The sequence below is a fragment of the Crinia signifera genome, unplaced genomic scaffold, assembly GCF_055691185.1.
Source record: "Crinia signifera unplaced genomic scaffold, ASM5569118v1 HAP2_SCAFFOLD_100, whole genome shotgun sequence".
Classification (NCBI taxonomy): Eukaryota; Metazoa; Chordata; class Amphibia; order Anura; family Myobatrachidae; genus Crinia; species Crinia signifera.
In genome coordinates this window covers 353,716-425,415 of record NW_028141994.1, presented here as the reverse complement: position 1 = coordinate 425,415, position 71,700 = coordinate 353,716, and the positions used below count along the sequence as shown (strand labels likewise).

General features: G+C 51.0%; 1 protein-coding gene across 1 annotated transcript; it reads left to right on the top strand.

Moving 5' to 3' along the window:
* Positions 1–33,013: 33,013 nt before the first annotated feature.
* Positions 33,014–63,235, top strand: CSNK2A2 (casein kinase 2 alpha 2). The gene is made up of 12 exons (XM_083167887.1): positions 33,014–33,322; positions 35,509–35,620; positions 38,004–38,105; positions 39,222–39,272; positions 42,295–42,354; positions 47,925–48,008; positions 48,134–48,244; positions 48,335–48,436; positions 60,631–60,731; positions 60,847–60,995; positions 61,352–61,442; positions 61,531–63,235. The coding sequence occupies exons 1-11, from the start codon at positions 33,219–33,221 to the stop codon at positions 61,423–61,425; spliced, it is 1,050 nt and encodes a 349-aa protein (XP_083024013.1). The 5' UTR covers positions 33,014–33,218; the 3' UTR covers positions 61,426–61,442; positions 61,531–63,235.
* The last annotated feature ends 8,465 nt before the right edge of the window (positions 63,236–71,700 follow it).

Here is a 71,700-nt window from a genome sequence, read left to right as displayed (position 1 = left end):
AGCGTCCTGGTTATTCCACTCCTGCCAGAAGTCTCCACGTGTTCCATCTGCCGTGTGATCCTGTCTTCTCGTGCAGTCCATGTTATCTGCTCAGCGTCCGGATATCAGTGGGTTCTGTGCCCGTCTCCCCTCGGCTCTCAGGCCGCTCCAGCGATCCCCAGTGATCTCCAGTATCGGCTCCCTAGCCGCTCCGGTGTTCCCCAGTGTCTCCAGCGTCTCCCTGTGCTACCCTCGTGTCATCCCCGGCTTCCAGGCCGCATCTCACATTCCTCAAGTACCCTCCGTGTTGCTGTATAGCATTCAGTGCCATCGATCACCATCGATGGTTTAAGTACCCCTCGAAAGACTCTTGCTATCCAAACCCTGCCACAAGCCACAGGGGAACCTGGGCAGAGGGCCGCGACCTGGTCGGCAGTTGCAGCGAAGTCCATATCCCCTTTCGGGGGTCCCTGGTGAATACCACTGTCGGCTTAGACCCCGCGCCTCTGCTTTAGGTCTCAGCCAATCCTCTGTGTCCCCGGCAGGTCGTCTCCCTCCAGCCTCCGTGCATGAGCTCCAGCTACCTCAAGCCTCCTCGCTTCCAGTTCCCTGCGCCCTCCACTGGCGCACCCAGGTCAGTGCCGGGAACACAGACAGTCCAGGCCGTGACAGGTACACATTGCTCTGCTCCTGGACTTCCCTCTTACTGTATTACTGTATGACTGTCATCACCTGTGTTGAAATACCCTTCTCATCAATTAACTAGTTCAACAAAGTTGAGGGTAATCATTCATTAAGAGCGAAGTCCAGTAGCAGAGCATTTTGGGGGAAATTTACCAAGATGTGTATTCTACTTCATATGTGATATTGCTATGGGCAACCAATCAGATCCTATCTACTATATTCATCTAGAGTGTGCTAAATAAATAAGTAGATTCTGATTGGTTTCCCATAGCAACATCTTAGTAAATTTCCCCCTTTGTACCTAATGGAATGGGTCATGTTGGAGGGTATGTGTATCTAGTACAGCAGTGGGTTCTGCGCTGCCTCCTCCCGGCCGCCGGGGGTCACTGTACGCCGCCACCCCCGGTACGTAGAACAGCAGTAGGAGATGCGCTGCCTCCTCCCGGCCGCAGGGTATCGCTGTGCACCGCCGCCCCGGTCCCTACCCGTGATTCTGTCCCGGAAGCCTGCGATCCCGGCCCGGCCTGGCTGTGCTGTGTGCAACCGCCCCCCACCTCCTGCGTGCGGCTCTCTGCCGCCTCCCTCGCCCGGGGCTGCGGGGCCTGACTTCCCGCAGTTATGCCGGGCCCGCAGGCCAGGAGCAGAGCCCGGATGTATGCCGATGTGAACAGCTTGAGGAGCCACGAGTACTGGGAGTTTTGGGTACAGGTAGATGCCGACTAGGAGATGCTCGACTTTTCGGTACTTGTTTCCTAGCACGGCCACACCGATTTACATTGGGGTGGTCGTGTCGGAAAAATCGGGTCCATCGCATGCGATTTGGTCGCATGCGATGCGATCGACGCGACCGACCGATTTTAGACCCGATTTTTTCATTGAATGAAATGTAAATCGGGTCCCTGGGACCCGATTTTACATTGGATTCAATGTAAAATATTCCCAACCCCCCAAAATTTTACGGCGTACACCCCACCCCACGATAGACGCCAACCCGAAGCGTGGCGAGCGCAGCGAGCCCGCGAGGGGCGGCGGTGCGCATCCTCCGACCTTTTCATTCCCCTACTATCCACGTCGACGTGGAGTTGAGAATAGAATAGTGTGGCGAGCGCAGCGAGCCACCGAGCCCGAAGCGTGGCGAGCGCAGCGAGCCCCGCGAGGGGACGCGTATACCTGTGAAGTTATACGCGTCCCCTCGCGGGGCTCGCTGCGCTCGCCACGCTTCGGGCTCGGTGGCTCGCTGCGCTCGCCATACTATTGTATTCTCAACTCCACGCCGACGTGGATAGTAGGGGAATGAAAAGGTCGGAGGACGCGCACCGCCGCCCCTCGCGGGCTTGCTGCGCTCACCACGCTTCGGGTTGGCGTCTATCGTGGGGTGACGACGGGGACATCTATAATGTGAAATGGGTCATATTGGCCCATTTCACATTTTTCACATTTTTTCACAATTTCAATGTTAAAAAATATTTTAACATTGAAGCCTATGGAAAAATCGGGGGCATCGCGTCGGGACCAATGTTAATGGTCCCGACCGACGCGATGCCCCCGATATTTTACCTTTCCCGACAAGATTTCAATGTTAAAATATTTTTTAACATTGAAGCCTATGGAAATATCGGGGGCATCGCGTCGGTCGCGTCGGGACCAATGTTAATGGTCCCGACCGACGCGATGCCCCCGATATTGTCTCCTAGCCGGCAAAATGGACCTGATTTCAAAGGAAATCGGGTCCATCGTATGGATCGTGTACCTTAACTTAAAGGTACACGATCCATAAGATTGTGGCCGTGCTAGGAAACAAGTACCGACTTTTCTCTTGATGTCTCTCTCCTGAGTCTTAGGTCGATCTTAGTGCATAAGGAGATTAGGTCCTCCAACTTGGAAGGCAGGTCTCTAGCCGCTAGATCGTCTTTAATTTTGTCGGAGAGGCCATTCAGGAAGGCTGCGAGTAAAGCCTCCTCGTTCCATGCTAGCTCAGCTGCCAGAATTTTAAACTGGATAAGGTATTGACTCACTGTCCTGGAACCTTGACGTAGGCGTAGTATCTCAGTGGCAGCAGAACTAATTCGACCTGGCTCATCGAAGATAATTTTAAAAGTACTGATAAATCGAGCATAGTCTGACAGCAGTGGATCTGCTTTTTCCCATAAGGGAGATGCCCAATTGAGGGCTGGGCCGGTAAGTAGCGATATCACATAGACCACCTTGGTCCGGTCTGTAGGGAAACACGAGGATTGGAGTTCAAAACCCCTACAGTTTTTGGTATTGCCGTCAAATTTGGTTGGAGTAGATAACTGGAGATGAGCTGTGACTCCTGTCGTTGAAACTATGGGTCTGGGCGATGGCGCTGGAGTAGGAGTTGACCCTTGATTCAAAGTAGTCTGTATATTGTACATGCCTGGAGGGCATGAAAGACCTTCTCCTGGGCAGCTTCCTGGTGATCCAGGCAGGCCGCAAGTTGTTGAACAGGGGCAGTTCCTCGCTCCTGACCTGATGCTGGATCCATGGAGTCAGTACAAACTGTCACGCTAGCAGTAGCACCAGCTGGAGTGTAACGGAGGCTAAGTGCCTTGATGTAAGGTTTTTGCATAGATGACAGAAGGGAGGGATGCAATTGGATAAAAGAAAACCAGTTTTAATAAAGATACAGAAGATGAACTGTGGCACAAAGGTAATACTGAAGATATGAAATAACCAGAGTCAATGATATATAAAACTTATTGTAAAGTTTGTCGTGGATGGATAACGAGGTTGAAAACTGAAGATGACTTGAAGTGTAGATTTGAAGAATAAACGTAAACTTGAATAGTTGATTTGAAGGATTTACTTGAAGAGATGATTGAATTGAAGATTTATGATTGAATTAAAGATTGGATGATTGAATAGTTGAACGATTGGACGATTTGATGGTTGGATGATTGGAAGATTGTATGGTTGATAGGATGAATCCGGGAAGCATTGCAGCAGGCCTGAGTAGCTGTGACCAGGGAGAGTTGCAGTGGAAGTAACCATCAGGTGAGGAAAGGGTGATCCCCTTTGGGGGGCTAACCATTGTCCGGACCATAGAGGCGGCAGCAGGGTTCTGCAGGTGGATGGTCTTCACAGCAGGCGAGCAGGAGTGGATTCAGTCTGGAGATAGCTGACAGGCAGCAGCACTTTCAGCAGGAGTGGGAGTCAGATGCCTAGGGAAAGGGACATCATTGTACTGACTGACTGTTTGGCCCAGATGGTCAGTATTTAAAAGGAGAGCTGCACTGTAATTGGCTGAAGGTAATTGGTAGTGCAGCCTGGTTGGAAAAACCAACAAGATGGCCGCCGCCAGGGAAGGCGACAGGTTTCAGAACCAGGAAGTGTGTGCAGTACACTCCAGGCAGCGTGTCCAGCAAGGCCCAGGCAGAGTTCACAGCATCATGGTGGCTCAGTGTGGGAGGCATGGGTGGCAGACATGGTGGTCGTGACAGATACACTGTTACACTCATAAAGAAATAATGCAATTAAACACTGGTTAAATGGAGATCACGGCTCCGACCCCGTGTCCTAATATATTTAAGTCCAAAGTGGACGCAGATGATTAAACGATGACACACAATATAAACTATAAAAGTATGGGGTACAGCTTATACATAGAATAAACAGTATTACAAAAGGATGTAAATGCAGGCACCGAACTAGCACATATAAGGAATAGCAATTACCGTCAAGAGGAAGCAGAGACCACGATCGGATAAGAATCCCCCCAAGATCCTGGGAATGTGTTCTGGTTAGATCACATATAAACTCAGCAATCCCGGGTTTGGGCTTTTAAAGAAAGGGGGTGTGGGGTCGAACTGGATGGTCATTGGGAAAAGGAAAGGGGCTTGGACAACTCTTCATTGGCTCTCAGCTTCACGGGGACGTCTTCCTGTTCATGAGAGTATCGTCCGAGCCATGCGGTCCTTTGTCTTGAGGTTAAGGGGAAAACCAGTTTCTACTGGGATTATAGTTCATTGTTCCTTTGTTTGATGTCTTCACATGTTGACTCAGGAGATAACACAGACTAGATATCTCTAAGGTCATGTATAGTGATTGTTTCACTATATTGACCTTTGCGACAGTTGACGGCAATTGTAACAAGTTAAATCAAAACTAAGTCTGGATTTACTCAGAGGGTTTCACACAGACATAAAGGGGGAAATTTACCAATATGAAAAACCTAGTTTTTCGTATTGGTATTTTCCCTACGGTTGCATACGACTGTTTAAGTCGTATGCAAACTCGTGTTCCGGAGGGTCAGTTACAAAGCAGTCAGATACGACTGCTTTGTAACCCTCCGATGGTGTAACAATTCGTATTAGCGGCCGTATATACGGCCGCTAATACGAATTTTTCTAGCAGTCTGCACGGATCAGTCAGATCCGTGCAGGCTGCAGTGTGTAAAAAAAAATAGAAAAATAAATAAATAAAAAAAAAAACGGCGTGGGGTCCCCCCCACAGCTGTAACCAGCACCAGGCTGAATGACATGCGGAATGACACAGGGGCGTAGTTTCAAAGTGGGCTAAACTGGGCGGAAACATGGGCGGACACGGGGGAGTACACATATTTTGGTAGGCGTGCATTCGGACAGCACGCCGAATGCACGTGAACAAAAAGGGAAGAAATGTGCGGTGTCCAAAAGGCTACTCTTGCTTTGCGGACACCACTCGGTCATGCGCTAGGCAATCGGAACGCCTAATCAGGACGGACGCACCTCAACCAATGTCACCTGAACCCAATACAATCACATACTTTACCCATTACTTGTTAATTACACGCTTCTCACTGCTACAATTGGAAGCATTGCAGCTTAAAGGGAACATTACATGCTGCACTTGTCACACACTTTTACACTGCAAATAATGCACCCAACTTAATATTAATAATACTAATACACATGGCACTTCTGCATGTATCAATTAATACAGACATTTGTGGGGCCAAAATAACATTTATTAAAGAAACTTTGGTAAAAATTTCAAAAACATAAAAAAAAAAATGGTACCATAACAGGACTAAAAAGAAATAATATAGAATAAATAGCCACAGCAGAATCATTAGGAACACATCAGGTGGCTTCACAACAAAAGTACAGCACCAACACTTCAAGTACAGCACACAGTAATGGTAGCCGAAACAGGGCAACAGGGGAACCAAACATGACATTTGAACCGCGGGCAAAAGTGGTGACCCTCGGCACGGATTTGGACACAGGATGCTGACACACACAGCTCAATGGAAGATTTGGGAAGACATAACGGTGGAGATTAATGGGGACACAAGTACATTTGCGGGCACGTTTGTCCCTGGCAGGCTCCTTGCCACGTGCAGCAGCTCTTCGGCCTCGTCCACGGCCAGAGTCAGATGGTGGCTCATGTGGAGCACATGCTGGTGAGGGGGTGGATGTTCTTCCCCCTCTGGCAGCAGGGAGTGATGTTGTTGGTAATGCACCCGAAGCGGGTGACATTAGGGCCCTATTGCTGGTAACTAGCTCCACCATAAGTTCATTATGACGGAGGAGGAGGTCATTTTGCCGCAGGGCTTGATCAGCCAGCACCTGCAGGCTAGCAGCAATAGCTTGCTGGCTGGCACTCATAGCTTGCTGGCTGGCACTCATAGCCTGCAGGCTCGCAGCAATACTCTGCTGGCTGGTGGTCAAACCCTGCAGCACCTCCTCGGCCCTACGCACCCGCTCGAATGCTGACTCTCCCTGCTGCACAATACTATCCAGCACACGGCCCCACATGGACAATTCAGCCGCGGACAATCCCGGCTGCTGCTGCACGGGCCTGCTACTGGGGCCAGGTGGCACAGACTCCACAACCTCCTCAAGAGAATCTGGACCAAGCGGTGGGGATGCTGTTGAACGAGAAATTACCAATTACCACACATTCCATGCCAAATTTAAAACATCTACTTATGGGCTGGCAAATAATTAACTTCAAGCGTAGAAGCCATCACTTCCGCTGGGGACTCGCTGTCTATGCAGCAATGCAGCACTGGGCCATCTCTTCCAGGGGGGTGAGCTCCAGCTTTGATGGCATGGGGCCAGCCCCAGAGGTGTGGCTGTGTTCCCACCGCTGGGTCAATTTCTTCTTGAGGTTGCCTTTGAAGTCGTGCCACCTGCAATCAAAGTGTACATATTAATACATGTAACTCCTCATGTTTGCTGTAGCACCCATTGCTATATGAAACATAATACAACATGTGCCTACTGACACCAAACTTACATTATATTCATTTTTCAAACCAACCCTTAGAAGATACAAAAACAGTCACCCTCCAATAACTATCAATTCAATGTCATGGCCAACATGTCTGTGCCTCCAAGCAACGTGAACACCCATTGGCCAACTCCATCTAATATTGAATGTAAACATTACTGGACTTGTCCTACTCAAATGTAACACACATGTACTTGCCTCTTCTTAACATGCTCCGTCTGACGAACTTGTGGAGCCACTGCATTAATCTCCGCCGTTATCTCCTCCCAGATCTTCCATTTCCTTGTGTGTGTCAACTTGACCGCTGGGCACTCTATTAAATCACGTGCCCGGGTCACCAGGATGTCAAGCTCCCGCGGTTCATATGCCATGTTTCTTGTGGTTGGTTCCTCTGTTGCCCCACTGCGGCCACGGGCACGGGCACTGCCACTGCCACTGCCACGGCCACGGGCACGTCCACCGGTTGCTGTACTTGAAGTGCTGGGCTGGCTACTCTGTTGGGAAGCCACCTGCTGTGTTCCCAATGATTCTGCTGATGCTGAGGATGGGCCAGCTGCTGATTGGCCTGATGTTGATGGGCCATCTGGGTGCTCTGGGTTGAGGGGGACATAGGTGGTGTTGGCCTCCATGCGGGACAAGAGATTCTGCACCACCTGGTCTTCCTCTGACTCTGAGCCAGCCATGTTTGCAACAAGTGTTTGCCTTTCTAGGACAACTTTAAATACTATTTCTGTAATTGGCGTTAATCAGCTGCAACCTGCGCTCCGTACGGCCGCGTCCCGTACGCCAGTGTCAACCGTGCGGCGCATACGGCCCGCCCCTTGGTGTTGAAAAATATTTCCAAAAAACCTGGCAAACTCAGTAAGTCTGATTTATTAGCTACATGCAGATTCCTACACCAATGACCAAATAAAACTGAGGTCAGACATGAAATGTATATTTGAATGTACTTCTGTACTGTGCACTTGTTTGCTATGTAGTACAACTGACACTACCCATTCCATATGTCAATCCAGTCCACCACTTAGCCACAAGTAATCGGTGCTAGCATCCAAATCACATGTGAAAGCACTCCAAATTCAGGTTAGATGCTAGCTACTTTTCATTCCACCTCTGTAGTATGGCCCAGTAGAAGGTAAGTGTACACATGGCAGCATGGCCTAATTTTGGGAAAAGGTCTGCCACTATTTGCTATGTTTCTGCTGCATAGCTTTCATTATAAATTAGCTGTTTAGTACCTTGTTGAGTTAGGTGTAAGTGTCTAGGGATGCACACTATTTCACCTGTTGCTTATACCCATGTTTGGTGAATGTTATAGATTAGATAGAATGTGTTTCCGTCTTATTTTACACTGTTTAGGATGGGTGTGCGATGCAATGGGTTAGCCGTCTGTTCGGGTGCATACACGCTGTTAGTGTAAAAATGAACAATAAAGTTAATACCAAATATCACTCTGATCAACCAATGACAGCACATGATTGTTTGATTTGTGCCATTGCTAAGATGGAGGCTTATGGCAGAGCAGCACCTTTTTCGCCAGCAGAGCTGAGGACACTGGTCTCCGTTATGGAGACCAGGCTGGGGTGGGCGGGCCCCTTTATAACGAACAGGCAGAAACGCTCTGCCTATGCGGTGGCCCGCCGCCGGATATACGCACGCACCCAGGTGCGGCGGACCATCGCTCAGCTGGAGCGGCGGTGGTCCGACCTCCGGCGCAGGGAGCCAGAGAGGCTTCAATCAATAAGGGCCAGCATTGCTAGATGTGAGTATTTAAACAGTAAATGTGGATTTGGACATGATTGCTTACCTGACATTATTTAATCCACTAAGGTCACCAGCCTGATCATGAGTTAAACATGGCATACAATATATGAGTGCTACTTCCTGTTTGACACCCTGTAATGGTCATAAAATATGTTATTGGGGAGGATTAATGCTTGTGATGCTTACAATGGGCCAAATGTCACAGCATACCTGCCATGTTACAGGCTGTGTTTTGTAAAGGCCACTGAGGAGCTGTTTGCATGTACAATTATCAGTACTTCTAACCTTTGCATTTATAGGTTGATAAGGCTTAATACAAATTACCACTAATTGGCACTTTTTTATTTTTCCCAAACACAGCACGTGCACGAGCAAGGCAGGCCCGGGAGAAGGCAGAGGCGGGCCAGGCCCAGGAGGAGGCAGAGACGCCCCAGGCCCAGGAGGAGGCGGAGCCAGCTATGGGCGAGGAGGAAGATAATGAAGAAGGGGTGGCGGAGGAAAGTGATGGAGTGGAGGAGGCTGTGTGGCCAGTGGAGGCAGAGGTGGTGGTTTTCGACCACGAGGTGGCAGCCGAGGAGGAGGTCGTGCCAGCCGAGGAGGCCCAGGAAGAGGGGGAGGATGAGGAGGCCTGTGAGGTGGAGCAGGCGGCCGAAAGTGGTATGTATACATAAAGATTCGTTATTCCTTTTGTCATCCACTATTTGATATGTAGCACTGTTGATTCAAATGTGTTTGAAAATACTATAAAGGCAAACAACAAATTGGGTAGCAACAGACACACTTTGGGGTTAGATAGGGTGCCCAAACCATCCCTTTCATCCTGGACACATATTAATGACACAGGTTGTGCGGATGGCTTTCAGGTCGATTTGAAGTGCCACTGAACCTGTGTAGTTAATCTGTATCCAGGAAGAAAGTGATGACTTGCTCATGTAAGGGTTACATGTCCCTGCTGGTTGCATACAATCTGTAGGCTCATATAGGTGAGTAGAGTTTACTGGTGAATGATCTTTGTAAACTAGATTCAGTATGGCCTAAATGGAGTATGGACAGGCGTGGCTTAGACTGGAGTAACAAGTGGTCAGTGCCCCTGGGCCCTCCTCTAGCTAACCACCCCCTGCGGTCTGCATGTATGTTTTGCACCATAATTGTGTGTGTATTTGGTGTTAGTAATGCTTTTGAGCATGTGAGTGGGTTAGTGCTGCAGCTTCCCCTAACTGGCATTCTGACAATGATTTCTGGAGCAGACCATCAGCAGCCAAGCCATGCTTGATTGCACAAATGTACTGAGCATTCCTGAGAGTTGGGTAACTCCCCTGCCAGGCTCCATCATATAACAGACACTGAACTTTGTTTGCAGAATTGTGATTGGTGCAGCGCGTGGCATGCTTCTTAGAGCTTAGTCATGGGTGGGTTTGGATTGAGAAGGAGCAGTATGACTGTGAGGTGTTCTACAGAGTAAAGGGTAGAGGGCCAAAATCAGGCTTTCCATGTAGTATGTATGCATGTATGTATAGGTGTATGTCTCATATATATAGTTAGATATGTGTGTATATATATATACAAATATATATATTTGTATGTATGTATATAAATGTATGTGTATATATGTATATAAATATATATATATATACACACACACCTGTCACAATGCATGTTTAAAATGTAGGTTTGACTATGTTAAATGTATGCATGAATATCATTAGTCATTTTTAAATTTGAATTTCCTCCACAGATGAGCCTGCCCAAGCAGAGGAGGGTCGCCGTGGGGCCCTCCTTCGTCTACGAGGCCTGATGCGGCAAATGTTGAGCCTCATCGAAAGCATCATTGATGCAGAAAATTAATTTTCATTTTGTTAGTCTTGTTTGTGAATAAATATTTTTTGAAAGTTCTAAGTTGTCAGTGTTTTTTCCTAACATTCTAAAGTATATGTGTAAGTTGTTTAAAATGTTTAAAATAAGCAAAATGTACATAGTGTATATAGATGTATGTTAGGGTCACATGCTGTAAGGGTTAATGTGTGTCATGAATGTAGTAGGAATGTGGGTTAGTATAGATGAGCATTTAATTGATTGAAATTGATAACAATCCCTTTTTCAGGAGGTTGCCTAATAGCCTAAGTGGGTCATGTGATCGCTGTGTGTACTCAGTACAAAAGTGTTGGATTGTGCGTAAATACTCCGCATCGGGGCGTACGGACAGCTTCCCGTACGTTCTGACGCGGTAAGACCGTGCTTGTGCGGGAAGACCGTGCAAGAATCTGTACGTTTCCACCGCACACGCACGGTTTGTATGTCGTCCGTACACACGCCCTGTTCTTAACCCCTTCCCGACATTTGACGTACATTTACGTCATGGCCGGGATGTACTTCCCGACACATGGCATAAATGTACGTCATGACTTTAAACTGTCACTGCGTCTAGAGACGCAGTGACAGAGGGACGATGTCTGCTGTCCCTGACAGCAGACATGTCCCTGCATGCCCAGGGGGGGCTGCGATGCCGCCCCCCCGTCGGCGATCGCTGTGATTGGCTGTTCAGTGTGAACAGCCATTCACAGCGTTTTCCTGTGTTACCAGCGAATCAGACGCTCGGTAACACAGGTGTCAATCACCGCCGGGCGTCAGGGGGCATGAGGGGGTCATCGGTGACGATGACACCTCACCCCACCCTCACCCCACCTGCCCCCAAGGCTGTGATTGGTCCGTCGGACCGACAGCCAATCACAGCCAAGGCGCGACATTTAAACTAACGGTGACTGCGCTGCAGACGCCATTCCGGTCTGGAATAGCGTGCAGAGCGGTCACCGTGCCTATCTGCCGTGATACTGACCTGATCCTTGCTAATACTTACCTGATCCTTGCAAATACCTTACCTGATCACCTGATCACTGCTTGTAGCGTGCTGGACGCTTCCTGGATCTGACTTCTTGGGACTTCCTGCTGCTGCTGCAGTGTGATAGAGAGATAGAGAGATAGAGAGAGAGATAGAGAGAGATAGAGAGATAGTGACAGAGAGAGCTATATTTTGTGTCTGCTACCCCCCCTTTTTGGGGGTGCAGGGGTTTTTTATATATAAATAACTGTCAGTGCTGCTGCTGCAGTGTCATAGAGTGATAGATAGTGATAGATAGTGAGAGATAGAGAGATAGAGAGATTTGTGTCTGCTACCCCCCCTTTTTGGGGGTGCAGGTTTTTTTTTTATATATATAACTGTCAGTGCTGCTGCTGCAGTGTCATAGAGTGATAGATAGTGATAGATAGTGAGAGATAGAGAGATAGAGAGAGATAGTGACAGAGAGTGATAGAGAGTGTATATTTTGTGTCTGCTACCCCCCCTTTTTGGGGGTGCAGGTTTTTTTTTATACATATAACTGTCAGTGCTGCTGCTGCAGTGTCCTAGAGTGATAGATAGTGATAGATAGTGATAGATAGTGATAGATAGTGATAGATAGTGAGAGATAGAGAGAGATAGTGACAGAGAGTGATAGAGAGTGTATATTTTGTGTCTGCTACCCCCCCTTTTGTGCTGATCAGTATATCTGTGCTGATCAGCAACTTTTTGGGGGCGCAGGTTTTTTTTTATATATATACCTGTCAGTTGCTGCCAGTTGCACTGTCAGTTGCACCAAAGGTTGTGCACCTGCTGCCCCTCACTGGTAATCAGTGTCGCATCACTGATCACCTTTTTTTTTTTTGAGGGTGCTGTGGGGTCTTTTTTTAATTTTTTTTTTACACACACTGTGATTTTGTGGGTGTCCTGTGGCCACTGTGCGCTGATCAGTGACGTACATCACTGATCAGCTTTTTCGGCACAGGGTTGATCTATTTTTTTTTTTTTGATCAAATTCCTGTTGCCTTTGAACGCTGTTCAGTGACGGACGTTAATGACCAACATCTGTGCTCAATTTTTGGCGCAGGACCTTTTTTTTTTTTTTTAACCCCTTCAATTTTTTTTTTTTTTAACCCCTTCAATTTTTTTTTTTTTTTATTGGGATCAAATTCCTGTATAAAGTATTTTTTTTTTTCTGCACTACATACACACTACACACTACATACCCCCCGGGTTGAAATAAAGTTTGTACCCCCCCCTACACTATACACGTGTTGAAACATTTCACTACCAGTAACACAAAAATAAAAATGGCATCCCAAATGTCATCCCAAATGTCATCCCAGTCATCCAGAAGAATGTATTCAGCGGAGGAGGCATATGCCATGCTTGCCTCTGACTCTGACACAGCCAGTGATGCAAGCGGGGAATTTGAAGGATTTGTCTTAAGCTCCTCTTCCTCCTCTGGTGATGAGGGACCCCCTCAAAGACGCCCCCGTAGAGCAGCTGAGACCCCCCCCCAATAATTGATCTCGTATGGACCCCACCACCAGACAATTTTGAGCCCCAGGTTCCTGAGTTTTTGGCCATACCAGGAATCCAATTTGATTCCACAGGTCTCAGAGAAATTGACTTTTTCAAATTATTTTTCTCTGATGATTTTATAAATTTAATGGTGGACCAAACTAATTTATATGCCCAGCAGTTTATTGCTCAAAACCCCACGTCATCATTTGCTAGGTGGACCCCTGTAGATGCAGTAGAGATGATGACGTTTTGGGGTCTGGTGTTTCATATGGGCATAGTAAAAAAGCCAGAAATTAGGCAATATTGGAGTACAGATGTTCTGTACAGCACCCCATTTTACCGTATGGCCATGCCCCGGGCTCGATTTGAGATGATCCTTAAATTTTTGCATTACAACGATAATGCACAGTGCCCTCCCAGAGATGATCCCACCTTTGACCGGCTATTCAAAGTCAGGCCAGTCATTGATCATTTCAGTGCCAAATTTGCAGAGATGTACATCCCTGAAAAATTTATTTGTATTGACGAGTCCCTTATACATTTTAAAGGAAGGGTTAAATTCCGCCAGTACCTTCCCAGTAAGAGGGCAAGGTATGGCATAAAAATGTATAAGCTGTGTGAAAGCACCTCAGGGTACACCCACATGTTTAGGGTATATGAAGGGAAGGATTCAAGAATTGAACCGCCAGAATGCCCCCCCTCCCTCGTAGTTGTTAGTGGAAAAATTGTCTGGGATTTAGTGCACCCCTTCCTGGATAAAGGTTATCACCTCTATGTGGATAACTTTTACACTAGCATCCCCCTGTTTAAGGCCCTTGGTTCAAGAGGTACAGCAGCTTGCGGTACTGTGCGCAAGAACCAAAGAGGCCTCCCAAAAACGCACATTGCCCAAGTAATGAGAAGGGGTGAAAGCAGGGGAATATGCACCGAAAATATGTTGTTGGTCAAATATAAGGACAGCATCCTTATACTGACAACAATTCACGGAGACAGTACCACCTCCGTCCCTGTACGAGGTACCAGTACCCACACCTCCAAACCTAATTGTATCCTGGATTACAATAAGTACATGGGCGGAGTGGATCTTTCAGATCAGGTACTGAAGCCGTACAGTGCCCTGCGGAAAACAAAAATCTGGTACAAGAAGCTGGCCGTGTATATCATCTAGATGGCACTGTATAACGCTTACGTGCTATTCAGTTCTACCGGCCAGAGGGGGACATTTATGCACTTTCAAGAGGAAGTCATAAAGGGCCTAATATTTGGGAACCAGCAGGCAGAGGGCCCCAGTACTTCTAGTACTGGCCCCCGTATTGTACCAGGGCAGCATTTTCCTGATGAAATTCCCTCCACTGGAAAAAAGGGCAGGACACAAAAAAGGTGCAAAGTTTGCTATAAAAAGGGAATAAGAAAGCAAACTATTTTCCAGTGTGACACTTGCCCCGACAAACCCGGCCTATGTATAAAGGAGTGTTTTAAAATATACCACACATCTATGGATTATTAGGTTCATAATTTCACCGTGCTTCGGGGGTCTTGCTAATGCCACATAGCACCCACCATTCATTCCACCAGAATCTGAGCCGCAAAATCCAAAAATCACTCCTTCCCTTCTGAGTCCTGCCATGCACCCAACTGGTATTTTTCGGTCACATGTGAGGCATTGCCGTACTCGGGAGAAATTGGGGCACAGATTTTGGGGTGCTTTTTCTCCTTCATACCTTCTGAAAATGAAAAATTTTGAGCCAGAACTGCATTTTTGTGTAAAAAAATGTAATTTTTCATTTTCACTGCCCAGTTGTATCAAAATTGGTGAAACCCCTGGGGGTTTGAAATGTACACTATACCCCTAGATGAATTCCCTGAGGGGTGTAGTTTGCAAAATGGGGTCACTTGTGGGGGGGTTCCACTATATTGGTGCTTTGGGGGTCTTGCTAATGCGACATAGCACCCACCAACATTCCACCAGAATTTGTGCTGCAAAATCCAAATATCACTCCTTCCCTTCTGAGTCCTGCCACTTTTTGGTCACACATGAGGCATTGCCGTACTCGGGAGAAATTGGGGCACAGATTTTGGGGTGCTTTTTCTCCTTCATACAGATGGAGCTGGCCTTATTATTGCTGGCGGAGCGCCAGGACCGTGTCCCTGGCGATCCGCCAGCAATCTGGCGCTCTGGCTGAATGAGACGCTCGTGCGTCTCCCACGCACGAGCGTCTCAATAGCCGGGCGGCGAGGCGGCGCGGCGGGTGCAGTCCTGCCCGTCTCCAGCTTCAGGGAGACGGGCAGGGCTGCGGGGGGCTGCGGGGGGGCGGTGTGGACCGGCGGGGACCCGGGGAAGCCGGCGGGGACCCGGGCAAAAGCACCGTCGGAACGGGACGCGCGTGCACCTCGTGCACGCGCGTCCCCTTCCGACATACAGATGGCGCGGGGCGGGGGATGGCGGGTGGCGAGTCCTCCGCCATCCCCAGCAAAGACAAGCCCGGCGCCATCTGTACCTTCTGAAAATGAAAAATTTTGAGCCAGAACTGCATTTTTGTGTAAAAAAATGTAATTTTTCATTTTCACTGCCCAGTTGTATCAAAATTGGTGAAACCCCTGGGGGTTTGAAATGTACACTATACCCCTAGATGAATTCCCTGAGGGGTGTAGTTTGCAAAATGGGGTCACTTGTGGGGGGGTTCCACTGTATTGGTGCTTTGGGGGTCTTGCTAATGCGACATAGCACCCACCAACATTCCACCAGAATTTGTGCTGCAAAATCCAAATATCACTCCTTCCCTTCTGAGTCCTGCCACTTTTTGGTCACACATGAGGCATTGCCGTACTCGGGAGAAATTGGGGCACAGATTTTGGGGTGCTTTTTCTCCTTCATACCTTCTGAAAATGAAAAATTTTGAGCCAGAACTGCATTTTTGTGTAAAAAAAATGTAATTTTTCATTTTCACTGCCCAGTTGTATCAAAATTGGTGAAACCCCTGGGGGTTTGAAATGTACACTATACCCCTAGATGAATTCCCTGAGGGGTGTAGTTTGCAAAATGGGGTCACTTGTGGGGGGGTTCCACTGTATTGGTGCTTTGGGGGTCTTGCTAATGCGACATAGCACCCACCAACATTCCACCACCAAAAATCACTCCTTCCCTTCTGAGTCCTGCCATGCACCCAACTGGTATTTTTTGGTCACATATGAGGCATTGCCATACTCGGGAGAAATTGGGGCACAGATTTTGGGGTGCTTTTTCTCCTTCATACCTTCTGAAAATGAAAAATTTTGAGCCAGAACTGCATTTTTGTGTAAAAAAATGTAATTTTTCATTTTCACTGCCCAGTTGTATCAAAATTGGTGAAACCCCTGGGGGTTTGAAATGTACACTATACCCCTAGATTAATTCCCTGAGGGGTGTAGTTTGCAAAATGGGGTCACTTGTGGGGGGGTTCCACTGTATTGGTGCTTGGGGGGTCTTGCTAATGCAACATAGCACCCACCAACATTCCACCAGAATCTGAGCTGCAAAATCCAAAAATCACTCCTTCCTTTCTGAGTCCTGCCATGCACCCAAATGGTATTTTTTGGTCACATGTGAGGCATTGCCGTACTCGGGAGAAATTGGGGCACAGATTTTGGGGTGCTTTGTCTCCTTCATTCCTTGTGAAAATGAAAAATTTTGAGCCAGAACTGCATTTTTGTGTAAAAAATGTAATTTTGCATTTGCACAGCCCAGTTGTATCAAAATTGGTGAAACCCCTGGGGGTTTGAAATGTACACTATACCCCTAGATGAATTCCCTGAGGGGTGTAGTTTGCAAAATGGGGTCACTTGTGGGGGGGTTCCACTGTATTGGTGCTTGGGGGGTCTTGCTAATGCGACATAGCACCCACCAAAATTCCACCAGAATCTGAGCTGCAAAATCCAAAAATCACTCCTTCCCTTCTGAGTCCTGCCATGCACCCAAATGGTATTTTTTGGTCACATGTGAGGCATTGCCGTACTCGGGAGAAATTGGGGCACAGATTTTGGGGTGCTTTTTCTCCTTCATACCTTATGAAAATGAAAAATTTTGAGCCAGAACTGCATTTCTGTGTAAACAAATGTAATTTTTCATTTTCACTGCCCAGTTGTATCAAAATTGGTGAAACCCCTGGGGGTTTGAAATGTACACTATACCCCTAGATGAATTCCCTGAGGGGTGTAGTTTGCAAAATGGGGTCACTTGTGGGGGGGTTCCACTGTATTGGTGCTTTGGGGGTCTTGCTAATGCGACATAGCACACACCAACATTCCACCACCAAAAATCACTCCTTCCCTTCTGAGTCCTGCCATGCACCCAACTGGTATTTTTTGGTCACATATGAGGCATTGCCATACTCGGGAGAAATTGGGGCACAGATTTTGGGGTGCTTTTTCTCCTTCATACCTTATGAAAATGAAAAATTTTGAGCCAGAACTGCATTTTTGTGTAAAAAAATGTAATTTTTCATTTTCACTGCCCAGTTGTATCAAAATTGGTGAAACCCCTGGGGGTTTGAAATGTACACTATACCCCTAGATGAATTCCCTGAGGGGTGTAGTTTGCAAAATGGGGTCACTTGTGGGGGGGGTTCCACTGTATTGGTGCTTGGGGGGTCTTGCTAATGCAACATAGCACCCACCAACATTCCACCAGAATCTGAGCTGCAAAATCCAAAAATCACTCCTTCCTTTCTGAGTCCTGCCATGCACCAAAATGGTATTTTTTGGTCACATGTGAGGCATTGCCGTACTCGGGAGAAATTGGGGCACAGATTTTGGGGTGCTTTGTCTCCTTCATTCCTTGTGAAAATGAAAAATTTTGAGCCAGAACTGCATTTTTGTGTAAAAAATGTAATTTTGCATTTGCACAGCCCAGTTGTATCAAAATTGGTGAAACCCCTGGGGGTTTGAAATGTACACTATACCCCTAGATGAATTCCCTGAGGGTGTAGTTTGCAAAATGGGGTCACTTGTGGGGGGGGTTCCACTGTATTGGTGCTTGGGGGGTCTTGCTAATGCGACATAGCACCCACCAAAATTCCACCAGAATCTGAGCTGCAAAATCCAAAAATCACTCCTTCCCTTCTGAGTCCTGCCATGCACCCAAATGGTATTTTTTGGTCACATGTGAGGCATTGCCGTACTCGGGAGAAATTGGGGCACAGATTTTGGGGTGCTTTTTCTCCTTCATACCTTCTGAAAATGAAAAATTTTGAACCAGAACTGCATTTTTGTGTAAAAAATTTAATTTTTCATTTTCACTGCCCAGTTGTACCACAATTGGTGAAACCCCTGGGGGTTTGAAATGTACACTATACCCCTAGATGAATTCCCTGAGGGGTGTAGTTTGCAAAATGGGGTCACTTGTGGGGGGGTTCCACTGTATTGGTGCTTTGGGGGTCTTGCTAATGCGACATAGCACCCACCAACATTCCACCACCAAAAATCACTCCTTCCCTTCTGAGTCCTGCCATGCACCCAACTGGTATTTTTTGGTCACATATGAGGCATTGCCATACTCGGGAGAAATTGGGGCACAGATTTTGGGGTGCTTTTTCTCCTTCATACCTTCTGAAAATGAAAAATTTTGAGCCAGAACTGCATTTTTGTGTAAAAAATTTAATTTTTCATTTTCACTGCCCAGTTGTACCACAATTGGTGAAACCCCTGGGGGTTTGAAATGTACACTATACCCCTAGATGAATTCCCTGAGGGGTGTAGTTTGCAAAATGGGGTCACTTGTGGGGGGGTTCCTAAATTTTAGCATCTTATGGTGCCTAGAAACCTACATGGTGCCTAAAAAATAATCTCATAAAAAGGAGGCTCCAAAATCAAGTAGGTACTCCTTCTATTATGAAGCCTGTGGTTTGGTCAACGTGCACACTAGGGCCACATATAGGATATTTATGAAAACAAAAGAATTGGGGGAATCAATTTTTAGTCACATTTCTCTAGTAAAATGTACTGTGTTCCTTAGAAAAATGTATTAAAATTGCAAATCTGCAAAAAAAATGAAATTTTGAAATTTCACCTACACTTTGTTTTAATTCCTGTGAAACACCTAAAGGGTTAACAAACTTCCAAAATGCTGTTTTGAATACTGTGAGGGGTGCAGTTTTTGAAATGGTATCATTTATGGGGGTGTCTCACATACAAGTCCCTCAAAGTCACATCAGAACTGAACTGGTCCCTAAAAAAATCAGTGTTTGAAATTTTCTTGAAAATTTGAGAATTTGCTATTCATATTGTAAGCCTCCTAGTGTCCAAAAAAATTAAAAGGAAGTTGAAATAATGATGGAAACATAAAGTAGACATATGGTCTATGTTAGTTATTAACTATTTTGAGTGGTATGATTATTTGTCTCACAAGCAGAAAATTTTACATTTTGCAAATTGCTAAATTTTCCATTTTTTTACGACATTTTGGTATTTTTCACAAAAAAACACAGACTGTATCGACCCAAATTTACCACTAATTTGAAGTACAATGTGTCACGAAAAAACAATCTCAAAATCACTGGGATAAGTAAAAGCAAAAAAAAGTTATCCCCACTTAAGTGATACATGTCAGATTTGAAAAAAAGGGCTCTGTCAGGAACGCAAAAACTGGCTCTGTCAGGAAGGGGTTAAAGAGTGAGTCCGTCCGAATGCGGAGGACACGTGGGCGTTTCTACGGACGCTGCCCGCACGCTGCCGCACAGCGTGGCGTGCGGACCGCACCGTAAGAATTCGGGAATATCCGCACCGATCAGAATAAGGGCCTTAGTGCAATGTTGCACTCTTAATAAACCTCTTTTTCTTCACCTATACTACCGTGTGCCAGATCCATCCTTTCTCTGAGGGGGTAAGTGTCTCATATATATATATATATATATATATATAGAGTAGGTTGATGAGCGGCACTCACGGGTTTTTCAATAAAGAGATGACACTTCTTAGGTGCAAATTTCCAATTTGCAAAGTGTCATCTCTTTATTGAAAAACCCGTGAGTGCCGCTCATCAACCTACTCTATTATCAAATTGCTAGAGAAGGCACCGGGTAAAGTTACCTCGTACAAGGGCAGGAGTGCCAGACCATCCACACCTGAATCTATATATATATATATATATATATATATATATATATATATATATATATATATATATAGGTCCAGGCTCTCCCACCAAAGCGGGAATAAACGGCACTCGTAGAGACTTGGATAAATGCAAAAAAGGTGTATTGAGAAAATACAGGTATGTGGGGGACGTTTCGGGGTATCAGCCCCGTCCTCAGCCCCAAACCTACAGCAAAAACATGCAGTGCAGACATACAATTTATACTCACCTGTACCTGGGACACGCGCCGACGCGCCAGCAGCCTCCCACCGTCCGCCGGAAGCGCAGCGCACAAAGCTTCCTGTCAGCGGCGCAAGTCACTGGTCGCTAGGCAACCAGATGCTTGCGTTCCGCCGCTCAGAGCCAACGTGCGTGTCACATACCAAGACGTGACTGATGGTGGCTGTGAATTGACGGCGAGTGACCCCAGGCCAGGAATACAATATATGAAAAATAAAAAACACACCACTCACTAGCCGAATCCAGCTCCTGGTCATCCCATCCCAAGGGACTCTTCCTCTAAGTCGACTGTCCCGAATCCAAAATACTCCGTGGCCCGCAACTGCACCACTCCGAGACCTGGTTACCAGAGGACTAGTCGACATGTCAGAGTGTCGACATGGCATGGGCGTCAGGGCATCTTGAGTCAGCAAGAAGTAGCATGTCTGAAAACCAGAATGACACAATATTAAAATAGAATAAACACTATTACAAAAACACGTAAACAGAGAAAAAGGGGGAACTGTACAAACCCAAACGGTATAATAATAACAATATAGAAGAAGCCTCAACCCAGAGCGTTCCAATTTATCTTCTCATTGAGACCATTAGGGGAAATGGTCCCCAATCTGAAGATCCATTCTGACTCACGCAAAAGTAATTTCTTGGACCTATCACCCCCCCGCAGGGACTCACGGATGTGGTCAATCATAAAATATTTGAGATCATGAATGGAGTGCCCGCTCTTCATGAAATGGCGGGCCACCGGCTGGTCAACAACCTTGCCACCTAGTGTCGAATTGATGGCCGACCGGTGGGCCGCCATCCTTTACCTGAAAGTACGGGAAGTCTGTCCCACGTAATGGAGACCGCATGGACAGACAATCACGTAGACCACATGAGACATCCTGCAGGTAAGGACCTGTCGGTTGTCAAATACTTTAGACCCATGGGGATGTTTGAAATTTTTACAAACAATGAGATGCTTGCACGTCTCACACGAAAGACAGCTGTAACAGCCTGGTGCTTTCGTGTACGTATTGGGCGGTCTAGGAATACCTCTGCCTGTAATGTCAGCCTTGACTAAGCGATCCCGCAGGTTTGGACCCCTGCGGAACGCTGCCAACGGTCTGACAGTTTTTAGTCCAGATAAATCTGGATCCGTTTTCACTATAGGCCAGAGAGCATTCGTGGCATGTCTGATCACTGCGCTGGATGTTGAGAATGAACTCGACCAGGGCAGGACCGCTGCCTGATTTCTGACCTTAGGGGCAAGCAAATCATTTCTAGACATTTGGAGGACCTCCTGTTTTTGGGATAACAACATGTCGAGGTTGTAACCCCGGTCTAAGAATTTGGAAATAAGTAAATCCAACCGCTGTTCAACATCAGAATGATCACTGATGATGCGTGCCACCCGCATCATCTGCGATCGTGGTAAACCACGTTTAAGGGCTGGTGGATGGTGACTAGCACCCATCAGGAATGTATTCCTGTCGACGTCTTTGAAAAAGACATCTGTTTTGATCTTCTTGTTAATAATGGATACAGCGACATCCAAAAAATGGGCCGTGACTTCACTAAACGTAGCCGTATATTTGATGGTTGAGGAACCCAAATTGATATCATTTAACAACTGGACCAAAGACTCCTGTCCACCCGTCCACAGTATGAAAATATCATCTATGTAACGGGTGAACAGGAGTAGATGGTCACTGATCGCAGAATTCGAGAAGAACTTGGCATCCTCCTCGAAAAACATAAAAATGTTAGCGTAAGAGGGGGCCACAGGAGATCCCATGGCACACCCTCTTAACTGTAGGTAATACCCACCATCAAATAAAAAATAGTTCCTCTGTAAAGTAAGAGACAATAACTCAATAAAAAGCTTATGATCAAAAATAGAAGGATTCAAAAATTGACTGATGAATCTTTGTACTGCCTCCAACCCGCCATCATGTGGGATGGAGGTGTACAAACTGCAAACATCTAGGCATACCATAATGGTGCCAGCCGGCACCTCATCCACCTGCCCCAAAAGCTGTAAAAAAGTGGTGGTGTCCTTTAAGAAAGAAGGTTTAAGATGTAGCAGTGGTTGTAACAAATGATCAAGCAACTGAGATACCGTCTGATATAGGGAATCACGGGCCGATATAATGGGCCTTCCTGGTGGCACTAAAGGGTCCTTGTGCACTTTAGGCAGGGAATATAATACAGGCACAACTGGATGCTCCCTATACAATATCGATTTGAGTTTAGGGGAAATAGTCCCAGCAGTGACGGCTTTCGACAGGATGCCCAAAAGTTCCTTCTGGTATTGAGCGGTTGGATTAAAGGACAATTTTTTGTAAACCAAACGATCAGATAGTTGGTTCTGCAATTCTTGCCGATAAAAGGAGATGTCCTGGACGACAATGGCCCCGCCTTTGTCGGCGGGCCTGATGACGATGTCATCATACTTACTCAAAGCACTCAGCGCCTGTGTCTCAGGCTTGGTAAGATTATGTTTCATTTTTGCTGGTGCTGATGAAAATTTTGTGACTGATTCGTCCAGCAGTCTACCAAATGTCCGAATCGATGGGTTAGCAGAAATAGGGTCGAAACGTGATTTAGAGGTTTTGCGGATGAACCCTGAAATGGGATCATCAGACGTCACTATAGGACTAGATTGAAAGTGCTCCTTGAGCCGCAATTTCCTCATTAGTTGATGGTGGTCACGTTTCCAGGTGAAAGGGTCATGTAGGTTGGTGGGAACGTAGGTCAGGCCTTTATTCAGAACTTGGATTTCAAGGTCAGAAAGTACCTTGGAAGAGAGATTAATTATAACTGTTTCTGGTTGACAAGTCGACTTGGATTTCTCCGAAATTCTTTTGGTTTGGCCCCCCCGACGGGTGGGCGCTTTGTGGTGTTCGTTGGCTTGGAAGATGAAACCGTCCCGCCTAAAGGGACATTACCAGAGGTAGTGGCATCATCAGAGTCTGAAATGATAAAATCACTATCATTATTGGCTTCCCTCGCCTCTCGGTGTTGGCGGCTACGACCACCCCGTGACTGCCAGGGACGACGTCTGCGATCATTACCCTCTTGGCATTGATTAGTTCCAGACAGCCAATTGTACACCCTATTTTCGGCATAATCATTGTCAACCGTATCTCTCTTAGTGCGTTTGAACTTAATTAGTTCATTTTTGTATGATGCACATTGGGCTTCTAACTTGTCAATCCATGCTGAATTTGCAACATCGTTGAGAATAATATGATGTTCTTTAGTGAGCTCGGAGAGCTTGTTGCGGGTTATCTGAAGCTCCTTTCCTGCTTCATCAATAACAAGCACCATCAGGTCGAGGGCGCAATGATTGAGAATGGCAACCCAGCGTCTCACAAAATCAGGGTTGTGGCGGCCGATGGTAGGCGTATTCCGCACCCTGAAGCCTCTTGGAATCCGTCTAGCTCTAAAGTACTCGGAGAGAGAGGTGCCATGCAACAAGTAATCAGTCTCACGTTTCCGCAGACGATGTATTTGATGAAAAATATCTTCTATAGTCAAATCAGGCCCCTTAGGTGTATCCGCAGGGTTAAACAGAATACCTTCAATCTCTGCAGCAGTGTAAGTTAGTGTATCACATGGCGGAACCGTGAAAAGTCGACATCCTGGTGTGTCGGCACTGGATGAAGGATTCTGCGATTCCATAATGCCAAACAAACTCAGTAATTTGCAGGTAGTTGAACACAAATATAGACGTAGCAATAACTGAGTGTGAATTGTAGGTATGCAGTGGGAACTTCCACACTAGGTAAACCAAAGAAAGTTCTGAAAAAAGTCAAACATGCAGATAATAAATACTGATGGTGCCTTGCAAACCGGTGTCAGGACTTTGTGGAAGACCAAACACAACATGTATCTGTCCAATCCTGCCGGCACTCTGATAGTCTCAGTAGCAGCTGCTCCCGGTGCCAGAAACGTAATAGGTACAGGTCCAGGCTCTCCCACCAAAGCGGGAATAAACGGCACTCGTAGAGACTTGGATAAATGCAAAAAAGGTGTATTGAGAAAATACAGGTATGTGGGGGACGTTTCGGGGTATCAGCCCCGTCCTCAGCCCCAAACCTACAGCAAAAACATGCAGTGCAGACATACAATTTATACTCACCTGTACCTGGGACACGCGCCGACGCGCCAGCAGCCTCCCACCGTCCGCCGGAAGCGCAGCGCACAAAGCTTCCTGTCAGCGGCGCAAGTCACTGGTCGCTAGGCAACCAGATGCTTGCGTTCCGCCGCTCAGAGCCAACGTGCGTGTCACATACCAAGACGTGACTGATGGTGGCTGTGAATTGACGGCGAGTGACCCCAGGCCAGGAATACAATATATGAAAAATAAAAAACACACCACTCACTAGCCGAATCCAGCTCCTGGTCATCCCATCCCAAGGGACTCTTCCTCTAAGTCGACTGTCCCGAATCCAAAATACTCCGTGGCCCGCAACTGCACCACTCCGAGACCTGGTTACCAGAGGACTAGTCGACATGTCAGAGTGTCGACATGGCATGGGCGTCAGGGCATCTTGAGTCAGCAAGAAGTAGCATGTCTGAAAACCAGAATGACACAATATTAAAATAGAATAAACACTATTACAAAAACACGTAAACAGAGAAAAAGGGGGAACTGTACAAACCCAAACGGTATAATAATAACAATATAGAAGAAGCCTCAACCCAGAGCGTTCCAATTTATCTTCTCATTGAGACCATTAGGGGAAATGGTCCCCAATCTGAAGATCCATTCTGACTCACGCAAAAGTAATTTCTTGGACCTATCACCCCCCCGCAGGGACTCACGGATGTGGTCAATCATAAAATATTTGAGATCATGAATGGAGTGCCCGCTCTTCATGAAATGGCGGGCCACCGGCTGGTCAACAACCTTGCCACCTAGTGTCGAATTGATGGCCGACCGGTGGGCCGCCATCCTTTCCCTGAAAGTACGGGAAGTCTGTCCCACGTAATGGAGACCGCATGGACAGACAATCACGTAGACCACATGAGACATCCTGCAGGTAAGGACCTGTCAGATGTCAAATACTTTAGACCCATGGGGATGTTTGAAATTTTTACAAACAATGAGATGCTTGTACGTCTCACACGAAAGACAGCTGTAACAGCCTGGTGCTTTCGTGTACGTATTGGGCGGTCTAGGAATACCTCTGCCTGTAATGTCAGCCTTGACTAAGCGATCCCGCAGGTTTGGACCCCTGCGGAACGCTGCCAACGGTCTGACAGTTTTTAGTCCAGATAAATCTGGATCCGTTTTCACTATAGGCCAGAGAGCATTCGTGGCATGTCTGATCACTGCGCTGGATGTTGAGAATGAACTCGACCAGGGCAGGACCGCTGCCTGATTTCTGACCTTAGGGGCAAGCAAATCATTTCTAGACATTTGGAGGACCTCCTGTTTTTGGGATAACAACATGTCGAGGTTGTAACCCCGGTCTAAGAATTTGGAAATAAGTAAATCCAACCGCGGTTCAACATCAGAATGATCACTGATGATGCGTGCCACCCGCATCATCTGCGATCATGGTAAACCACGTTTAAGGGCTGGTGGATGGTGACTAGCACCCATCAGGAATGTATTCCTGTCGACGTCTTTGAAAAAGACATCTGTTTTAATCTTCTTGTTAATAATGGATACAGCGACATCCAAAAAATGGGCCGTGACTTCACTAAACGTAGCCGTATATTTGATGGTTGAGGAACCCAAATTGATATCATTTAACAACTGGACCAAAGACTCCTGTCCACCCGTCCACAGTATGAAAATATCATCTATGTAACGGGTGAACAGGAGTAGATGGTCACTGATCGCAGAATTCGAGAAGAACTTGGCATCCTCCTCGAAAAACATAAAAATGTTAGCGTAAGAGGGGGCCACAGGAGATCCCATGGCACACCCTCTTAACTGTAGGTAATACCCACCATCAAATAAAAAATAGTTCCTCTGTAAAGTAAGAGACAATAACTCAATAAAAAGCTTATGATCAAAAATAGAAGGATTCAAAAATTGACTGATGAATCTTTGTACTGCCTCCAACCCGCCATCATGTGGGATGGAGGTGTACAAACTGCAAACATCTAGGCATACCATAATGGTGCCAGCCGGCACCTCATCCACCTGCCCCAAAAGCTGTAAAAAAGTGGTGGTGTCCTTTAAGAAAGAAGGTTTAAGATGTAGCAGTGGTTGTAACAAATGATCAAGCAACTGAGATACCGTCTGATATAGGGAATCACGGGCCGATATAATGTAATTGTATAGGGAGCATCCAGTTGTGCCTGTATTATATTCCCTGCCTAAAGTGCACAAGGACCCTTTAGTGCCACCAGGAAGGCCCATTATATCGGCCCGTGATTCCCTATATCAGACGGTATCTCAGTTGCTTGATCATTTGTTACAACCACTGCTACATCTTAAACCTTCTTTCTTAAAGGACACCACCACTTTTTTACAGCTTTTGGGGCAGGTGGATGAGGTGCCGGCTGGCACCATTATGGTATGCCTAGATGTTTGCAGTTTGTACACCTCCATCCCACATGATGGCGGGTTGGAGGCAGTACAAAGATTCATCAGTCAATTTTTGAATCCTTCTATTTTTGATCATAAGCTTTTTATTGAGTTATTGTCTCTTACTTTACAGAGGAACTATTTTTTATTTGATGGTGGGTATTACCTACAGTTAAGAGGGTGTGCCATGGGATCTCCTGTGGCCCCCTCTTACGCTAACATTTTTATGTTTTTCGAGGAGGATGCCAAGTTCTTCTCGAATTCTGCGATCAGTGACCATCTACTCCTGTTCACCCGTTACATAGATGATATTTTCATACTGTGGACGGGTGGACAGGAGTCTTTGGTCCAGTTGTTAAATGATATCAATTTGGGTTCCTCAACCATCAAATATACGGCTACGTTTAGTGAAGTCACGGCCCATTTTTTGGATGTCTTTTTCAAAGACGTCGACAGGAATACATTCCTGATGGGTGCTAGTCACCATCCACCAGCCCTTAAACGTGGTTTACCACGATCGCAGATGATGCGGGTGGCACGCATCATCAGTGATCATTCTGATGTTGAACCGCGGTTGGATTTACTTATTTCCAAATTCTTAGACCGGGGTTACAACCTCGACATGTTGTTATCCCAAAAACAGGAGGTCCTCCAAATGTCTAGAAATGATTTGCTTGCCCCTAAGGTCAGAAATCAGGCAGCGGTCCTGCCCTGGTCGAGTTCATTCTCAACATCCAGCGCAGTGATCAGACATGCCACGAATGCTCTCTGGCCTATAGTGAAAACGGATCCAGATTTATCTGGACTAAAAACTGTCAGACCGTTGGCAGCGTTCCGCAGGGGTCCAAACCTGCGGGATCGCTTAGTCAAGGCTGACATTACAGGCAGAGGTATTCCTAGACCGCCCAATACGTACACGAAAGCACCAGGCTGTTACAGCTGTCTTTCGTGTGAGACGTGCAAGCATCTCATTGTTTGTAAAAATTTCAAACATCCCCATGGGTCTAAAGTATTTGACATCCGACAGGTCCTTACCTGCAGGATGTCTCATGTGGTCTACGTGATTGTCTGTCCATGCGGTCTCCATTACGTGGGACAGACTTCCCGTACTTTCAGGTAAAGGATGGCGGCCCACCGGTCGGCCATCAATTCGACACTAGGTGGCAAGGTTGTTGACCAGCCGGTGGCCCGCCATTTCATGAAGAGCGGGCACTCCATTCATGATCTCAAATATTTTATGATTGACCACATCCGTGAGTCCCTGCGGGGGGGTGATAGGTCCAAGAAATTACTTTTGCGTGAGTCAGAATGGATCTTCAGATTGGGGACCATTTCCCCTAATGGTCTCAATGAGAAGATAAATTGGAACGCTCTGGGTTGAGGCTTCTTCTATATTGTTATTATTATACCGTTTGGGTTTGTACAGTTCCCCCTTTTTCTCTGTTTACGTGTTTTTGTAATAGTGTTTATTCTATTTTAATATTGTGTCATTCTGGTTTTCAGACATGCTACTTCTTGCTGACTCAAGATGCCCTGACGCCCATGCCATGTCGACACTCTGACATGTCGACTAGTCCTCTGGTAACCAGGTCTCGGAGTGGTGCAGTTGCGGGCCACGGAGTATTTTGGATTCGGGACAGTCGACTTAGAGGAAGAGTCCCTTGGGATGGGATGACCAGGAGCTGGATTCGGCTAGTGAGTGGTGTGTTTTTTATTTTTCATATATTGTATTCCTGGCCTGGGGTCACTCGCCGTCAATTCACAGCCACCATCAGTCACGTCTTGGTATGTGACACGCACGTTGGCTCTGAGCGGCGGAACGCAAGCATCTGGTTGCCTAGCGACCAGTGACTTGCGCCGCTGACAGGAAGCTTTGTGCGCTGCGCTTCCGGCGGACGGTGGGAGGCTGCTGGCGCGTCGGCGCGTGTCCCAGGTACAGGTGAGTATAAATTGTATGTCTGCACTGCATGTTTTTGCTGTAGGTTTGGGGCTGAGGACGGGGCTGATACCCCGAAACGTCCCCCACATACCTGTATTTTCTCAATACACCTTTTTTGCATTTATCCAAGTCTCTACGAGTGCCGTTTATTCCCGCTTTGGTGGGAGAGCCTGTACCTATTACGTTTCTGGCACCGGGAGCAGCTGCTACTGAGACTATCAGAGTGCCGGCAGGATTGGACAGATATATATATATATATATATATATATATATATATATATATGCAAAAAATAATGAAATGAAGCACACCAATCAGTAATAAAATAAACACAATTTTACTTCTATAATACTGACATACATTGGGGTATGAATAGCACAGCTTGCCATAGAAGGAGTCGGGCAGCACTGCAAGGAGGCATATACATATGTATGTAGTACAGCATTAGGAGCTGCACTGCCATTGGTCAATGCTGGGGGCACTGCAGAGTATATATGTATGTATGTATACAGTACAACTAGTGTGGCCAATCCCGGGATCGGGATCGGCGGGATCCTGGGATTTGGCCTAAAAAAGTCCGGGATTTCAATCCCGGGATTTCGGGATTAGACTGCGCATGCGCAGTCTAATGCTGGGCAGCGTCTGAGCTCTCGCTCAGACGCTGCCCGGCTGTTCCCGTAACCTGACCCAGCGTGCGGCCTGCGTAGCGTGACAGTAGAGGTCATGCTGCGCAGGCCACACGTCACCAGTGACCGCCTGCCTGCCTCTGCTCCGCCGCCCGCCAGCACGCCGGCCTGACTCCGCCCACCTGCCCGCCTCCGCCTGCCCGCCTCTTCTCCGCCGCCCGCCTGCCTCCGCCCGCCTGCTGTCTTCTATGGAGGTGCACTTGCCGGGAGGCACCGTGCACCTCCAAACCCACTCCTGGCCGACCGCCCGCACCCTAATGTAAGTAGATGTGTGGGTCGGCCGGGGTGGGTCCTATGCTAAAAATGTTTTTTTTTGGTGGGGATGCCAATCCCGGGATCCCGGGAATCCCGGGATTGAGCATTTTTCAATCCTGGATCCCGGGATTGAAAAAATGCCCCGGGATTGGCATCATTAAGTACAACAGTAGAAGCTGTGCTGCCACCGGTCACCTCTAGTGGCACTGCGGAATATGTATATCTGTATGTAGTACCGCAGTAGGAGCCGTGCTGCCGTTCGTCACCACTGGGGGCACTGCGGAGTATATATGTACATAGGTAAGTATATATGTATGTACTCTATATAGGTATGCATGTAGTACAGCAGTGTGAGCTGAGCTACAGTGCCATCGGTCACTGCTGGGGGCACTGTGGAGTATATATGTATATAGCAATGTATGTAGTACAGCATTGGGAGCTGCACTGCCGTCGGTCACTCTGGGGGCACTGCTGAGTATATATGTATGTATGTACAGCGGTAGGAGCTGCACTGCTGTTTGTCACCGTTGGGAGAAATGCAGAGTGTTTATAGAGAAGTATGTATGTATATATTTATGTATCAGAATCAGCTTTATTGGCCAGGTATACTTACGTATACTAGGAATTTGGTTTGGATTGCTGTGCAACAGCCAGGGTGGGAACAAGTGACAGTACAAATATATACCACACGTACAGATATTCACTAGATGTATCCTGATGAGGGACACTGACATGGGGAACATATAATTACTGAGCTGTGCAGCACCCAGGCAGCCATTCAGCGGCGCCACTTGGTGATTGCAACAGCCAGATAGGTAGCAAGTAAATAAACAGAAGAGATATGGAATACTACAGGGGAGACAAGGGGTACATGTTTTGGCTGGGTGGCACAGATACTAGGCAGCCATCAGCAGCGCCATCTTGACTTTGCTACTTCATGGGCAGCAGTGAGGCTCAAAAAGGCCATCTCCCGTTCAGTTAGACAGAGAGACAGTTAGGCCGGGGGCGATAGTTGGGCCCTCTCTAGGATGAGGTCCACTGCCCCCTATTACCTCCTCCCTTCCTTGGGGGTTCTCCCAGGGGGGGGCGCCGCTAGGTTCGCCTGGGCAGCCTGGAGCTTCGGCAGTTGCATTGGGGGGGGGGGGGGGGGAGTTGGGAGGCTGCCGCTGCTGGGTGTTTCAGTTGCAGCCCGGGGTCCTTCCTTCCTTTGGCCAGGGAGTACCTGGTGGTCTCCGTCGGGGCAGGGGGTCCCCAGGCCATACTTGCCTACCTGACCCTCTCCATGCGGGAGAAAATGCTCTACTCCTGGACTTCCCTGGTAATGTATGATTGCCAGCACCTGTGGTTAAACACCTTTACCTGGCTCCCCACAGGTGATGGCAATCATACATTACCAGGGAAGTCCAGAAACAGAGCATTTTAGGTACTCTTTACCTAGATGGGCGCCCGTCGTGGTGATCGCGGGTACATTTATGTCTGGCCGCGACGCGACCGACGCGATGCCCGCGATTTCCCATTGAAACCCATGTTAAACATGGAAATCGTGTCGGTCGCGTCGCGGCCGGCCATAAATGTACCCGCGATGCCCGCGACGCGATGCTCCCGATTTGCCATAGGAATCAATGTTAAAAGGCACAATGGACCCGATTTGGCCATAGGAATCAATGTTAAATGGGCCACAGAGCCCAAATAAGCACAATTAACCCTTAAATGTCCCCCCAAATTTTTAACGCCACCCCACGATCCACGCCAACCCGAAGCGTGGCGAGCGCAGCGAGCCCGCGAGGGGCGGCGGTACGCGTCCTCCGACCTTTTCATGCCCTACTATCCACTAGGGCGTGGAGTGAGAATAGAATAGTGTGGCGAGCGCAGCGAGCCACCGAGCCCGAAGCGTGGCAGTTATACGCGTCCCCTCGCGGGCTTCACAGGTGTCCGTGGCGACGCGGACACCTGTGAAGCCCGCGAGGGGACGCGTCTACCTGTGAAGGTATCCGCGTCCCCTCGCCACGCTTCGGGCTCGGTGGCTCGCTGCGCTCGCCACACTATTCTATTCTCACTCCACGCCCTAGTGGATAGTAGAGCATGAAAAGGTCGGAGGACGCGTACCGCCGCCCCTCGTGGGCTCGCTGCGCTCGCCACGCTTTGGGTTGGCGTGGATCGTGGGGTGGCGTTAAAAATGTGGGGGGACATTTAAGGGTTAATTGTGCCTATTTGGGCTCTGTAGCCCATTTAACATTGATTCCTATGGCCAAATCGCGGGCATTGAGGCATTTTACATGAAAATCGCGCTCAATCAGCCTTTTTAACATTGTTCCCTATGGGAAAATCGCGGTCATCGCGGGTAGCAGATTTTTATGTACCCGCGATGCCCGCGATTTTTACCCCCGACGCCCGCGATTTCAATCGCGGGCGCCCATCTAGGTAAAGAGTACCGCATTTTATCCCGCATGGAGAGGGTCAGGTAGGCAAGTATGCCCCAGGCTGATGGTGCTCCCTGGGACTCTGTGCTGGGGGCCTGCCTCTGGCTGCCACGTCCTTACGGTAGCGCTCTGCCCTCCAGCCTCCTCGCCTCCACTCGTCTCCTCCGACCGTCTCCTCCACTCGCCCTCTCCGTCTGTCCCTGGCTGCCTCCTCCACCATGCTTCTCCCGGGGACGAGGATGTGGAGCTCCATGGATGGGAGAACGGAGCTCCATGTGTATGCGACCATACTCGGCCCCCACTGTAAGATATATGTATGCATACCCTCCAAAATGACCCATTCCATTAGGTACACATTGCTCTGCTCCTGGACTTCCCTCTTACTGTATTACTGTATGACTGTCATCACCTGTGTTGAAATACCCTTCTCATCAATTAACTAGTTCAACAAAGTTGAGGGTAATCATTCATTAAGAGTGAAGTCCAGTAGCAGAGCATTTTGGGGTAAATTTACCAAGATGTGTATTCTACTTCATATGTGATATTGCTATGGGCAACCAATCAGATCCTATCTACTATATTCAGATTCTAGAGTGTGCTAAATAAATAAGTAGATTCTGATTGGTTTCCCATAGCAACATTACATGTGATGTAGAATACACATCTTAGTAAATTTCCCCCTTTGTACCTAATGGAATGGGTCATGTTGGAGGGTATGTGTATCTAGTACAGCAGTGGGTTCTGCGCTGCCTCCTCCCGGCCGCCGGGGGTCACTGTGCGCCGCCACCCCCGTAACGTAGAACAGCAGTAGGAGATGCGCTGCCTCCTCCCAGCCGCAGGGTATCGCTGTGCACCGCCGCCCCGGTCCCTCCCCGTGATTCTGTCCCGGAAGCCTGCGATCCCGGCCCGGCCTGGCTGTGCTGTGCGCAACCGCCCCCCACCTCCTGCGTGCGGCTCTCTGCCGCCTCCCTCGCCCGGGGCTGCGGGGCCTGACTTCCCGCCTTCCCGCAGTTATGCCGGGCCCGCAGGCCGGGAGCAGAGCCCGGGTGTATGCCGATGTGAACAGCTTGAGGAGCCGCGAGTACTGGGACTATGAGGCGCACGTCCCCAACTGGGGGTAACTAGGGGCAGCGGGGAGGGGTGTCTGTACTTAGATAGGAGGGCATCTGTACCCCGAGAGATGGGGGGGGGGGGGGGTGTGTATCTGTACCCTTAGAGAGGGAGGGGTGTATCTGTACCCAGAGGGGGGAAGTGTGTATCTGTACCCAAAGGGGAGAGTGGGTGTATTTTTACCCAGATGAAGAGGGGGAGTGTGTATCTTTACCCAGATGAAGAGGCGGGAACCGGGTGCATCTGCACCCTTGGAGGGGGCAGGGGGTGCATCTGCACCCTTGGAGGGGGCAGGGGGTGCATCTGCACCCTTGGAGGGGGCAGGGGGTGCATCTGCACCCTTGGAGGGGGCAGGGGGTGCATCTGCACCCTTGGAGGGGGCAGGGGGTGCATCTGCACCCTTGGAGGGGGCAGGGGGTGCATCTGCACCCTTGGAGGGGGCAGGGGGTGCATCTTCACCCTTGGAGGTTGCAGGGGGTGCATCTTCTCCCTTGGAGGTTGCAGGGGGTGCATCTGCACCCTTGGAGGGGGCAGGGGGTGCATCTGCACCCTTGGAGGGGGCAGGGGGTGCATCTGCACCCTTGGAGGGGGCAGGGGGTGCATCTGCACCCTTGGAGGGGGCAGGGGGTGCATCTGCACCCTTGGAGGGGGCAGGGGGTGCATCTGCACCCTTGGAGGGGGCAGGGGGTGCATCTGCACCCTTGGAGGGGGCAGGGGGTGCATCTGCACCCTTGGAGGGGGGAGGGGGCACCCTTGGAGGTTGCAGGGGGTGCATCTGCACCCTTAGAGGGGGTGTATCCGCACCCTTTGGAGTCGATCCTATAGGTCTGAAGAGTGCAAGGTGCTATCTGGGTGGCTTTTCATGCTTTTAAACTCCTGCAACGGCACCTGATTGAGCCCTATCTTGCACCCTTCGCTGGGCCAAATTCACTTAAAATTGCTTGCACCCCTATGGAGGTGTGAGTGCTTTTAAGCAAATTCAGTCCCTTGTAAAGTGCTCCCGGTGCCGTGATGATTCGCACTCGCGAATTAACCACACCAAATAGGATAAACACCTTATAGCAGGCATTCCCAACCACGGTCCTCAAGGAACACCAACCGTACAGGTATTAGTGATATCCAGGCTTGAGCACTGGTGACTTAATTAGTACCTGAGTGATTCTGATTAATCCATCTGTGCTGAAGCCTGGATATCACTAAAACCTGCACTGTTGGTGTGCCTTGAGGACCATGGTTGGGAATGCCTGCCTTAGAGGGAGGATGGGGTGTATGTGTACCCAATGGGCGGGGCGGATGGGGGTGTATGTGTACCCAGAGAGGGGGGTGGGGAGGATGGGAGGGAAGTATGGAGGTGGGGAGGGTGGGGGTGTGTACCCAGAGAGAGGGGCGGGGAGGATGGGGGTGTGTACCCAGAGAGAGGGGCGGGGAGGATGGGGGTGTGTACCCCTCTCTCTGGGTACACACCCCCATCCTCCCCGCCCCTCTCTCTGGGTACACACCCCCATCCTCCCCGCCCCTCTCTCTGGGTACACACCCCCACCCTCCCCAGGGTGGGGAGGATGGGGGTGTGTACCCAGAGAGAGGGGCGGGGAGGATGGGGGTGTGTACCCAGAGAATGGGGCGAGGAGGATAATGGTGAGTGTACCCAGAGAGAGGAGTGGGGAGGATTGGTGTGTGTACCTAGAGAGAGGGGCCGGGAGGATGGGGATGTGTTCCCAGATAGAGTGGGGAAGACAGTGGTGTGTACACAGAGAGGGGTGCAGTATGCATGGGGCTGTGTACCCAGAGAGCGAGGCGGGGAGGATGGGGGTGTGTACCCAGAGAGAGGGGCGAGCAGGATGGGGGTGTGTACCCAGAGAGTGGGGTGAGGAGGATGTTGGTATGTACCCAGAGGGAGGGGCGGAAAGGATGATGGTGTGTTTACCCAGAGAGAGGAGCGGGGAGGATGATGGTGTGTACCCAGAGAGTGGGGCAGGGAGGATGGGGGTGTGTGTTTGTACCCAGAGAGTGGGGTGGGGAGGATAGGGGTGTGTACCCAGAGGGGGAGTGGGGAGGATATGGGTGTGTGTACCCAGAGAGTGGGGCGGGAAGGGTGTGGGTGTGTACCCAGAGAGAGGAGTGGGGAGGATGACGGTGTGTGTACCATGTGGGGGGACCTTCTCCTGGACCTGATGCTTTGCACTGTCTCCATAGGAACCAGGAGGACTATCAGCTGGTGAGAAAGCTGGGACGTGGCAAGTACAGCGAGGTGTTCGAAGCTATAAACATCACAAACAATGAGAGGGTTGTGGTTAAGATCCTCAAGGTGACCAGCTCCCCATCCTCTACCCCCTCACACCCTGTTGCTACGCCTACCCCTCTTTCTCCCCAGACACCCCCACGTAATTCACCTCCTGCCCCCTATGTGTTACAACCTTCTGGGCGCTGCACCTACTGCCCCCCAGATGCTTCACTTACTACCCGCTGTGCCATCTGCTTTCTCCCTCCCTTGGTGCTGCACTAGCTGACCACCTCCATGCACTCTGGGCTCTGCATAGTGTTCCTTCTAGGAACTGGGCAGGGTAGGGGCAGAAAGAAAAAATGGTACTTGTTTAGTTTCATGGCGGCCGATATATCGGATGCGATCCGATGTGATTTTTTTTACCTGTTCATAACCCCACTATCCACTACGCATGGAGTTGATTTTATATAGTGTGGCGAGCGCATAATGGGGTTATGAACAGGTAAAAAATCGCATCAGATATATCGGCCACCGTGAAACTAAACAAGTACCGAAAAAACAGCCTAGCAGGAACATGCACCATCTGCCGCCTCATCCCAATGTGTTACGCCTCCTGCCCTCTCCCTCCCTGAGCTCTGCACATTCTACCCCCCTCCCTGAGTGCTGCATCATCTGTACCCCCTCCACTCTCCCCGGCACTTTAAACATAGAAACATAGAATTTGAAGGCAGATAAGAACCACTTGGCCCATCTAGTCTGCCCCTTTTTTTAAACATGTTACCTCAAACCATATTTGATCCTTATTTTTTTGTAAGGATATCAATATGCTTATCCCAAGCATGTTTAAATTGTACTACTGTATTTGTGTCTACCACCTCTGTTGGGAGGCTATTCCACTTATCTACTACTCTTTCTGTGAAAAAATTCTTCCTCACATTTCCCCTGAATCTTCCTCCCTCTAGTTTCAGTGTTCTGTTGCTCCTCTTCCTGTGAAGAATGTCTCCCACCTGTACCTTGTTAAAGCCCTTGATATATTTGAAAGTTTCTATCATGTCCCCCCTTTCCCTTCTCTGCTCTAAAGTATACATATTAAGATCTTTTAGTCTTTTCTGGTACGTTTTGTGATGTAGGCCATGCACCATTTTAGTTGCTCTTCTTTGTACAGTCTCTAATGTATTTATATCCTTCTGGAGATATGGCCTCCTGAACTGAACACAATACTCTAGGTGAGGTCGTACCAATGACCTATACCAGGGGTGGCCAACCGGTCAGAGGTAAAGAGCCGAAAAATATCGGTAGTCAAGCTAAAGAGCCGACATCATGCGTGCGCCGAAGGCGCATGCGCCAAAAAAAGGGGCGTAGTTTATTTTGACCCCTTGGGTGGGTGTGATACAAATATGCCTCCAATAGTGCAGTGCCATATATACATATGCCCCCAATAGTGCCAGATACACATATGCCCCCCACGATGCCAGGTATGCACCACACGGTGCCGGGTATGCCCCTATGGTGCCAGAAAGCTGGTATGCCCCCACAGTGCCACAAACTGCTATGCCCCCACAGTGCAAATTTCCCAGCAGCAGCACTCACCGTTGTTGCTGCTGCTGCCGGGCGGAGAGAGGACAGTCTGGTGTCCCCCTGCAGTCCTCCTGTCATGTCACTGATGGGAGGAGAGCACAGCACACCGCGCATCTCCTTCCCCCTCACTTTCCTGTGACTGGGCTGTCCACCAATCAAAGCTCGCTGGCCGGCTCCTGATTGGCTGCTGGCACGCAAGCTCTGATTGGCAGACGGCCTAGTCACAAGGATGCACAGTAAGGTGTAGGAGAGATGCGCAATGCGTGCTCTCCTCCCCTCAGAAGGAGAGGGGATTCAGGGAACCGGCAGCAGGGGGGACTGGGACGGGCGGCAGGCAGCAGTGGGAGCAGGAGCCTCAAGCTGGCCATACATCAGAAAGATTGATCTTAAGATCGATTGCACTCATGATTGTGTACAATTTCCCTTGAAATCCCCAGCAGTCCTTGGTGGTTTTTGGACACACAATCTACACACAATCGATCATATGATCAGTCATACAATCCATCTGCTGCATGATTTTGTACACAAGATGTGCACACAATCTGCATACAATCCATCATACAATCAGTCATACAATCCATCTTATGATTGATTGTATGATTTTGTACACAAGATGTGCACACAATCTGCATACAATCCATCTTACAATCAATTGAGATTGTATGATTGGGTACAATATCTTTCTGATGTATGGCCAGCTTCACTTTACAAGGGGGAGAGCCGCATGAGGCTCGAGAGCCACGGGTTGGCCACCACTGACCTATACAGTGGCATTATTACTTCTTTCTTTCTACTGCTGACATCTTCTGACATCTTCCGCCTCCCCAATCTCATCCCACCCCCCCCCCCCCCTTCCCAAAATTAAATAAAGTAAATGTTATTTTTGTAGCCGGTGAAGAAGAAAAAAATAAAGCGTGAGGTGAAGATCTTGGAAAACCTTCGTGGTGGCACAAACATCATCCGGCTCCTCGATACTATTAAGGACCCTGTGGTAAGAGCTGCAGGATGTGAGGACTGTGTGTTCTGTGTCCCCGGAGACGGTCTGGGGACTGTGTGCTCTGTGTCCCCGGAGACGGTCTGGGGACTGTGTGCCCTGTGTCCCCGGAGGCGGTCTGGGGACTGTGTGCCCTGTGTCCCCGGAGTCAGTCTGGGGACTGTGTCCCCGGGGCACGGTCTGGGGATTGGCGCGCCCTGTGTCCCCGGGGCACGGTCTGGGGATTGGCGCGCCCTGTGTCCCCGGGGCACGGTCTGGGGATTGGCGCGCCCTGTGTCCCCGGGGCACGGTCTGGGGATTGGCGCGCCCTGTGTCCCCGGGGCACGGTCTGGGGATTGGCGCGCCCTGTGTCCCCGGGGCACGGTCTGGGGATTGGCGCGCCCTGTGTCCCCGGGGCACGGTCTGGGGATTGGCGCGCCCTGTGTCCCCGGGGCACGGTCTGGGGATTGGCGCGCCCTGTGTCCCCGGGGCACGGTCTGGGGATTGGCGCGCCCTGTGTCCCCGGGGCACGGTCTGGGGATTGGCGCGCCCCTTGTCCCCGGGGCACGGTCTGGGGATTGGCGCGCCCTGTGTCCCCGGGGCACGGTCTGGGGATTGGCGCGCCCTGTGTCCCCGGGGCACGGTCTGGGGATTGGCGCGCCCTGTGTCCCCGGGGCACGGTCTGGGGATTGGCGCGCCCTGTGTCCCCGGGGCACGGTCTGGGGATTGGCGCGCCCGGTGTCCCCGGGGCACGGTCTGGGGATTGGCGTGCCCTGTGTCCCCGGGGCACGGTCTGGGGATTGGCGCGCCCTGTGTCCCCGGGGCACGGTCTGGGGATTGGCGCGCCCTGTGTCCCCGGGGCACGGTCTGGGGATTGGCGCGCCCTGTGTCCCCGGGGCACGGTCTGGGGATTGGCGCGCCCTGTGTCCCCGGGGCACGGTCTGGGGATTGGCGCGCCCTGTGTCCCCGGGGCACGGTCTGGGGATTGGCGCGCCCTGTGTCCCCGGGGCACGGTCTGGGGATTGGCGCGCCCTGTGTCCCCGGGGCATGATCTGGGGATTGGCGTGCCCTGTGTTTGTTTGTTTTTTCTTAATTGGAGCTTACTAAATGTGACACTTTCTGTTCATTTCACAGTCAAAGACTCCGGCTCTAGTGTTTGAATACATCAATAATACAGACTTCAAGGTAAGTCTGGCTGGTGGGTGCTGGGGTCTGTGTGTGGGTGTGAATGTCGGTCACTGGCGGGTGGGTGCTGGGATCTGTGTGTGGGTGTGAATGTCAGGCACTGGCGGGTGGGAGCTGGGGTCTATGTGGGTGTGAATGTCGGGCCCTGGCGGGTGGGTGCTGGGGTCTGTGTGTGGTTGTGAATGTAGGGCACTGGCGGGTGGGTGCTGGGGTCTGTGGGTGTGAATGTCGGGTGCTGGAGTGTGAATGTTGGGCACTAGCAGGAGGGTGCTGGCGTCTGGGTTTGAATGTCGGGCACTGGCGGACGGATGCTGGGGTCTGTGTGTGGGTGTGAATGTCAAGCACTGGTGGGTGGGTGCTGGGGTGTGAATGTTGGGCACTAGCAGGAGGGGTCTGTGCGTGGATGTGAATGTCGTGCACTGGTGGGTGGATGCTGGGGTGTGAATGTTGGGCACTAGCAGGAGGGATCTGTGTGTGGGTGTGAATGTCGGGCACTGGCGGGTGGGTGCTGGGGTGTGAATGTTGGGCATTAGCAGGTCCGTGCTGGTGTCTGTGTGTGGGTGTGAATGTCGAGCCCTAGCGGGTCGGTGCTGGGGTCTGTGTGTGTGTGAATGTAGGGCACTGGCGGGTGGGTGCTGGGGTCTGTGTGTGAATGTCGGGCACTGGCAGGTGGATGCTGGGGTCTGTGTGGTTGTGAATGTCAGGCACTGGCGGGTGGGTGCTGGGGTCTGTGTGGTTGTGAATGTCAGGCACTGGCAGGTGGGTGCTGGGGTGTGAATGTTGGGCATTAGCAGGTCGGTGCTGGGGTCTGTGTGTGGGTGTGAATGTCGAGCACTAGCGGGTCGGTGCTGGGGTCTGTGTGTGTGTGTGTGTGTGTGTGAATGTAGGGCACTGGCGGGTGGGTGCTGGGGTCTGTGTGTGAATGTTGGGAACTGGTGGGTTGGTGCTGGGGTCTGTGTGTGAATGTCGGGCACTGGCGGGTGGGTGTGAATGTCGGGCACTGGCGGGTGGGTGCTGGGGTCTGTGTGTGAATGTTGGGCACTGGCGGGTGGGTGCTGGGGTCTGTGTGTGAATGTCGGGCACTGGCGGGTGGGTGTGAATGTTGGGCACTGGCGGGTGGGTGCTGGGGTCTGTGTGTGAATGTCGGGCACTGGCGGGTGTGTGCTGGGGTCTGTGTGTGGGTTTGAATATCGGGCACTGGCGGGTGGGTGCTGGGGTCTGTGTGTGGGTGTGAATGTCGGGCACTGGCGGGTGGGTGCTGGGGTCTGTATGTGGGTTTGAATATCGGGCACTGGCGGGTGCTGGGGTCTGTGTGTGGTTGTGAATGTCAGGCACTGGCAGGTGGGTGCTGGGGTCTGTGTGTAGTTGTGAATGTCAGGCACTGGCGGGTGGGTGCTGGGGTCTGTGGGTGTGAATGTCGGGTGCTGGGGTGTGAATGTTGGGCACTAGCAGGTGGGTGCTGGGGTCTGTGGGTGTGAATGCCGAGCACTAGCGGGTTGGTGCTGGGGTCTGTGTGTGGGTGTGAATGTAGGGCACTGGCGGGTGGGTGCTGGGGTCTGTGTGTGAATGTTGGGCACTGGCGGGTGGGTGCTGGGATCTGTGTGTGGGTGCTGGGATCTGTGTGTGGGTGTGAATGTTGGGCACTGGCGGGTGGGTGCTGGGATCTGTGTGTGGGTGTGAATGTAGGGCACTGGCGGGTGGGTGCTGGGGTCTGTGTGTGAATGTTGGGCACTGGCGGGTGGGTGCTGGGGTCTGTGTGTGAATGTCGGGCACTGGCGGGTGGGTGTGAATGTTGGGCACTGGCGGGTGGGTGCTGGGGTCTGTGTGTGAATGTCGGGCACTGGCGGGTGTGTGCTGGGGTCTGTGTGTGGGTTTGAATATCGGGCACTGGCGGGTGGGTGCTGGGGTCTGTGTGTGGGTGTGAATGTCGGGCACTGGCGGGTGGGTGCTGGGGTCTGTGTGTGGGTGTGAATGTCAGGCACTGGTGGGTGGGTGCTGGGGTGTGGGTGTGAATGTCTGGCACTGGCGGGTGGGTGCTGGGGTGTGAATGTTGGGCACTGGCGGATGGGTGCTGTGCTTTGTGTGTGCGTGTGAATGTCGGGCACTGGTGGGTGGGTGCTGGGGTCTGTGTGTGGGTGTGAATGTCTGGCACTGGCGGGTGGGTGCTGGGGTGTGAATGTTGGGCACTAGCAGGTGGGTGCTGGGGTCTGTAGGTATGAATGTTGGGCACTAGCAGTTGGGTGCTGGGGTCTGTAGGTGTGAATGTTGGGCACTGGCAGGTAGGTACTGGGGTCTGTGTGTGGGTTTGAATGTCGGGCACTGGCGGGTGGGTGCTGGGGTCTGTGTGGGTGTGAATGTCGGGCACTAGTGAGTGAGTGCTGGGGTGTGAATGTTGGGCATTAGCAGGTCGGTGCTGGGGGTCTGTGTGTGGGTGTGGATGTCAGGCACTGGCGGGTGGGTGCTGGGGTCTGTGTGTGGATGTGAATGTCGGGCACTGGTGGGTGCTAGGGTCTGTGTGTGGGTGTCAATGTCGGGCACTGACGGGTGGGTGCTGGGGTGTGAATGTTGGGCATTAGCAGGTCGGTGCTGGGGTCTGTGTGTGGGTGTGAATGTCAGGCACTGGCGGGTGGGTTCTGGGGTCTGTGTGTGGGTGTCAATGTCAGGCACTGGCGGGTGGGTGCTGGGGTGTGAATGTCGGGCACTGGCGGGTGGGTGCTGGGGTCTGTGTGTGGGTGTGAATTTCGGGCACTGGCGGGTGGGTGCTGGGGTCTGTGTGTGGGTGTCAATGTCAGGCACTGGCGGGTGGGTGCTGGGGTGTGAATGTTGGGCATTAGCAAGTCGGTGCTGGGTTCGGTGTGTGGCTGTGAATCTCGGGCACTGTCGGGTGGGTGCTGGGGTCTGTGTGTGGGAGTCAATGTCAGGCACTGTGACTTGTGGGTGGGTGCTAGGGTCTCTGTGTGGGTGTGAATGTTGGGCACTAGCAGGTGGGTACTAGTAATGTATATATTCTCTATTCATGCAGCAGTTGTATCAGATCCTGTCGGACTACGACATTCGTTATTACATGTATGAGCTACTGAAGGTGAGTTCCTCTGACATTACCGCTCTGTGTGTCCCTGTGCAGTCCCGTGTGACCCTGTGACTGATACAGATATTTCTCCTTCGGGAGACATCAGGGGCCACAGCGTTAGTGGGTAGTGGAGTGGGAGTGAGCACTAGCACCCTAGAGGTTAAACTTCAACTGCCTCCCAGGCAGTCGGGCTCCTCCCCTCCTCTACCCTGCCTCCAGGCCAAAGACCTCAGTTTTTTCGGGTGCTGACAGGAGCCAGATGCACCCACTAGAGGGGCTGATGTTTTAGCAGACAAACTTCTTTTTTTTTTTTTATCATCTTCTTTTACACTGACCCTGTCAGTGACAGAGCAGCAGTACTGGGGGTCTGTACAGACCCCTGCGCTGCTGGCTCCATCACCTGGGTTCGGCGCTGCATCGCCACTCAGGTGGGGACCTGCAGCTGCCCCCAGGTGCTGGGGAGCCTTCAGCCACCACCGGACGCCGGGGACCACAACAGTGAGTAACACGCTCCCCGCCGGGAGCGCGTAAGCGATAGCGCAGCGAGGCGCACAAAGCGGCTGTTACAGCCGACGAGGGGTGACCGCCGGCTGGGCTAGCAAGCGGTCAGCCGGTTCGCCGTCTGTCCCGCTGGACCACCAGGGTACCTTGTTTGTGGGCAGCAGCGCCGGTATGCGGGGCCGCCCAGCGCGCGCCGGATCCCCGCCATTTTACCGTCGCTGCATGAGTACTCAAATCCCTGGTGGTCATTTGTTAGCAGGGGGAGGTGGCTCCCCCACATCAGCCCCTCCCCTGGAGACAGTAGGCAGGGAACTGTGTTTGGTGCACAGAGAGTTCCTGCCACTGACATCCCTTCCTGGCTGCACGTGAGGAGGGACACGGAGGAGCTCCTTGCCGCCCGGAGTTCTACTCCTTCACTGCCAGGAGGCTTGGGCAAGTCCCCCATGTACCTCTCCTGCGGGACACAGGTCACGGTTTCTTAGTGCTCCATCCAGCCATAGCTGCTGCAAGAACATTTGCTTTTCATTGCATTGTATGCCTATGTATGCTTGCTGTATTCTGTGTACCTTATTAACCCATTGACTGCTGAACAGTGTATTTGGGGTCTTATTGTACTCTGCCCTCCTGTATTTACAGTAATTATGCCCAACAAGGGCAAGTCCAAAAGGGGGGAGCTTCCAGCATTGCTGTCATGCACGGCCTGTAATGTGGGCCTATCTCCCGTGGACTATGTACAGGACGGCTTATGCGCAAGCTGCTACAATGCGCAGGTGCTGCCCACGCCTACGGCCTCCTCTCGGGAGCCTGCTTGGGCCTCATCCCTTGTGCAGATGATTGTGCAGCTGGTGGATAAAGTCTCAGCTGCGCTGCCCCGGCAGCCCGTGCTGTCCTCATCGGCAGTGGGTGTAGCCCCCCCAGCATTGGATGCCCAGGGGGAGGGTTCATTGCCCGCAGATAGACGCAGGTCTTTAGTTAAAAAAACCTGCGCCACTCTGGCCCCTCCTCCTGCATGATACGGATGAGGAGGATCAGGATGACGATTATGTGGAGGAGGCCGTCAATGACGCCATTGACGAAGGGGACGCCTGCGTTAGAGAGGACCCCCCCTGTCTTGATGTGCCAGGCCTGGTTACAGAGGTTAAGAAGGTCCTTCTATTAGATGACCACGCTGATCCGCCTGCGGATTTGGGCACTATATTTATGCACCCTAAATGCACCTTGGTTTTGTTTTCCAAGTCGGATAACCTTGACAGAACCATTAGGGAGGCTTGGGAGGTTCCCAATAGGAGGTTTGTCATTCACAAATGCTTGTCCTCCCTCTATCCTCTCCCCCAGAAGGATAGGACCCCCTGGGAGACAGCCCCCAAGGTAGACGCTCATGTGGCAAAACTGGTAAAAGCCTCTCTGTTGCCCATTCCTACAGCGTCTCTTAAAGACCAAGCGGACCGGAAGTTGGAAAACTTCCTTAAGCTTATTTAAACCATGGCTGGGGCAGCAGGCCTGCCTGCCCTGGCATCAGCCTGGGTGGTTATGGCCCTAACTAAATGGACTGCTGTCCTGGCAGCTGGGGTGTCTGAGGGGGCCCCAGCAGAAACTCTGCTGCCTACTATAGAGTTGATAAATCAGGTGGCCCTCTACTTAGACGAGGCAGCTCTTAATTCCGCTACTGTCTCATCTAGGGTGGCGGCTTCGGCTGTGGCCGCTCGCAGATCCCTATGGCTGCATTCCTGGAAGGCTGCCACTAACTCAAAGAAGGCTTTGGAGGCTCTTCCTTTTGAGTGTTCCCTCTTATTCGGTCCTGAACTGGATAAAATGGTTGCTACAGTGGCAGCTTCAAAAACTGCCTTCCTACCATCCACCCCGGCCCCAAGCTACTTTTCAGTCCTTTTGTTTCCAGGGCCGTGGTAGGAGACAGGCCTTCTCCTCCAGACCTCCCCAGTCCTAGAGGCTGGCATCCCTGGGCCACCAGACGCCCCGACCCCAAGCCTTCCGCATGACGGGGTGGGCCCCCACCTGGGAAATCCCAAGGTGGGCGGTTGTCTGTTGGGTAATCCACCACAGACGCTTGGGTTCAGGAGGTGGTCTCTCGGAGCTACTCCTTAACTTTTTGGCATCGCCGACCGAGATCGTTCTTATCCACGAGTCTCCCATCAGACCTGGAAAAGCGCAGAGCGTTAGAACAATCAGTTTAACGTTTGCTCCAAACTGGAGTCATCATACCCGTTCCTTTGGCCCAAAGGGGTTCGGGGTTTTACGCCAGCCTCATCCAGGAAACCAAACTGTTCCTACAGGCACATCCTCAACTTGAAGGAGCACAACAAGTTTGTACGTGTACCCAAGTTCAGGATGGAAACCCTACGCTCCATTGTCTTTGTCCTTCAGCCTCCCTTGGACACACAAGATGCGTATTTGCTCGTCCCCAGCCGTCCGGAACATCAACGGTTCCTGCGATTTGCCATCCAGGACTGGCATTTTCATTTCCGGGCCCTGTCATTTGGTCTATCCACTGCCCCCTTGTATTCACAAAAGTGATGGGCAGCAGTCTGCGCAGCCAGGGTATCCGGATACTCCCGTATCTGGACGACCTGTTGATTCTGGCGCATTCTGCAGACCTTCTCCGGGACCACCTGACTATGGTGATACAGCTCCTGGAACGCCATGGCTGGATCATCAATTGGGACAAGTCTTCAATACTTCCGGCCCAGTCGATGGTTCATCTGGGAGCCAGGTTGGATACCATCCATCAGACGATCTACCTGCCGGTGGACCGTCGTCGGACTCTGCAGTCCCGAATTCATCGGCTCCTCTCTCCTCGACGGCTGTCCATGCATGCTTGCATGAAGGTACTGGGTTCCATGGTGTTGGCCTTCAACATGGCGGAATATGCCCAGTTCCACTCCCGCACCCTTCAGAAGGAGATCCTCTCCAAGTGGTCGGGATCCTACCTTTCTCTCCGATCTCAGGTGATAACTTTATCGCTGACAGCCCGTCTCTCTCATGGTGGACTGGAACCTCATGATGGGACGGCCATTCTGGATCCACCAATGGACCCTCCTCACCACGGATGCCAGTCTCCATGGTTGGGGAGCGGGCACTTGCCAGAGGTCGTTCCAAGGCCTTTGGTCTGCCTCGGAGGCCAAGCTCCAGATCAATGTCCTTGAACTAAGGGCTATCTGCACTTCAGAAACCACCTTTTGAGCCTTTGCGGTCCGTGGACCTATGTTGACTCACCTGGAAAACGGTTTTCTTATTGGCCATAGCATCAGCCCGGAGGGTGTCGGATCTGTCTGCTCTGTCTTGTATGTCCCCTTTCCTGGTCTTGCATTCTGACCGGGCAGTTCTTCGCACCGTCCCTTCTCACCTACCGAAGGTGGTGTCCAGTTTCCATGTCAACCAGGAAATTGTGGTTCCAGCCTTTCAGGGGTCAGATGCGTCTCCGGATCCGCCCTCCTTGGATGTTGTCCGGGCGTTGCGCATCTACGTGCACCGCTCTCGGTCTTTTCGCAAGTCAGACTCTCTTTTTGTGCTGTATGGCTTCCAGAAGAGAGGATGGCCGGCCACTAAACAAACTATTGCCCGCTGGATTCATTCTGTCATCAGGCATTCATACCTGGGCGCCCCTCTTCCGGTTCCGGCTGGTAGCCGGGCACAGGTACTTGTGTATTTTGGCGGCGCCCCTGATGTCCGTCATACGTCGAACAGATCGCATCGCATGCCATGCACCCGATGGCATGCGATGCGACGCGATTTTGACCCCCTATACGACCAAAAATCATATAAGCACCCTAAAGGGTGCTTTTGAGCACCCAAATGGGTGCTTACAATGTTAAATGCACCCCCACGCCACCCCCCACTATAAACGTCAACCCGAAGCGTGGCGAGCGCAGCGAGCCCGCTAGGGGCGGCGGTACGCGTCCTACGACCTTTTCATACCCCCACTATCCACGTCGGCGTGGAGTTGAGAATAGAATAGTGTGGCGAGCGCAGCGAGCCACCGAGCCCGAAGCGTGGCGAGCGCAGCGGATACTTTCACAGTTATACGCGTCCCCTCGCGGGCTTCACAGGTGTCCGTGGCGACGCAGACACCTGGGAAGCCCGCGAGGGGACTCGTTTACCTGTGAAGGTATCCGCGTCCCCTCGCCACGCTTCGGGCTCGCTGCGCTCGCCACACTATTCTATTCTCAACTCCACGTCGACGTGGATAGTGGAGGTATGAAAAGGTCGTAGGACGCGTACCGCCGCCCCTCGCGGGCTCGCCACGCTTCGGGTTCACGTTTATAGTGGGGGGTGGCGTGGGGGTGCATTTAACATTGTAAGCACCCATTTGGGTGCTTAACATTGTATAAGCACCCATTAGGGTGCTTATACAATGTTTAATCGCATCGCATCGTATGCCATGTACAATGGCATACAATTTAAAAATTGTATGCCATCGTGCACTATCGTACGATATCGCGTCGCATCGCATACCATCGTATGTGTTATGGTATGCGATGCGATGGGCGCCGCCAAAATACACAAGTACCCGGGCACATTCCACTAGGTCTGTGGGGGCGTCTTGGGCTGTTAGGGGCAGTGCAACAGCTGAGCAAATTTGCAGAGCTGCGACTTCATCGTCAGCTGATACTTTCTTGCGTTTTTACGTTTTTAATATGTTTGCCTCCCAGGACTGGGCCTTCGGCCAGAGTGTGTTGGCTGTGGCACAGGCGCGTTACCACCCATAGATCCCTCCCTACCGCGCCTGCTTTCCTTTACTTAAAGTTGCGTTAAGTTACGCTTATGTTATATTGTTCCTCTGTTGAGGTTACTAGCGTGTGTTCAGAATGTGTTCTGTGTGGTGCTTCTCTTTCTTCTCTCTTGTCTCCTGTCTTGGCTTGTTAAAAAACTGAGGTCCTTGGCCTGGAGGCGGGGTAGAGGAGGGGAGGAGCCCGGCTGCCTGGGAGGCAGTAGAAGTTTAACCTCTAGGGTGCTGGTGCTCACTCCACTACCCACTGTAACGCTGTGGTCCCTGATGTCCGCGAAGAAAGAGATTTGCCAGGTAAGAAATAAATCTCATTATTGCCTCCTTTGTGTTACTACAGGCACTGGATTACTGCCACAGTCAGGGTGTGATGCATCGTGATGTGAAGCCTCATAATGTTATGATTGATCACCAGCAGAAGAAGGTACTGGGAGTGTGGCCTGACCTTACTGTGTGGGGATAGAGCACACTGACATACAATGTGATGCCTGTTCCTGCACTGTAGGCGTGCTCCTCATAACCCTTCTCCTTATTTCTCCCATCTTCCAGCTTCGGTTGATAGATTGGGGTTTGGCGGAGTTCTACCATCCGGCACAGGAGTACAATGTGCGCGTTGCCTCGCGCTACTTTAAGGGTCCTGAATTGTTGGTTGATTATCAGGTTAGTGGAAGCTGCCCTCCTGCCTATGGCCGGCCTACCCCCTTCACCCATGCCTACCCCCTGCTCCCCTTACTGTTCTGTCCCCTGCAGATGTATGACTATAGCCTGGACATGTGGAGCCTCGGCTGTATGCTGGCCAGTATGATCTTCCGGAAGGAGCCCTTTTTCCACGGCCAGGACAACTATGATCAGGTGTGTGCTATGTCATCAGTGCCACAGATAGGGCCTCATTCTGGCTATCCAGTACATGCACATGGGCCAAGATAATGGGGGGCTGATGTTTCTGCAATTGGGGCTTATCTGGGTAATGTGTGTCTGCTGTTTGGGCTTATCAGGGTAATGTGCATCTGCAGGTTGGGCTTATCAGAGTAATGTGTATCTGTAGATTGGACTTATAAGGGTAATGTGTCTCTGCAACTGGGGCTAATCAGGGTAATGTGTCACATTACCCTGAAACGGGCTTATCAGGGTAATGTCTGTGCGCCTGGGGATTTTCTCCTTCGGGAGACATGAGGGGCCACAGCTTTACAGTGGGTAATAGGAGTGGGAGAGAGCTCCAGCACCCTAGAAGATAACTTTAACTGCCTCCCAGGCAGCCAGGCTCCTCCCCTCCTATACCCCGCCTCCAGGCCAAGGACCTTAGTTTTTCTAGGGTGCTGGCAGGAGCCAGATGCACCCAAAAGAGGGGCTGCTATATAGCAGCCATAACTTTAATATTTTTTTTTACACTATAAGTGTCAGAGCAGCAGCGCTGGGGGTCTGAATAGACCCCTGCACTGCTGGCTCCAACACCCGGGTCCGGCGCTGCATCGCCACCCGCAGGTGGGGACCTGCAGCGGCCCCCGGGCACTGGGGAGCCTGCAGCCACAGCCAGACGCCGGGAACCACAGGTGCCCCCTTCAGAAGAACCGGGACGCACTGTGAGTAAAACACTCTCCCCGCCGGGAGCGTGTGCGAACATAGCGCAGCGAGGCGCACATAGTGGCTGTCACAGCCGGCGAGGGGTGACTGCCGGCTGTGCTAGCAAGTGGTCGGCCAGCTCGCCGCCCGTCCCGCTGGACCACCAGGGAGATTAGTTTGTGGGCAGCAGCGCTGGTATGCGGGGCCGCCCAGTGCGCGCCGGATCCCTGCCATTTTGAGGACACCTTCCCTGGGGTCATTTGCTAGCATGGGGAGGTGGCTCCCCCCACATCAGCCCCTCCCCCAGAGGGCAGTAGGCAGGGAATTGTGCTTGGCGCACAGAGAGTTCCCGCCACTGACATCCCTTCCAGTCTGCATGTGAGGAGGGACACGGAGAAGCTCCAGTGCCACCCGGGGTTCCACTCTTTCACTGCCAGGAGGCTTGGGCAAGTCCCCCCCTGTACCTCTCCTGCGGGACACAGGTCACAGTTACTGAGTGCTCCAGTCAGCCATAGCTGCTGCAAGAGCCTAGTGCCATTTGCCTTCTATTTGCATTGTATGCCTATGTATGCTTGCTGTATATGTGTACTTATTAACCAAATAGCTGCTGCAGTGTATTTGGTGTCATTTTGTACTTAGCCCTCCTGTACTTACAGTAGTTATGCCCAACAAGGGCAAGTCCAAGAAGGGGGACGCCCCAGCATTGCTGTCATGCACAGCCTGTAATGCGGGCCTATCTCCCCTGGACTATGTACAGGACGGCCTATGTGCAAGCTGCCCACGCCTATGGCCTCCTCTCAGGAGCCTGCTTGGGCCTCATCCTTGTGCAGATGATGGCGCAGCTAGTTGATAAAGTCTCAGCTGCGCTGCCCCAGCAGCCCGTGCTGTCCTCATCGGCGGCGGGTGCAACCCCCCCCCCCCAGCATTGGATGCCCAGGGGGGGAGGGTTCTTTGCCCGCAGATAGACGCAGGTCTTTAGTTAAAAGACCGGCGGCACTCTGGCCCCTCCTCATGCATGATTCAGATGAGGAGGAGGAGCAAGACGATCAAGATGATGATGACTATGTGGAGGAGGCCATCGATGACGCCATTGACGTCGCCGCTGACATAGGGGATGCCTGTGTTAGAGAGGACCACCCGTCTCATAAAGAGGATCCCCCGTCTCGCCTTGATGTACCAGGCCTGATTACAGCGGTTAAGAAGGTCCTTCTAATAGACGACCACGCTGATCCGCCTGCGGAGTCGGGCCCTATATTTCTTCTACGATCCCCATGGCAGCCATACTTAGGGATATTTCCCCTTTCCTCAGCTTAGACAGGGTGATTTTTTTTCCACATAGGCTCCGCCCACCTCAGGTACATAAGTCTTCTCCCCTTCCTCCATGTCTTTTTTCCTGTCTCCTATTAGTTTAGACAGGGCAGGGTGTTATTTTATTTTATGGCTCACCTAAGCAGGGGGGAAGAAGAAGATGCAGGGTGACCTGTTTCAGCTTTACCCTGCACTTATGGAGATGCTCCATGGAAGCGGCGCATAAGGAAGTCATCTGTCAGCGGCGATGTCTCTCCCCGTCTGTCAGAGTAAGGTCTGGGTTCGCAGGGCGGCGAGTCACATCCCCGTTCCAGCGTCCAGCTCTAGAAAGCTACCGGCCTGTCTCCTGCTGACTGGGTTTCACAGGGAGACAGCGGGACATGCTGGAGCGTGTGTACCGGAAGTGAGGTCCCGGATATTGATCCCAGAGGGCGGCTCAATGAGGGGCAATTTAACAGGTCTAGATGACCTGTGGAGTACTTCCGGGGCAGAGAAGCAGCCGGGGATAAAAGTCAGGCAAAACCATGCGTGTTCATTCAGTTGTTTGCGGTCTCAGTGTGTACTGGTGGAGTTGTCTGCTGTTACTGCGCATCAATGGATCCTTCCCCCCATAAGCCTGATACTGCTCCAGCGAGGTGAGCCTATAGATTGTTTTTTCTGAGCAAAATTAGAAAATTTTATTTCTCTTTCCTCCACTAGGTGACACTGGAGAGTTACAGTGGGGAATAGAAGGCGACCACAGGGAGCTTGGGCACTTTAGAATAAATTAACAGTGACTAACTCCTCCCCTTCTACTTCCTCTCCTAGGCAGTCTTAGCATGTGCCCTGCGGGAGCTGGGTGCATTCAAGGCTCACTCCTGAGCTTTTTATATTTTTAATGTAAATTGATACTACAATCAGCAAGAGGACAGGCAGGTAGCTCCCTGTCCCTACCTGCCTGCGACCAGGGCGCTGTCGGCGGGTCCGGTCGCAGCTGCATGCAGCTTGCCTCCGGTACCTGGCTGCAGGATCCACAGATCCTGAGGTCCCGTCGCCGCTGCTTGCAGCGCGCCTCGAGGACCAGTCAGCACGCCGCACCCGACAGCCAAGGCAGGGGTAAGTATAGCACTGATCCCCCGCTAGCGGGGGATTCAGTGTAAAAAGCCACGGCAGCGCACTTTTAAATACAGCGCCATTACTGAGGAGCGAGAGCGCGGCATGCTGGTACTTCCGCTTCCTCCTTCTTTGTAGGAGCGGCAGCCATTGAAGCAGCAGCGTGATCCGCGGCTCCCTCGAGGTGTCTGTGAAGTGCCGGTGACCCTGGTTCAGTGAGTCACAGCGGGACATAGGAGGTCAGGGCAGCTTGGACTGTGTCCAAAAAGGTCCCTTAGCCGGCACAAGTTATATTTATATACAGTGCGCGTATCGGGCTTGTGGCAGACTCTGCCTTTTTTCTATACCTCCTCTCCTGTCCAATATTTCCATCTTTCTCTCCTTTCTGTGTAAGATTGCTGAGTGTATGATGGCTGGTAAAAAGATTGCGTGCAAGAAGTGCAGCAATAAATTCGCGCCACACGCGGAGGGCGCCATTTTATGTCCCTAATGTGCTGCATCCCCAGCCCCCACTCCTTCAACGTCGGGGCAGGATATGCCTGTATGGGCTTCCCAGTTGTCTACAGTGATTTCTCAGCTAGCTTCTGAGTTATCTTCGGCCAGACAAGATAGGGATGCAGCCAGGGATCAGCAGGCAGAATTAACCTCTGCTGTGAAGAGTCTGTCTAGAGCATTGCATGCAGACACCTCTACACCCCTTCCCCCTAGACTGGCTTCTGCTAATAGGATGTTTCCTCAGGTCCCTCTGTTAGATGATACAGATGATGACATGCCAGCTCTAGAGGAGGGTGAATTTCATGACCCTGATGCTCAGCCTGATGCTCCGCTTATACAGGACACTGATGTCCCCTCTCAGGGTTTAGAGGACTTAATACAAGCAGTCCGGTTAACCCTCAATGTCACAGAGGAGGTGAGACCTGCTGCGCGTCCCTCAGTGTTTGCTAAAAAGCAGAAACAGTCTGCATATTTCCCAGCCTCAGAGGAGCTGGATGAACACTTGCAAAAAGCCTGGTTACACCCAGACAAAAAGTTTCAGGTGTCTCAGAGATTTTTCACTGCCTATCCTTTTCCTAAGGATGCTAGGAAGTCATGTGAGACGCCACCTGCTGTTGATTCCTCGGTATCACGCTTGTCCAAAAAGACAGTGTTGCCCCAGTCCAGGAGCCTCTACCCTTAAGGATGTGTCTGATAGGCGGTTAGAGAGTACGCTGAAGAATATTTATTCAGCCGCTGTTTTTTTACAACGTCCAACACAAGTGGGATGTTGGGTCAATAGGGCCATGGAGGTATGGGCATCCCAGGTGGCCTCCTCGCTAGACCCAGGGGCAAGTGATATGTTGCTCTTAGTGGAACACATACGTGAGGCTGCAGGTTATTTGGTAGAAGCCTCTTCAGATGTTTGTATGCTTGCGGCTCGTATCTCTGCCCTCTCAGTTTCTGGTAATGCCGTGTCTCTGCGACTGGGGCTTATCGGGGTAATGTGTCTGTGCAACTGGGGCTTATCAGGGTAATGTGTCTGTGCAACTGGGGCTTATCAGGCTAATGTGTCTGTGCAACTGGGGCTTATCAGGGTAATGTGTCTGTGCAACTGGGGCTTATCAGGGTAATGTGTCTGTGCAACTGGGGCTTATCGGGGTAATGGGTCTCTGCAACTGGGGCTTATCGGGGTAATGCCGTGTCTCTGCGACTGGGGCTTATCAGGTTGTTGCTGTAATTCTGTAGCTTGCGCTGATCAGGTTAATGTGACTGCAACTAGGGATTATTAGGGTAATGTGTCTCTGCAGCTGGGGATTTGTTGTGTGTGGTGTTCTTCTGGAGACGTCAGGGGCCACAGGGCTAACAGTGGGATGAGAGCGACTATTCCAGCACCAAAAGGGTTAAACTTCTTGGCTCTTTCCATTCTATTCCGCAGGAGGTTGGCTTTGTTGCAGGATGTCCGCACTTTCTTGCAGGGGTCCTGCATATCCAACCTCCATTTGTTCACCCGGTTGCTCCGTGTGATCTTTCCTTGATTCTTAGGGCTCTCCAGGGCGTTTTTCTGTTGGCAATTGCTTCGGCCCGGAAGGTGTCTGACCTGTCGGCTCTGTCCTGTCCGTCTCCTTTCCTGGTCTTCCATCCTGACATAGAGGTTCTTGGGACCGTTCCTTCACACTTCCCCAAGGTGGTGTTTAAGTTTCATGTCAACCAGGAGATTGTGGTCCTGGCCTTTCTTAGGCCGGGTGCCTCTTCTGAGCAGCATTCCGTAAATGTGGTCCGTGCTTTGCACATCAATGTGCGTCGCACTAAAGCTCTTATGAAATCGGACTCTGTTTTTGGGCGGGATGTACTAAGATCAAAATGCGGTAAAACCCCCGGTTTACAGCATTTTCAAATGTACTAATCCCCGGCCGCTGTGTTATCGCAGGGCAGGGTATCACTGCCTATGGGCAACTGAGAACCCCCCCGCAAACCACATCACAGGTATCGCAGGGGGCCTCCGCCACTGCACCGCAATGCTAGCCGCATATGTTAGTATATACATGTATGTTAATACATCCCGCCCTGAGTCCTCTATGGTTTTCAGTAGAGGGGTTGGCCTGCTACTAAGCAGACTATTGCCTGATGGCTGAGGTCTGTTATCAAGGGGGTCTGGGCTCATTCCAGGAGGTCTGTGGGTGCGTCATGCATTGTTAGCGGCGGTGAAACAGCAGAGCAACTTTGCAAGGCGGTGACTTGGTCGTCCGCAAAAACCTTTTGGCGCTTTTAAGCATTTGATACGATTGCCTCCCAGGACTCTGCATTTAGACAGATTACTGGCTGCGGCACAGGCATGTCCCCACCCTTAGGTGGCTGCTTTAGGAAGTCCCAGTGTTAGCCCTGTGTCCCGAAAAATAAAGAGATGTATGTCTTGCCTGTTAAATTTTTCTTCAAACTCGTCAGGGGCCACAGGGATCCCTCCCTGCCGCACCTGCTACAGTTGTTTTAAAGTAAATAGTTCCTCCGTTGAGTGAACTCGCACATATTACAGTTATTGGTTCCTCTGTCAAGTGAACAAACGTGTTCAGAATGTGTCTCCTGCCTTGGCTTGGTAAAATCTGAGCTTCCTGGCCTGGAGGCGGAGTATAGAAGAGGAGTAGCCTGGTCTGCCTGAGAGGCAGCAAGAAGTTTAACCTTTCTGTTGCTGGAATGCTCTCTACTCCACTACCCAGCGATAGCCCTGTGGCCCCTGACATCCTTGAAGAAAGAGATTTAACGGGTAAGATATAAATCTAATTTTCTCCTTCGGCAGACATCAGGGGCCACAGCGTTACAGTGGTTAGTGGGAGTGGGAGAGAGCACCAGCACCCTAGAGGTTAAACTTGAACTGCCTTCCAGGCAGCCGGGCTCCTCCCCTCCTCTACCCCGCCTCCAGGCCAGGAAGCTCAGTTTTTTCGGGTGCTGGCAGGAGCCAGATGCACCTACTAGAGGGGCTGCTATTTTAGCAGCCTAACTTCATTTTTATTTTTATTTTACACTGACTGCTGTCAGTGACAGAGCAGCAGCACTGGGGGTCTGTAAAGACCCCTGTGCTGCAGGCTCCATCACTCGGGTCCGGAGCTGCATCGCCACTCATGGGTGGGGACCTGCAGCGGCCCCCGGGCACTGGGGAGCATACAGCCGCCACCGGACGCCGGGGACCACAAGTGCAGGGCACAGTGAGTAACCGCTGGGAGCGCATGCGAGTAGCGCAGCGAGGCGCACATAGCGGCTGTTCCAGCCGGCGAGGGGGACCACCGGCTGGGGCTAGCAAGCGGTCGGCCGGTTCGCCGCCCCTCCCGCTGGACCACCAGGGTAACTTGTTTGTGGGCAGCAGCGCACGGTATGCGGGGCCGCCCGGCGCGCGCCGGATCCCTGCCATTTTACCGGCGCTGCATGAGGACTCAATCCCTGGTGGCCATTTGCTAGCAGGGGGAGAAGGCTTCCCCCACATCAGCCTCTCCACCCGGGGACAGTAGGCAGGGAACTGTGTTTATCACACAGAGAGTTCCCGCCACTGACATCCCTTCCTGCCTGCCTGCTACATGTGAGAAGGGACACGGGGGAGCTCACAGCCACCCGGAGTTCCACTTCTTCACTGCCAGGTCACTTGGGCAAGTCCCCCCTGTACCCCTCCTTCGGGACACTGTACAGTATAGTGCTCCAGCCAGCCTTTGTTGCTGCAGAGCCATTGTGCCATTATTGCATTGCATTCTGCTATGCTTGCCTGCATTGTATTACAGCATGTGTAGAGGGACACAGAGAGCTTATTAGCCAGTCTGGTGTTCCACTCTTTCACTGCCGGGAACCTGACCAGTCTCCCCTGTACCTCAGTCTCTTCAAAAACAGGAGTCAGGTTACAGACAGAGTTCATGCCCTAGTCAGCTATTGCAGCTGCAGAGCTCAGCCTCAGTGCAAAGTTGCAACAATGTATGGGTATATTAATGGATGCCTAGTACAAGCAATGTATGACTAATACAAGCTTCCTGTGTACTGTATACTAGGGATGGCCATCGTTGCCATTGTCATCGATGGTTGCCATCGATGGTAATTCTGCAACTGGCCATCGATAGTACTAAACTATGCAATGGCTGACCATCGATATTTTTACATATCGATGGTCAGCCATTGTGTTTGTTTGATTGGCCTGTGGGCCAATCAAAACACGGGGGCGGAGCTATGCTCCGTGTCCCGGCACTTTGAAAAAAATAAAAAAGCAAAACATAGTTTTGCTATTCCATCGATGGAGGGAAACCATCTGGTTCTCCCCCATCGATGGCAAAAATATTCGACATCTGCCATGAACCATCGATGATTTCGAATCATCGATGGTCGATGGCCATCCCTACTGTATATAGCCTTAACACTATCACTGCCTGTCAGACTGTCGGCTGTACCATATATGCCTATGTCATTGCAATATATGCATAATACAATCTTATTGTGTGCTGCGTATAGCTCTAACACAGAGGTACTGTATTAACAGTACCATATAGGCTAAATGTCTACGTCACTGCAATGTATGCCTAGTACAAGTAGTACATGCCTAGTACACACAGGTATGCTGTGTTATCGGCACCATATAGGAGCCTGCTTGGTCCAAGTTCTTTACTCAGTTGACGGTGCAGCTGGTAGACAAAGCTCTCATCTACACCGCCCCTGCAGCCTTGGACTAGCATCATCCTCAGGGTGGAACCCCCTTGAGTGGGTGCTGTCCATCCTTGGCGGGTGTGGCCCCACGCACAGGGGAAGCGTTCTGTACACACAGGTTGTGGTTATCCCCGTTGTCCATACTCCTCCGTCAGCAGAGACAGAAATGAGGACACCTAGAATTAGGATTGTCTAGAGGGGGCCGTCGACGACGGTATTGTCGATGGGGGGCCTGTGATGAGGTCAATCCAACTCCTCGTCTTGAGGTGCCGGCCTTCATCTCAGCTATCTAAGAGGTCCTTGCCCTAAATGACCCCGCTGAGCCGCCTACACCTTTGGGAACCTTCTTAGGTGTACTCTGGGTTTCTTCCGTAAATCCGTATACTTGACAAGTCATCCGTTGGGAGATACCTAACTGGAAGTTTAGCCTGCCATAAGCGGTTTCCCTTCCTTTTACCCACTTCCACAGGAGGACATAGTCCCCTGGGAGACTGTCCCTAAGGTGGACGCACTCCTGCCCCAGGCGTCTGCTTGGGTGGCTACGGCCTTAGTTACGTGAGCAACTCCTCTTGCAGCGGACAGGTGTCTGAGGAAAACCTGCTGCCTTCTATCAGGGGACACTTTACCATGGGGGTGGCGGCTCTGGGCTGCACACACCTACGGGGGTCTGTGCTCTTGGAAGGCCCGAACTCAAAAACCCTTTTGAGGGTTCCTTCTTATTCGGGACAGAGCCATTAGATACTGTTTGGCAGCGGATATCCCTTCTGGGGGATTGCCATCTGCCCTACAGTCCAGGATCAGCCATCTCTTCTCCCCCTGGCGGGTGTCTGTGCATGCCTGCATGGAGGGGCCCTACGGTTTGTGGTGTTGGCCTTCGCATTGGCAAAATAGGCTCAGTTCCGTTCCTGCCCTCTACAGGGGAGGATTCTCTCCAGGGGGTTGGGACCCTACCACAATATCTGGCCCCAGAAGTTCACACAACAGTGCCTCTCTCCCTTTCAGGGTGGCTTTGGGGCGGAACTTCACTACGGGGATGGCCTTTCGGTATCCACCAGTGGACACTCCTTACCACGGAGGCTAATCTCCATGTTTAGGGGGAGGTCACTTGTCAAAGGTCATTCCAGGGTATCTGGACCACTCTGTAGGCCCAGCTCTCCATCATCGTCCTCGAACTGAGGACAGTCTTCCGGGCTCTCCGCCTGGCGGAACCCTGACTTAGGGATCGCCCAGTGCAGGTTCAGTCGGACATTGCGAAACGGGTGGCTTATGTTAACCACCAAGGTGGCACTCGCTGTCAGCCAGCAATGACAGAACCATCCTGCATCTTTCAGAGGCTGAAGAAGAGGATCCCTGTTGTTTCTGCGATCTTTATCCTGGGAGTCCTATCTTGGGTAACGGTCTTCCTCGGCCGTCAGACCCTGGATGCCGGCGACTTGACCCTCCATAAGGAGGTGTTTCAAATGCTGGTACCATGGTGGAGCCTAACCGAGGTGGGCTTGTTGCCCTCTCACTATAACCACATATCTCCACTGGGCGGGTCCGGGTCTTATGACCCGGGGGGGGCTTACCTGGTGGAAGCCCTGTCCACCCTGTGGCCGTCCACACTGTTTCCGCCATTCTTACTCCTCTTGCGAATGACTCGCAAGCTGATGCTGGAGGATGGCGCATTTCTGCCATTCTTTCTCCTCTTGCGAATAACTCGCAACCTTATGTCGGAGGACGGCATGTTGATGGCGCATTTCCGCCATGCTTACTCCTCTTGCGAATGACTCGCAAGCAGATGCCGGAGGACAGCACGTTGATGGAGCATTTCCGCCATTCTTACTCCTCTTGTGAATTACTCGCAAGCGGATGCCGGAGGAGGACACTTTGATCCTGATCTGCAGCCCCTGTCAGTAGCTCCTCCTATTCGCTTACCCCTATGCACAGGCCTGCTCTCTCAGTGTCCACGTCTAACTCTTGGCCTTGAGGCACCTGGCATTGACAGGGGGGCTGTTGAGACCTCCGGGTTAAGACCCAGGGGCTTTCACTCAAGAGTGATCCCCACCATGCTCAAGGCGAGGAAACCTTCCTAGACAGGGGTGTACCATCGCATATGGAGGGCTTATCTTTCCTGGTGTCAAGCTCTACGCTTCAAATTCCAGGACTTACTACCTGGCTTAGGGTTCTGTCCTTTTTGCAGAAGAGCCTGGAGGCTGGGTTGCATTTATCATCTTTAAAGGTTCAGATTTCGGCCTTGTACATCTGGTTCTGTCGATGGGTGGCCCTGTCAACGGATGTCTGCACATTCCTGCAGGTTGTCTTGCATATCCAGCCTCCCTTTGTTACCCGGTTGCCCCATGGGATCTCTCTAGTCCTGTCGTCAGCTTCAGGGCCCACCTTTTGTGCCCTTGCGGTAGGTGAACCGGTGTTGACTCGCCTGGAAGATCATTTTCTTGTTGGCGATAGCTTTGGCCAGGGGAGTCTCTGACCCGTCAGCTCCGTCCTGTAAGTCCTTTATTCTTGGTCTTTCGTTATGACCGGGTGGTTCTTTGTACCGTCCTCTCTCTCTCACCCGCCTTAGGTGATGTCCAGCTTTCCTGTCAACCAGGACATTATTGTTCCGACATTAAGTCAGTACGAGGTTTCTACTGCTTGGTTCTCCTTGGACGTTGTCCGGCCCTGGCGCATCTACAGTATGTGCGCCATTCTGGGCCATTGCACTAGTTAGACTCTCTCTCTCTTTGTACTCCTATGGCTTTCAGATGAGAGGGTGACCTGCCTCTATGCAAACTACTGCCCGCTGGATTCGCTCTGGCAGGCATATTTGGGAGCCTCCCTCCCGGTTCCGGTGGGGATTCGGGCACATTCCGTTAGGTCTGTGGGGGTGTCCTGGGCTGTTAGGGGCGGTGCTACAGTTGAACAAGTTTGCAGGGCGGCGACTTGGTCGTCTGCCAATACTGTTTTGCGCTTTTGACATGTTTGCCTCCCAGGACTCGGCCTTCGGCCAGAGTGTGTTGGCTGCGGCACAGGCGCGTCCCCACCCATAGGTGGCTGCTTTAGGACGTCCCACTGTAACGCTGTGGCCCCTGATGTCTCCCGAAGGAGAAAATTAGATTTATGTCTTACCTGGTAAATCTCTTTCTTCGAGGACATCAGGGGCCACAGGGATCCCTCCCTGCCGCGCCTGCTTTACTTCCGTTACGATTTTGTTATATTGTCCCTCGGTTGAGGGTACTAACATGTTTCAGAATGTGTTTCTGTGCGGTGCTTCTCTTCCTTCTCTCTTGTCTCCTGCCTTGGCTTGTTAAAAAAACTGAGCTTCCTGGCCTGGAGGCGGGGTAGAGGAGGGGAGGAGCCCGGCTGCCTATGAGGCAGTTCAAGTTTAACCTCTAGGGTGCTGGTGCGCTCTCCCACTACCCACTGTAACGCTGTGGCCCCTGATGTCCTCGAATAAAGAGATTTACCAGGTAAGACATAAATCTCATTATCTGCAGCTGGGTTTAGTCAGGGTAATGTAATGTCTCTGCAGCCGGGGTAATGTTATGTCTCTGCAGCCGGGGTAATGTTATGTGTCTGCAGCCGGGGTAATGTTATGTCTCTGCAGCCGGGGTAATGTTATGTCTCTGCAGCCGGGGCTTGTTGGGGTAATGTTGCATCCCTGCAGGTGGGGATAGTCAAGGTAATGTTATGTCTCTGCAGCTGATACTTGTTGGGTAATGTTGCATCTCTGCAGCTGGGGCTAGTCAGGGTAATTTTATGTCTCTGCAGCTGGGGCTTGTTTCTGCAGCAGGGGCTAGGTGGGGTAATGTTGCGTCTCTGCAGCTGGGCTGATCAGGGTAATGTTGCGTCTCTGCAGCTTGGGGCTTGTTGGGGTAATGTTGTGTCTCTGCAGCTGGGGCTGATCAGGGTAATGTGTCTCTGCAGCTGGGGCTGATCAGGGTAATGTTGTGTCTCTGCAGCTGGTGCGCATTGCCAAGGTTTTGGGTACTGAAGACCTGTTTGGGTACTTGAAGAAGTATCACATAGAGCTGGATCCTCATTTCAATGACATCCTGGGACAGTAAGTGTAAACATACTTAGCATGTGATCATCTCCCCCCGCCTCCAACATCATTGAGTTCAGAGATGTCACCGATAGACACCAATTGTCCTCTGCTTGGTCTCCCTAATTCTCAGACACTCCCGGAAACGCTGGGAGAATTTCCTGCACAGTGAGAATCGCCATTTGGTGAGTGCGGAGGCTCTAGACATGCTGGACAAGTTACTGCGCTATGACCATCAGCAGAGGCTTACGGCGCGTGAAGCCATGGATCACCCCTACTTCTGTGAGTGCCTCTCTCCTCTGACCCCATGTGTACTTTTACCTGACTGATCAGGGGCCTCCTCCTGTGGGAAGAGTTGGGTGGTGATTATTTAGGGAGGGGGTCTAGGGTGATTGGTCAGGGTCCTCCTCCTGTGGGAAGAGTTGGGTGGTGACAATTTAGGGAGGGGGTCTAGGGTGATTGACTGATCGGGGGCCTCCTCCTGTGGGAAGAGGTGGGTGGTGCATGATCGGGGGCCTCCTCCTGTGGGAAGAGGTGGGTGGTGACTGATCAAGGATCATAGAGAATCATCTGTCCCCCTGGGAGCTGACAGTGTGGTCACTGCTGTACCGTGATTGTGTTCCATTGTTCTTTCGCAGATCCGGTAGTAAAGGAGCAGCAGACTCCGACAGACAGCAATCTGCTCCCGGGAAGCCTGTCGACAACTCGATGAGGACTGGGGATTTGTGGGTAAGTATCTGCTTGTAACGATGTGTGTGTGATATATATATATGGTAGTGTGTAGCATGTAACGCTCTGCCCTTCTCCCCCTCTGCAGGACGCCGCTGCTGTTTTCACCTTGTGTCTGTGAGCAGAACCAGGCGTACGCACTGGAGCACCACCTGGCATCGGCTGCAGTGGATGTGGACAGTACAAGGACAGTTTATGTTGCTGATCCCAGCGGCTCCAGAACCCAGTACCCCTTATTTTAACGAGACACTGCAATGGACAGGCTGTCTCTGACACAGCCCCCACAAGACCGAAACAGCCATGGTTGAGACCTGGGAGCCCGACCCTCAGTACCCCACCCCTCCCCTTGCCCTTTGTTATGCCCGAGGACAGGAAGCTTCTGTGTACCTTGATTTAACCCTTTGCCTTTTGGACAGAGCTTCCGTATAGGGTTGTCAGGTGTAACCAAGGTGAGCGGAGCCCAGCTGTAGATAAGAATGGCGTTGGGGTCCCCTGGTAAGCCAGCATTTAGTTGTGATGATGGAGTGCTATGTTACAGGGTACGCACCGAATACAGTTCACCCCCCACTCTTGAAGCAGCAATACCCCCACCCACATTACCGTTGCTTTTCTTTTGTTTTTTTATGACCAATTTCCAGGGACGTTCTAAGTTATGATGCCAAGAGTCAGCATTCTGGGCTGTTACCAGTCTTAATTTGTGTTTCCTGAGTAATAGAACTTGGCGCCTACGCTTATAAGTTGAGGGGATTTCTATTGGGGGGTGACCTGGGTTATTGGTTCCCCCATCATGCTGAACAGTAGAGCTGGAGAGGAGGTTTAGGGGTGCATCGGCTGTCAGACACTGGTTACTGTAGGTGAATGTCTAGTTTGTCTGTCTTGAAGTCTCTAGCAGTTGCCCCCCTTGTGCATTACATTAACCCCTTCCAGTTCCATTGCTCGGGGAGACACGGCACCCCTAACCACTCCCTCCTGCCCAGTCTGGTTTCACCCCGCTCTTAGCACGTGTTCTACCTCGGAGACCAGGTCCTGGTGTACGTACTTACGGTTCTGCTGCCTGTGCAATGCAAGTTTCTAAATACAACTCTGGGTGGAAGAAGTGTTTTTTTGTTACATTAAAAGCGCAAACGTGGGTCACAAAGCGTCTGCTGGCGGCTGTCACTGCGAGACCCTCTACTCATTCTAGTGTTATCGGGGATACCCGCCAGAAGGCAGGACGAGCAGCCAGTAAGGAGATATTTACCCCTCGGGTACGAGATGTGTGTCACCCCCCTGGGTGTAGATGCAGACTGTGGCACTAATTACAGACCCCGACTTCTCCTGCCTCTGTCAGGTGGGATGGGGCCATTGTTCTATTTATCATCCAGTGCCCCCCACCTGCCCCAATCCAATCTATAAATACCTCTGTTCAGCACTTTGGGCTCCCCTTCTTCTTTATCTGTGCGTCTGGTCAGTGTGCTTGGTGCTGAGTGCAGGGGTCACCTTACTGTATTACATGGTCCGTTTGCTGAGTGCGGGGGTCACCTTACTGTATTACATGGTCTGTGTGCTCTGTGCTGAGTGCGGGGGTCACCTTACTATATTACATGGTCAGTGTGCTCGGTGCTTAGTGCAGGGGTCACCTTACTGTATTACATGGTCAGTGTGCTCGGTGCTGAGTGCGGGAGTCACCTTACTATTACCTGGTCAGTATGCTTGAGTGTAAGCTCCACTGGGGCAGGGACTGATGTAAATGGTATTCTCTGTACAGCGCTGCGGAATATGTGGTAATAAATATGTCTGACGTTTCACAGTAATATTCCCTCTTTGCGACATGATGACATTCGCCAACACATGCTGCATGAGATGGCGCGTGTAAATTGACCCATGGTTATCGCGTCTCTTATTTCATTGACAAGATCCCAGACTGTGCCTAATGTGGGGTTGGTGGCGGGTAGTGAGTTTGGGATGCGGTCATTTGGTCTACAGCATGATGGTCGACAGTCATTCGGTCGACATGGGAAGAGGTCGAAAGGTCATTAGTTCGACGGTGTCTAGGTCGACAGTGAAAAGGTCGACATGGGGTTTTCTAGTGACTGCGCTGTCAGTGTGAGGAACTCCCCCTGGAAGCCTCACACTGTGCCTGCACAAACGAAAGTGCAATATGAATAAAAAACAAACACCATAAGCTACTCTTTCAATGGCTGCCGCAGCAGCCCTTCAGCATAGCACCCACTCCGGTGGGCATCCAAAACCAAACTGAGGAATGCTGGGATGTAAAAGGGAGGAGCCTGCCTCTCAAAGCTTTAGCATAGGTGCCTGGCTCCTTTGGACCCTCCTACATCCCAAGGTTGAGCTGTGTCACTAGGATGAATGAAAAAGAAAGGTCATTAGTTCGACAGGTTATTAGTTCGACAGTGACTAGGTCGACAGTCAAAAGGTCGACATGGGGGTTTCCCGGGTTTTTTTGCCCCAAATGTCAACACAGTCGACAGACACAATTTAAAGTGCACGGCATCCACTTGCGATGCTTCGGGCACACTATTTTATTCTTCCACCACACCCTAGTGGGTGTGGTGGAAGAATAAAATAGTGTGCCCGAAGCATCGCAAGTGGATGCCGTGCACTTTAAACTGTGTCTGTCGACTGTGTTGACATTTGGGGCAAAAAAACCCGGGAAACCCCCATGTCGACCTTTTGACTGTCGACCTAGTCACTGTCGAACTAATAACCTGTCGAACTAATGACCTTTCTTTTTCATTCATCCTAGTGACACAGCTCAACCTTGGGATGTAGGAGGGTCCAAAGGAGCCAGGCACCTATGCTAAAGCTTTGAGAGGCAGGCTCCTCCCTTTTACATCCCAGCATTCCTCAGTTTGGTTTTGGATGCCCACCGGAGTGGGTGCTATGCTGAAGGGCTGCTGCGGCAGCCATTGAAAGAGTAGCTTATGGTGTTTGTTTTTTATTCATATTGCACTTTCGTTTGTGCAGGCACAGTGTGAGGCTTCCAGGGGGAGTTCCTCACACTGACAGCGCAGTAGGGGCTGACAGAAGCGCAACCTGTCAGCTCCCTGTGTACTGAGAGACGCTGTCTGGTCTCTCTACAGTGAAAAAAACCCTCCTCTCTAGAGAGGTTTTCCTGGACCCTGGGGGACCCCAGAGCCAGCTCCCTGCGTGGGGGGGGGGGTCTTGGGTGACGGGCACTCCACGATGGCGCCCGCCATTTTAGAAGGGTTTACAGGCTGAACTCTGCAGAGGTTGCAGCCTGTTACAGGAGCTCAGCAGAGTTGGATGATACCATGTGATCCTCAGTGAAGGGGAGTCACAAGGAAGGGAGAAACTAACAGTGGGAGCGGCTCATAGGTGGAAAAAAGGCGCTATAGACCTGTTTCCCCACTGTAACAGGGACTTTGGTCTCTTCCCTCAATCTGTGTTTGGCGCCTTTTCACCTTCACTGTGCAGAGCTGGAAGGAGAGGAATTTTCCTGCTGATTTGTTTCTCCAGAGGCGACGCCATCCCCGGTGACCATGGAGGGTCATACAGCAGACAGTTAAGTACACTGTTTATATTGGCTTTGTACTGATGCCTGACTCAATTGTACTGTGGTTATTAAGCATGACTGAAAGGTGTAATACTGCTGTGTTAGGGGAGGGAGTGTCGGCCAGGGAAATTATTGCAGATTTTGCAGTCGTAAATTAACCTCTGAACAGATGGACCATGGGTACATTTGCCCTTTATGAGAGTCTGTGCCTAGTGGAGCACAAGCCCAGAGGGCTGAGCAGCCGGAACCTCCGAGGGCTGTTGCTCTGGGGAAGTCCGTGTCTGCCTTAGTGCAAGTGTTAAACAGGCAGAGAGATGAGTTGGTGAGATCTCCCAGGCCATTATCATCGTCTCAGATTTCTATGGGCTCCATTCCCTCCTCACAAGGGGTCCCTGCTTTTCTGCAAGTAATGCAGGATACTGCTCAAGGGGTACAGAGATTTCATACACTCATGGAGCAGTTTACTAAGGAGTCTGAGGGCTCTCCCAGACTTTCCTTATCATCCCCACCTGTCCCTAATGTGGAATCAGAGGAAGAAGGGGAATGTGTAGAAGATATAGCATGGGATCAGAGAGAAGAGGATGTCTCTGTCCCTGGTGATGATTTGATCATCGCAGTTAGACAAGCCTTGAATTTGTCTGAAGGGGATAAAGCCCTACAGCCGGGTGTGTTGAAGTGACAGCGCAGGGACGCAGTCACATTCCCTTCGGCTGAAGGCATGCAGGAATTGCTGGGAGGAGCGTGGAAAACGCCCGATAAAAAGCCTCTTATGCCCAAAAAGTTCCTGACTTTATACCCATTACCGGAAGAACACGTAAAATTGTGGGAGACTGTTCCACTGGTGGATGCCCCAGTGGCTAGATTGTCAAAAGCTACCGCTTTGCCTGTACAAGGTGCATTTAAAGACCATGTAGATAAGAAGTTAGAGGGTTGCTTAAAGGCTGTGTTTGAGGGTGTTGGCTTTACACTTCGACCAATTATTGCTTCAGCCTGGGTCTCAAAGGCCATGATTTCATGGGCAAACACCTTATGCTCACTGCTCCAGCCTGATCTTGAAGCATTGGCTTTGGCAGAGAAATGAAAGGTGTCAGCTGAATACACCTGTGAAGCGGGGGAAGAGGGAGTCAAGATGGCTTCCACGGTGTCTGCCACTTCAGTGACGGAAAGAAGGGCCTTGTGGCTTAAAGCTTGGGAGACAGATAACTATTCCATGAAATCTCTGGAGGTGCTGGCCTTTAAAGGGGAGTTGCTTTTTGTTTCTGAATTGGAATTTCTCATTAAACAGGCAACAGGGGGAAAGAGTACTTTTCTTTCCACGCCGGCAAGTAAACGGGGTTCTTCCAGGTGTGCAGCCTTTTCCCCAATACTTTCGTCCCTCTTTTAGAGGGAGCGCTTCTTCCAGAGGACAATTAGGAAGAGGGAGATATGGTGCTGGGAAAGGTAAAGCTCCCAAAATCCCAGTTTGGTGCCTTTTCAAAAAAGCAGACTGCCAAGGGTGAGGAAAAGCCCTCCGTGTGATGGGCCGGAGGCTCCCCGGTCTGGACTCAGAGTGTGGGGTCGCTTTTTGCAGTACCGGGAGGTTTGGGCCTTGTCAGCTCAGGATCCCTGGGTTCTCAATGTGGTTTCCCAGGGATACAGGATGAACCTGAAAGGGTTCTCCAAGGAGATTTCTCCCTATGCCCTTACCCAGGGAGGCATGCTTAAGAAAAGCCCTTTTGGGGGTGGCAAGATCCCTCCTGGAAAAGGGCGTGGCGGTGCCAGTACCACGGGAGGAAAGGAAGAAGTGGTTCTACTCCATTCTCTTCTTAGTACCCAAACCGGATCAGTCATTCAGACCAATCCTAAATCTAAAGTCTCTAAATTTGCACTTGCGGGTTGATCACTTCAAGATGGAGTCCTTGAGATCAGTACGCCTGGAGCCGAGAGAATTCCTTGCGTCCATGGACATTCAAGACGCCTATTTGCACGTTTGCAAAGAACATCAACAGGCAATCTGCATCTGCAGTTTCAAGCTCTACCCATCGGGCTGGCTACAGCTCCGAGGGTGTTCACCAAGATAATGGCAGCTGCGCTTAGGCTTCAGGGAATTGTGATTATTCCATATCTGGACGACCTGTTATTCAAAGCAGAGTCGGCTGAGAAGTTGCAGGTGAATCTGTCAAAGGCAATTCAATTTCTGCAGAGTCATGGGTGGATTTTGAATCTACAAAAATCCCATCTTGCCCTACTCGGAGGCTCCAGTTTTTGGGAGTGCTTCTGGACACTCTCCATCGAGTGTTTCTACCAGAGACCAAAGCCAGGAACATAGGTCAGCTAGTTTGGAATATCTTACAGTCGAACAGTCAATCGGTATGGCATTGCTTGAAACTCCTAGGCGACCTTCGAAACCCTTCAGTATGCCAGGTTCTATTCCAGGCCATTCCAATGGAGCATCCTGGCATGTTGGTCAGGGAAATTCCAAGACCATGAAAACAGAAAGTGTTCTCTTGACTGCGGAAACAAGGTCTTCCTTACTGTGGTGGATGGATGTGGAATCCCTCGTTGGGGCGTTTCCTTCAGTCATGGGAGGGGCTGGTGGTCCCCACCGACGCCAGTCTCAGGGGCTGGGGTGCTGTAGCCCTGGAGTTGAGATTACAGGGTCTGTGGTCCAGGGAGGAATTGAAGTTGCCGATCAATGTACTGGAACTGAGGGCAGTTTGGAACATCCCAAGGTTGAGCTGTGTCACCAGGATGAATGAAAGAGAAAATGGGATTTTTGTAAGTACTTACCGTTCAAATCCCTTTCTCTGATTTCATCCTGGTGACACAGCGATCCCTCCCTTTACGCTCAGTAAGTAATGCGGTTTCATGTGTTGTCATGTTAAAATGGTTAATTTAATTGATTGTGCATATTAATATGTTAAGGTGTTGTACTGAGTTAATGTATCCTAGTGTTCTCTAGAAGTTGTACTGATGAATGCTGGAATGCAGAAGGGAGAAGACTGCCTCTCAAAGCTTTAGCATAGGTGCCTGGCTCCTTCGGACGCTCCTACATCCCAAGGTTGAGCTGTTACCAGGATGAAATCAGAGAAAGGGATTTGAACAGTAAGTTATTACAAAAATCCCCTTATCAAACTTTTTCCATGTTGACCTAATGATCCCAACCTGTGAGTTTTGCCACCCCTCCAGTGCCCTAGGTACAGATAAGTTATAAGGCGAAGCCTCGGGAAACGAGCTATCCTATGCCATGATGTAATCCCAGGAACACGTATCAGTTTAGGGCCAATATATCCGGGAAATAATTCCTGATTACTGTGGTAAAGGTGGGAGAGGGTATAACAAGGGGCTGGCAGTACCAGCTGGGGGTGCGGAGATTGGGCAGAGGATGGTACTGTATGCAGGCTTCAGTTCTCCTATTCATGTTCCCAATAGACCAGGCCTGTAATTCTGCCAATATGGAAGTGTCCTAATGTGCCAGTTTCCTAATCTGATCCAGTTCTCTGCCATCCTCAGTGAGACCACCTCACCATTAGGGGAGTGGGCTACAATCCTAATTCCAGAAAATAATGTGCAGGATACTTCAGGCCTCTATAATGCGGCATGTGCGTCACGGCCTGGTTATGTGAACAGCATAAATGCAGCAATTCATCAGTACATGATCCATGAGTTTGAAAAAACTCAGGAGCCCGAGGTGTGCTCCCTACCACCAGTGCTGTGCCTAAACACGTGCAAAGGGGGCCGTGCGATCGAATTGGGCCATCTCCCGAAGGAGAAGGGCCCCGTTTTTCCCCTAACCCCTCTCAACCATAAGCCCGAAGAGGGGAAAATAGGGAACGGTGGGTCCTCTTCGCCGAAGCTTCAGTACATGATCCATACACTAGATGGCGATAGTGCTACACAGATGGCCAAAATATCCCATTCAATCAGCAGCTCTCTAATCCGATATATGGTGTAACATGGCCTATCGGAGAGACTGGGGACGATTTCCGGGCCCTGACAGGCAACATGGGAGAGCGATAGCAATTCTCTAATTTGTCAGTCTAGAGCAGGGCTGGGCAACACCGGCCCTCCAGATGTTGATGAACTACACATCCCAGCATGCCTTGCATCAGTTTCAGCATGGCCACATAGCAAAACTAATGCAAAGCATCCTGGGATGTGTAGTTCATTAACATCTGGAGGGCCGGTGTTGCCCAGCCCTGGTCTAGAGCATGGGTCTTCAAACTGCGGCCCTCCAGATGTTGTGAAACTACAAATCCCAGCATGCCTTGCCACAGTTTTGCTATAAGGAAGTGTTAAACCTGTGGCAAGGCATGCTGGGATTTGTAGTTTCACAACATCTGGAGGGCCGCAGTTTGAAGACCCATGGTCTAGAGCAGGGGTTGCCAACCAGTCATATGTAGGGTACACACCAGGACGACCCGCTCACGATGCACATCGTGAGCGGGTCGTCAGTGTCTCGTACGACCCGCTCACGATGTGTACCGTGAGCGGGTCCGATCCGATGGCGACCCGCACCCGGCTGTATGGTCGTCATTGAGATCCTACCTGCAGCAGGTAGGATCTCAATACCGACCGACCCGCGGGACCGCGCATCGGATCGGTATCGGTCCACACCAGGTCAGAAAAGGGCCCAATCAGCACACAATCTACATCCAATTGATCGGAATTGGATCTAGATTGTGGGGATCGGGCCCTAGTCGTCCTGGTGTGTACCCAGCAATAGACAAAGAGCCAAAAAATATGCTTTGGGATGATGAAGAGCCAACATCATGCGCATATGTACATTTATACATCGCCAACCTCATACATACCATTTATACACCGCCACCCTCATACATACATACCATTCATACACCGCCACCCTCATACATACATACATACATACATACATTTATACATCGCCACCCACATACATACATACATACATTTATACAGCGCCTCCCTCATACATACATACATACATACATACCATTCATACACCGACACCCTCATACATGCATACATTTATACACCGCCACCCACATACATACATTTATACACCGCCACCCTCATACATACATACCATTCATACACCGCCACCCACATACATACATTTATACACCGCCACCCTCATACATACATATATACATACATTTATACACGCCACCCTCATATATGCATACCATTTATACACCGCCACCCACATACATACATACATACATACATTTATACACTGCCACCCTCAAAAAAGTGTGTGTGTGTGGGGTGGGGGTTAACACTATTGAAGCCCATGGGGTTCACTTTGCTCTTCTCCCCCACCCAGTACTAGCAGTCAGGTCTCCTGTGCCCTGATGCCGGCTTCCACGTTCCGCAGCAGTGGGGATGGACCATGTGAGAGCGAAAGAGGTGGGGCAAGAGAGATGACACAAAGAGGGAGTGAGAGGCAGGTAGATAGAGAGGGGGTGAGGGGAGGAGTGCGAATGTAAGGCAAGGCAGGGGGAGAGAGCATGGGTTAGAAAAGGGTTGTCTCACCCCCCCAGATCTCTGTCTCCTTCTCACCTGCGGCTACATAGTCAATGTCAGGTCTTCTCTATGCCCTGGCGCCGGCTCCCACGCAGTAGCTGGCCTCCTCTGCTTCAGCAGCAGCTGGACTTTCCTGCAGCAGCAGCTGGCTCCCGCAATGGCTGCTGTTCGGATTAAATGAGCCTCAGCTCATTAAGCAAAGAGCCGCGGGTTGACCACCCCTGGTCTAGAGCATGGTTCTTCAAACTGCGGCTCTCCAGATGTTGTGAAACTACAAATCCCAGCATGCCTTGCCACAGTTTTGCTATAAGGGAGTGTTAAAACTGTGGCAAGGCATGCTGGGAATTGTAGTTTCACAACATCTGGAGGGCCGCAGTTTGAAGACCCATGGTCTAGAGCCACACAATTTTTGAAGGTGTGGGTATATTGTATGCGTACAAACACATGTATACATCTATATAAACATGGCTAACTACTCACCTCTACTAGCACTAGATGCCACTCGATGGACCAAATTACTCCTCTGTGTGCTAAAAATAGGAATTGACATAGTCCTTATGGGATACTGGGATCGTCTCAAGACATAAGGTATTTTAGAGCAGGGGTGTCCAAACTTTTTGAGACAAGGGCCAGATTTGGTGAGGTGAAAATGTGGGGGGCCGACCATTAAGCCTGACCTTCTTTGAATCATTAATCACATCAGAATGGTCCCCCACTCTGCCCCCATTCACTCTGTGCCCCAGCTTGCCCCTTCACTGGTTTTCCCCCAGCCTGCCCCCATTCACTGTATGTCCCCCATTCACTGTATGTTCCCTACTCTGCACCCATTCACTGTCCCACAGCCTGCCTCCCTTCTCTTAATGTCCATCAGTGCCTCCATTCATTGTATGTCCCCCAGCCTGACCCTCCTTTTCTGTATGTTTCCCAGTCCCTTGTGTGAGCCAGAGGAAGCAGGCACTGCAAGGACAGGAGATGCTTGGGCTCCCGCTGCTGCCCTCCTCTGCTCTGCATGTTACGGGAGCAAGCTTCCCCATTGCTGCCCCCCTCCCCAAACACTGCTGTCACTGTGATTGTGGACTAGGGTGATATATGATTGCAGCAGGAGGGGTAGGACGCCAAACTCATCTGACTGTGGCGGCCGGCATCTCCTCACTGCAGCAGACAGCAAGGTAAAGGAGTGCTCACCGGGGCCCCACCACATCTGATGCTCTGCCTGCTTCCAGCTGGAGGCTGCGGGTCACTTGAAATGACAGCACG

Bases quoted from the DNA above. Each gene is read 5' to 3' on its own strand.
- CSNK2A2 (XM_083167887.1), top strand. From the start codon at position 33,219: ATGCCGGGCCCGCAGGCCGGGAGCAGAGCCCGGGTGTATGCCGATGTG. The intron at 39,273-42,294 runs GTAAGTCTGGCT...CTATTCATGCAG, and splicing joins TCAATAATACAGACTTCAAG to CAGTTGTATCAGATCCTGTC. The intron at 48,437-60,630 runs GTGTGTGCTATG...GTGTCTCTGCAG, and splicing joins GCCAGGACAACTATGATCAG to CTGGTGCGCATTGCCAAGGT.